At 44.1% G+C, this 72,089-nt stretch overlaps 1 protein-coding gene across 1 annotated transcript; it reads left to right on the top strand.

The window, feature by feature from the left end:
• Nucleotides 1-15,030: 15,030 nt before the first annotated feature.
• On the top strand, nt 15,031-58,638 carry LOC120026074 (ral guanine nucleotide dissociation stimulator-like). Its single transcript, XM_038970864.1, has 16 exons — nt 15,031-15,393; nt 38,548-38,882; nt 40,174-40,242; nt 40,775-40,968; nt 41,513-41,634; nt 42,275-42,490; nt 42,903-43,091; nt 44,851-44,928; nt 51,533-51,619; nt 51,742-51,774; nt 51,881-52,002; nt 52,354-52,446; nt 52,895-53,120; nt 54,075-54,332; nt 54,454-54,568; nt 54,875-58,638. Exons 1-16 carry the CDS (start codon nt 15,202-15,204, stop codon nt 55,048-55,050), a joined length of 2,505 nt encoding a protein of 834 aa, XP_038826792.1. The 5' UTR covers nt 15,031-15,201; the 3' UTR covers nt 55,051-58,638.
• Nucleotides 58,639-72,089: the final 13,451 nt, after the last annotated feature.

The following is a 72,089-nucleotide window of genomic DNA, read 5'->3' as shown; positions in this document are numbered from 1 at the left end:
GTCTGGTGTGGAGACTGAGGGGATCACTGACTGCAGGTGTCTGGTGTGGAGACTGAGGGGATCACTGACTGCAGGTGTCTGGTGTGGAGACTGAGAGGGGATCACTGACTGCAGGTGTCTGGTGTGGAGACTGAGAGGATCACTGACTGCAGGTGTCTGGTGTGGAGACTGAGGGGATCACTGACTGCAGGTGTCTGGTGTCTGGTGTGGAGACTGAGAGGGGATCACTGACTGCAGGTGTCTGGTGTGGAGACTGAGAGGGGATCACTGACTGCAGGTGTCTGGTGTGGAGACTGAGAGGGGATCACTGACTGCAGGTGTCTGGTGTGGAGACTGAGGGGATCACTGACTGCAGGTGTCTGGTGTGGAGACTGAGGGGATCACTGACTGCAGGTGTCTGGTGTGGAGACTGAGGGGATCACTGACTGCAGGTGTCTGGTGTGGAGACTGAGAGGGGATCACTGACTGCAGGTGTCTGGTGTGGAGACTGAGAGGGGATCACTGACTGCAGGTGTCTGGTGTGGAGACTGAGGGGATCACTGACTGCAGGTGTCTGGTGTGGAGACTGAGAGGGGATCACTGACTGCAGGTGTCTGGTGTGGAGACTGAGAGGGGATCACTGACTGCAGGTGTCTGGTGTGGAGACTGAGAGGGGATCACTGACTGCAGGTGTCTGGTGTGGAGACTGAGAGGATCACTGACTGCAGGTGTCTGGTGTGGAGACTGAGAGGGGATCACTGACTGCAGGTGTCTGGTGTGGAGACTGAGAGGGGATCACTGACTGCAGGTGTCTGGTGTGGAGACTGAGGGGATCACTGACTGCAGGTGTCTGGTGTGGAGACTGAGAGGGGATCACTGACTGCAGGTGTCTGGTGTGGAGACTGAGAGGGGATCACTGACTGCAGGTGTCTGGTGTGGAGACAGAGGGGATCACTGACTGCAGGTGTCTGGTGTGGAGACTGAGAGGGGATCACTGACTGCAGGTGTCTGGTGTGGAGACTGAGGGGATCACTGACTGCAGGTGTCTGGTGTGGAGACTGAGAGCTAGGACAGTGGTAGTGTGGGAATCTGTTGTGACTGCTTACAATATGCTTGTGTAATATGCTACAGTTCACCTTTGAATTGAACGCATATGCAAACTGATATGCACTCTATAGTGTGCACGTTATCTGGACAGTGGCGTGAGGATTTTTTACTAATGTACTATTTCTCTGATCCTAGGTCAGTTTCCTGTTATGTGGTAGAATCTGTAAGTTAACACCGGTTGGTGGGTAGGATGTGGGGAGGAGACAGCCTATCAGGTCAGGTCGCTCTTTTAGGCTTTGGTCAGCATGGTTTTGCCATGGGAACAGATCAGGGTGCACACTCAGGCAGATCCTAAGTTAAGTACTTTATTCTTATTGGCCAGGAGAAAGAATGTAGCTGTACAGTTGAAGTCGGAAGTTTACATACACTTAGGTTAGAGTCATTAAAACTCATTTTTCAACCACTCTACAAATTTCTTGTTAACAAACTAGTTTTGGAAAGTCGGTTAGGACATCTACTTTGTGCATGACACAAGTAATTGTTCCAACAATTGTTTACAGACAGATTATTTCACTTTTAATTCACTGTATCACAATTCCAGTAGGTCAGAAGTTTACATAGACTAAGTTGACTGTGCTTTTAAACAGCTTAGAAAATTCCAGAAAATGATGTCATGGCTTTAGAAGCTTCTGATAGGCTAATTGACATAATTTGAGTCAATTGGAGGTGTACCTGTGGATGTATTTCAAGGCCTATCTTCAAACTCAGTGCCTCTTTGCTTGACATCATGGGAAAATCAAAAGAAATCAGCCAAGACATCAGGGAAAAAATTGGAGACCTCCACAAGTCTGGTTCATATTTGGGAGCAATTTCCAAATGCCTGAAGGTACCACGTTCATCTGTACAAACAATAGTAGCGAGTAGAAACACCATGGGACCATGCAGCCATCATACCGCTCAGGAAGGAGACGTGTTCTGTCACCTAGAAATGAACGTACTTTGGTGCGAAAAGTGAAAATCAATCCCAGAACAACAGCAAAGGACCTTGTGAAGATGCTGGAGGAAACAGGTACAAAATTACCATACTAAAACGAGTCCTATATCGACATGAAAGGCCGCTCAGCAAGGAAGAAGCCACTGCTCCAAAACCGCCATAAAAAAGCCAGACTACGGTTTGCAACTGCACATTGGGACATAGATCGTACTTTTTGGAGAAATGTCCTCTGGTCTGATGAAACAGAAATAGAACTGTTTGGCCATAATGACCTTCGTTATGTTTGGAGGAAAAAGGGGGAGGCTTGTAAGCCGAAGAACACTATCCCAACCGTGAAGCACGGGGGTTGCAGCATCATGTTGTGGGGGTACTTTGCTGCAGGAGGGACTGGTGCACTTCACAAAATAGATGGCATCATGAGGTAGGAAAATGATGTCGATATATTGAAGCAACATATCAAGACATCAGTCAGGAAGATAAAGCTTGGTCGCAAATGGGTCTTCCAAATGGACAATGACCCCAAGCATACTTCCAAAGTTGTAGCAAAATGGCTTAAGGACAACAAAGTCAGGGTATTGGAGTGGCCATCACAAAGCCCTGACCTCAACCCATAGAAAATTTGTGGGCAGAACTGAAAAAGCTTGTGTGAGCAAGGAGGCCGACAAACCTGACTCAGTTACACCAGCTCTGTCAGGAGGAATGGGCCAAAATTCACCCAACTTATTGTAGGAAGCTTGTGGAAGGCTACCTGAAACGTTTGACCCAGGTCAAACAATTTAAAGGCAATGCTACCAAATACTAATTGAGTGTATGTAAAGTTCTGACCCACAGGGAATGTGATGAAAGAAATAAAACCTGAAGTAAATCATTCTCTCTACTATTATTCTGACATTTCACATTCATAAAATATAGTGGTGATCATAACTGACCTAAAACAGGGAATTTTTACTAGGATTAAATGTCAGGAATTATGAAATACTGAGTTTAAATGTATTTGGCTGAGGTGTATGTAAACTTCCGACTTCAACTGTATTTATGTGTGCACTGATGCTATTATTAACATGGCACAGGGCAACAGCCTTTCATGGATGCTCATAGAATCAGGATTGAGTAGCATTGTAGCAAGCAAGCAAGCAACACAATACAAAACATGATCTAGTGTCACTTTGATATAATGATCTGCAACCGAGTGTCCATTTTACTGTGTAAAACGTGTCACGATGACAAGTTATTTTCGGAACGTTTGAAGTAGGTTCAGAGGTGTCTGCGTGTTTGGTAACTTCTGTGCATGTGAATCCTTTGCGGTCAACTTCAGACATGTTCTGTGTGTGCTGGTTTGTGTGATGTGTGTTTGTTTTTATGGCACAGGTCAGAGGTCATGTATGATTGATGTAAGGTAGTTCTGGAAAGAGAAGGCACTATTAGTGAGTGACAACACTAAGTAGTAAAATTAGGATAATTTCCCATCTTTCCACGGACACCAGCCAACCAGCTTTGACTGAATTTGTTTCTCCTTGCCCTGTAAGTGGACCCATCACATTAGAAGTCTATGGATCGTGCCATGTCATGACGTGCTTGGACCACCTATTGAGATGTGCCTTTTGTTAAGTAAATCAGTTGTTAAATGAGGTGAAAAGGAGACTGGAGGGCCACTTTAATGGTTTCATGCCATTGTTATTTCTGTATTTTGAAAGTTACATATCTTGAAAACTTGAGCGCTGACAAAGTAAGCATTTTGGGACTGGTATTTCTATTTTGACATAAGTTTGGTAAATCACCAGATCATTTCCCATCTTACTAGGCTAATTTTCCAGTGGTTACTTTTATTTCCTCAGACAACCAGGCTTTTGCCAAAACTCCTCTTCATTTCCCAATCCACAAGCCCACCCGGCCCGGCTATAGTACCAGCCAGGCTCTGTTCCTGGATGTGGTGTCCCAGAGATAAGAGGTGGAAATTGGGAGTCTGTATCGTTGTCAGCCCCCTTGGAGTTCTTATCAGCTCCAGTGTCATTACTCTGTAGTCTCTGTAATCTCCAGTATCTTCTCTGCTCCACCTTTCTAATGACAACTTATTTACACTTCTCAACCAGGAGGGGGAGAAGGAGAGGGGGAGAAGGAGAAGGAGAGGGGGAAAAGGGAGGGGGAGGAGGAGGGGATGTCGACCACATCTGTAATGATGACCTCTGCTCTGCTGTACAGTAGGTTGGGGGAGAGAGAATAAGAGAGAGAGAAAAAGAGAGTTACATGTTTTATCCCCAAGCATTACTTTGTGAGCGTCTTTCAAAGTGTTGAACTTGTCATACTATTTTTATGACACTGAATATCCACAGTATCTCATTTTTAAGATGTGAAAGATATTGATGACCTCTGCTGTGTGAGTGAGAGTGAGAGCGTGAGAGAGTGAGAGAGAGAGGGAGAGAGCGTGAGAGAGAGAGAGAGAGAGTGAGAGAGGGTGAGAGTGAGAGAGCACATGGGTGGTTCGGTCACCTACAATAGTGGGTATGGGAACGGTTTATTCTAGTGCATCCTGGATGCTTTGCATTTCAGAGCTGGTGAACTATGCCTGGTTTCAAATATATTTACCAGTGTAGTAATTATAAAGACGAGGTGAGGTGACACTGGGAGAAATGCTCTTCCATTTCCATCTCCTCCATTACACTCTTAGAAAGAAAAGGTGCTATCTAGAACCTAAACGGGTTCTTTGGCTGTCCTCATAGGAGAACCCTTTGAATAACCCTTTATGGTTGCAGGTAGAACCGTTTTGTCTTCCAAGTAGAACCCTTTTGGGTTCCATGTAGAACTCTTTCCACAGATGGCTCTACGTGGAACCCCAACGGGTCCTACCTAGAACCAAAAAGGGTTATATGTATACAAATGTGCCTGTACTCTTTGGGACGGTTTCCCGGATGAAAATGAAGAATATTTTTTAGTCCAGGAATTGGCTTATTCTGTGTACGCATGCTATTTTCAAATTAATTTCTCTCATCTAGACAGAAAAACATGTTTGATGAGCAAAAAATAAGAGGAAATCTCTGCAGTGCTTCACCCATTGGTGATGACAGAGGTTGATAGCTCCCACACCATTATATAAAGTGCTTGAGAATCATAAAAACTACAGAACAAATGCACTGCAGTAGCACACAAGCTATTTCCGCTACAATAAAAATGTAATATTCTGGGATCACAAAAAAGCCAGGCCAACTAATAAAATGGCGTCCTATAATTATTTTCTGAACCTGACCTGCAGGTTACCGTGGATACTGACAAAGCATCTAATTATAGCCCATAGTAAACCTCCACAAAGCAACAGGGAAGAGCCTCTATGCCCTGTCATTGGAGTTACATAACGACAGGAGCCAGGACTGAGTACCACACCAGTGTTACACCATAATCATGACTACTATATCACCCCCCGTTGTTGTGCTACAGGGACTGTTTGCTAACAGTGTGTGAACGACCTTGGGGTCCCATCTCTTTCCCACCCAGTAAATGACAACCATGTCTTCTTTGGTTAGTAGTAGACTCTGTGGCCTGCATCTGGGTTTATCTTCCCTTTGCATGTTTTCCCTTGTTTTTGCATGTTTTCCCTTTTTATTTTATTTTTGCCCAGGAATTCCTGTTGTGTTTGAGTGGAACTCTGCATATGTGGTAAAAGGGCTAGCCAATCGGAGTGCATGTTGTTTTAATTTGACCAGTCTTGTTTGACACAAGGCCCACTAAGGGATGGATGGGAAGAGTCTAGTTAGTGAACAAATCACATTTTATTTGTCACATGCTTCGTAAAAAATAGGTGTCGACTAACAGTGAATTACAGAGAAAAATAAAATAGAGAAATAATAGAAAACTCGTAATAATAAAAGTAATAATAAATACACATTGAGTAACAATAACTTGGCTATATACACGGTGTACCAGTACAGTGTCGATGTGCAGGGGTATGAGGTAATGGAGGTAGATATGTACATGTAGTGGCAAGAAAAAGTATGTGAACCGTTTGGAATTACCTGTACCTCTGCATAAATTGGACATCAAATTTATAGACAACAATAGACACAGTCTGCTTAAACTAATAACACACAAACAATTCTACGTTTTCGTGTCTTTTATTGAACACAGTGTGTAAACATTCACAGTGCAGGGTGGAAAAAGTATGTGAACCCTTGGTTTTAATAACTGGTTGACCCTACTTTTGCAGCAATAACCTCAACCAAATGATTTCTGTAGTTGAGGATCAGACCTGCACAACAGTCAGGATGAATTTTGGACCATTTCTCTTTACAAAACAGTTTCAGTTCAGCAATATTCTTGGGATGTCTGGTGTGACCCGCTCGAGGTCATGCCACAGCATCTCAATCGGGTTGAGGTCAGGACTCTGACTGGGCCACTCCAGAAGGCGTATTTTCTTCTGTTCTTCTGTTCTGTTTTGGGTCGTTGTCCTGTTGCATCACCCAACTTCTGTTGAGCTTCAATTGGCAGACAGATAGCCTTACATTCTCCTGCAAAATGTCTTGATAAACTTGGGAATACATTTTTCCTTCGATGATAGCAAACTTTCCATAACCTGAGGCAGCAAAGCAGCTCCAACCCATGATAATCCATTCACCATACTTTACAGTTGGGATGAGGTTTTGATGTTGGTGTGCTGTGACTTTTTTTCTCCACACATAGTGTTGTGTGTTCCTTCCAAACAAATCAACTTTAGTTTCATCTGTCCACAGAATATTTTGCAAGTAGCGCTGTGGAACATCCAGATGTTCTTTGCGAACTTCAGACATGCAGCAATGTTTTTTTTGGACAGCAGTGGCTTCTTCCGTGGTGTCCACCCATGAACACCATTCTTGTTTAGTGTTTTACGTATCATAGACTCGTCAACAGAGATGTTAGCATGTTCCAGAGATTTCTGTAAGTCTTTAGCTGACACTCTAAGATTCTTCTTAACCTCATTGAGCATTCTGCGCTGTGCTCTTGCAGTCATCTTTGCAGGATGGCCACTCCTAGGGAGAGTACCAACAGTGCTGAACTTTCTCCATTTATAGACAATTTGTCTTACCGTGGACTGGTGAACATCAAGGCTTTAAGAGATACTTTTGTAACCTTTTCTAGCTTTATGCAAGTCAACAATTCTTAATTTTGGGTCTTCTGAGATCTCTTTTGATCAAGGCATTGCACATCCGGCAATGCTTCTTGTGAAAAGCAAACTCAAATTTTGTGAGTGTTTTTTATAGGGCAGGGCAGCTCTAACCAACATCTCCAATCTCGTCTCAAGGATTATACTCCAGGTTAGCTGACTCCTGACTCCAATTAGATTTTGGAGGTCATTAGCCTAGGGGTTCACATACTTTTTCCAACCTACACTGTGAATGTTTAAATGATGTATTCAATATAGACAAGAAAAATACAATAATTTGTGTTTTATTAGTTTGAGCACAGTATGTTTGTCTATTGTTGTTAGTTAGATGAAGATCAGATCTAATTTTATGACCAATTTATGAAGAAATCCAGATAATTCTAAAGGGTTCATATACTTTTTCTTGCCATTGTATAACTAGGAATAGAGTGACTAGGCAACAGGATAGATAATAAACAGTAGCAGCAGCGTATGTGATGAGTCAAAAAACAGTTTGTTTTGGTTAACTATTTAACTAACTACATATTTAGCATCCTTATGGCTTGGGGGTAGAAGCTGTTCAGGGTCCTGTTGGTTCCAGACTTAGTGCATTGGTACTGCTTACCGTGCGGTTGCAGAGAGAACAGTTTATGACTTGGGTAGCTGGAGTCTTTGACAATTTGTAGGGCCTTCCTTTGACGTGCCTGGTATAGAGGTCCTGGATGGCAAGGAGCTCGGCCCCAGCAAAGTACTGGCCGTACGCACTACCCTCTGTAACGCCTTGCGGTCTGATGCCAAGCAGTTGCCATACCAAGCGGTGATGCAGCCAGTCAAGATACTCTCAATGGTGCAGCTGTAGAAATATTTGAGGATTTGAGGGCCCATGACAAATCTTTTCAGCCTCCTGAGGGGGAAGAGGTGTTGTCATGCCCTCTTCACGACTGTGTTGGTGGACCATGATAGATCCTTAGTGATGTGGACACCGAGGAACTTGAAGCTCTCGACCCGCTCCACTACAGCCCCGTCGATGTGAATGTGGGCATGGTGACCCGTCCGTTTCCTGTAGTCGACAATCCGCTCCTTTGTCTGGCTGACGTTGAAGGAGAGGTTGTCCTTGCACCACACTGCCAGGTCTCTGACCTCCTCCCTATAGGCTGTCTGACCATTGTCGGTGATCAGGCCTACCACGTCATGTCGTAAATAAACTTAATGATGGTGTTGGAATTGTGCGAGGCCATGCAGTCGTGAGTGAACAGGGAGTACAGGAGGGGACCCCCACCTGGGGGCAGCCCGTCAGGAAGTCCAGGAAGTGTTCAGTCCCAGGGTCCTTAGCTTAGTGATGAGTTTGGAAGGCACAATGGTGTTAAATGCTGAGCTGTAGCCGATGAACAGCATTCTCACATAGGTGTTCCTCTTGTCCTGGTGGGAGAGGGCAGTGTGGAATGCAATAGCGATTGCATAATACTGTACATTTATTGGGGCAGTATGCGAATTGGAGTGGGTTTAGGGTGTCTGGGATGATTGTGTAATGACCAGCCTTTCAAAGCATTTCATGGCTACAGACATGAGTGCTGCGGGGCGATAGTAATTTAGACAGGTTACCTTTGCGTTCTTGGGCACAGGGACTATGGCGGTCTACTTGAAACATGTAGGTATTACAGACTGGGTCAGAGAGAGGTTAAAAATGGCAGTGAAGACACTTGCCAGCTGGTTAGCGCATGCTCCGAGTATTTGTCCTGGTAATCCGTGGGCGAATGTTTACCTGTTTAAAGGTCTTACCCACATCGGCTACAGAGCGCGATCACATAGTCGTCCAGAACAGCTAGTGCTCTCATGCATGGTTCAGTGTTGCTCCCTCGAAGCGAGAGAAGGTATTTAGTGCATCTGGTAGGCTCGCGTCATTTACATTTGTCATTTAGCAGACGCTCTTATCCTGAGTGACTTACAATCGTGAGTGCATACATGTTTTGTATGGGCCCCCGTGGGAATTGAACCCACAACCCTAGCATTGCAAGCGCCATGCTCTACCAACTAAGCCACATGGGACGTTGTCACTGGGCAGCTCGCGGGTGGGTTTTCCTTTGTAATCCGTGATAGTTTGCAAGCATTTCCACATCCGACAAGCGTCAGAGTCGACATGCTAGGATTCGATCTTAGTCCTTCATTGACACGTTGGCCGTTTAATGGCTCGTCAGAGGGCGTAGCCGGATTTATTAGTGTCCTGCTACTTGAAAGTGGTAGCTCTAGCCTTTAGCTCGGATGTTGCCAGTAATCCATGGCTTCTGGTTGGGATATGTACGTGTGGGGACGGCATCGTCGATGCACTTATTAATGAAGCCAGTGACTGATGTGGTAAACACCTCAATGCCATTGGATGAATCCTGGAACATATTCCAGTCTGTGCTAGCGAAACAGTCCTGTAGCTTAGCATCCGCTTCATCAGACCACTTCTATATTGGGCACGTTACCGGTACTTCCTGTTTGACTTTTTGCTTGTAAGCAGGAATCAGGAGGATATGGTTTTATAAATACATTTGATATGGTCAGATTTGCAAAATGGAGGGTGATGGTTTGTATGCATTTGTAACAAAGACGCTGAGAGTCGAGAAGCAGGTGGTACGTTTAATAAACCAACGAACATGGAACGAGACAACATCGTAGTGGCGTCTTAACATAGATACAGAAACAATACTGACTGGGGGAAAAAACCTAAGGGAGTGCCAGATATAGGGTAATGGAGTCCAGGTGTGCCTCATGATGATGTGGAGGTGCGCGTAATGATGGATCCCAGGACCGGTGGTTAGTATACCGGTGACGTTGAACGCCGGGAGGGGAGGAGCGGGTGTAGACGTGACAGTACCACCCCCGACGCACGGCTCTAGCCACAGCGGCAAAGGTTAAAATCAACGATGATGTTGGGATCCAGAATGTCCTCCACTGGAACCCAACACCGCGTCTCTGGGCCATATCCCTCCCAGTCCACCAGGTATTGGAGCCGACCCCCACAACATTGGGAGTCCAGTAGGGATCTGACGGCATAGGCTGGACCCCCCTTGATGTCCAAGGGGGGTGGAGGGGTGTCGTGGTGGACAGCATCAGCTAGGGGACCAGGAACCACTGGCCCGAGAAGGGAGACATGAAAAGAAGGTGAGATACGGTAGTCACTTCCATATTGGGCGCTTCACCGGTACTTCCTGTTTGAGTTTTTGCTTGTAAGCAGGAATCAGGAGGATAGAGTTATGGTCAGATTTGCAAAATAGAGGGCAATGTAGAGCTTTGTATGCATTTGTAACGAAGACGCTGAGAGTCGAAGCAGGTGGTACGTTTAATAAACCAACAAACATGGAATGAGACAACATCGTAGTGGCGTCTTAACATAGACACAGACGCAATATTGTCTGGGACAAGAACCTAAGGGAGTGCCAGATATAGGGGAGGTAATGGAGTGCTCCCTCTACTTGATGTTGTACCCCATGACACCCCTCCGGGACATCAAGGGGGGTCCGGCCTATGCGGTCAGACATGAAAAGAAGGTGAGATACGGTAGTCACTGGGAAGCTGTAACCTGTACGTCACCTCGTTGATCCTCCGGAGAACCTTGAAAGGTCCCACAAACTGGGGGATCAGCTTCTTGCAGGGCAGGCGGAGTGGGAGGTTCCTGGTAGAGAGCCAGACACGATCCCCAGAATGGAACACAGGGGTCGCACTGCGGTGGCGGTCTGCCTGCTCCTTCTGATGGTGGACGGCGCACTGGAGTCTCACCTGAGCATTGCTCCAAACTTCTTCTGCGCGCCTGAACCACTCATCAACCACAGGAGCTTCGGTCTGGTCCGGGGTCCATGGAGCCAGGGCTGGCTGAAAACCCAGAACACACTGGAAGGGGTCAGACCAGTGGAGGAGTGACGTAGCGAATTCTGGGCGTACTCCGCCCATGGAAGGAATCGGGCCCACACTCCCAGCCGGTCCTGACAGTGACTCCTCAGGAACCTCCCCAGCCTCTGGTTCATCCTCTCCACCTGCCCGGAAGTGAGGCTGACTGTGACCCCGAGCTTCTCCATAAAGGTTCTCCATACCCGTGATGTGAATTGGGGGCCACGGTCGGAGACGATGTCCTCCGGAAGGCCATAATGCCGGAAGACCTGCTGGAATAGTACCTCGGTGACCTGGAGAGCAATAGGGAGACCAGAGAGAGGGATAAAACGACAGGATTTGGAAAAGCTATCCACAACCACCAAAATGGCAGTGAAACCGACAGAGGGGAGCTCAGTAAGAGCGTACGAAGTGCCGGCTCATTCCATCCGCTGAATGCTGCTACTGTCCGGAAGGTGGGTGCGTACTCGGCAGCCTTCAGGTCCCCCTGCCCTCCGGGGGCTGATCGAAGATACATTTGAACAGAGCCATGAACCCCTCATATGAATCTAGGTCCTCCTCTCCTCTCTCCAAGACAGCAGTGGCACATTCCAATGTCCGCCCCGTCAGCAGAGAAATAACCGTGGCAACCTTGGACCTCTCGGTGGTGGGGGCTCCCACCTGGTGCGCAAAGTAAAGGGAGCACTGAAGTAGGAAGCCACAGCATTTAGATGGGGTGCCTTCATATTTATCCAGGAGGGATAAACGGGCATCACTGACCTGAGCTTGTTGCTGAATGGGCTGTTGTGCTGGGTCGACTGGTTGTAGAGTATCCTCTGCTAGTTGACGGCAACACCTCCCGGGTATGCTCAAGATGTTGCACACTGCGAAGAACCTCTTCCATAGCTGTCTCCAGTTGTGCCAGCTGGTCGGGGTGTTGACGAAGAAGGTATCCCTGCTCGTCGACTGTCTGGGAGATATTCTGTTTTCCTGCTGCTTCCATTGTTTGAGTCAGTATTCTGTAACAAAGACACTGAGAGTCGAGAAGCAGGTGGGTTGTTTAATTAACCGACAAACATGGAACGAGACACCATCATAGTGGTGTCTTAACATAGACACAGAAACAATACTGACTGGGGAAAGAACTTAAGGGAGTGCCACATATAGGGTAATAAGTGAGGTAATGGAGTCCAGGTGTGCCTCATGATGAAGTGCAGGTGCATGTAATGATTGGTGCCAGGTGTGCGTAATGATGGATGCCAGTACCAGTGGTTAGTATACTGGTAGTATACCGGTCGAATGCCGGAGGGGATGAGCGGGAGTAGACGTCACAGCATTTCTGTGTGTGGAGGTGATCTAGAGTTGTTTTGCCTCTAGTTGCACAGGTGACATGCTGGAAGAAATTAGGTAAAACGGATTTAAGTTTCCCTGCATAATAAAATCACTGGCAACTAGGAGCGCCGCCTATGGATGAGCATCTTCTTGTTTGATTATGGCACTATACAGCTCGTTGAGGTCAGTCTTAGTGCCAGCATCGGTTTATGGGGATAAATAGACAACTACGAAAAATATAGATGAAAACTCTCTTGGTAAAAAATATGGTCCACAGCTTATTCTAACTCAGGGAAGCACAACCTCGAGACTTCCTTAATATTAGAGGTCACGGACCAGCTATTGTTAACAAAGCTTACCTGAAGTTGCCATTCTGTCCTGCCGATGTTTAGAAAAACCAGAGATGTACATTATATTATCCATGTCCTTGTTCAACCACAACTCAGAGGAACATAAGATATTACAGTTCTTCAGGTACATAAGTTATTACAGTTCTTCAGTCTCAAATGGAGCTCGTCCAGTTTTTTTTCAACCAGCTGTTTGAGGAACTGGCTCTCACTACGCAACAGGTGATACCCGGTTCCTGGGGAGCTACCCTTTTGAATGTTTTCACTTTAACCTCAGATGTTACTAACCTGATTCAGTTTATCAACCAGCTAATTATAAGCCTCGCATCAAATATGCGTCTCAGATAGCTGCTGTTGTGTTTGGCTTTGAGTTTGAAATAAGATCCACGGAGACCATGGAATGTTTTAAAAATGTATTTTTGCATATCAGGTCCGGGTGGGAAATCCCCGGGTCCATTTCGGAACAGGACCTCTAACTTCCATCATCAATCATTTATTATCATCGTTCAGATTATTCCAATTTAATCATAAAGTGTTTGATTTTAAATAAATTTGATTGAATGATTGATTGAGTACTAGGCCATTTGTGACTTGAGGGCTGTTAGCAAGTTTGGCTATTAACACCTATCAGCGCCATTCATTTACAAAGCGCAGTTTTGTAGTGGTTACCGTGACTCAACAGTCACATGGAATTTGACCCATGACCACTGGTGCAGCGTTAATAGGGTTAGCATTACATTCCTACACACACACGCGAGCACTCACTCACACACACGCTCAAACACAAAATATATACATACTATTACATGTTTTATTACAATAACACATTCACATTTCTGCAAAGATACACTTACATTTATATTTTAGTTATCCAGTCAGCTTAAGATAGCTAGGTGAAACAACCACATCTCAGTTAAATCTTATACTCACTTCGAAACCCACTAATGACCTTAGTTTTTCACTGAAAACAGCAGCACCCCAACATTGTCCCTAGTCAGCCCCAAACCCTAAACCCCCTCCCCTCTCTGCTCTCCATTCTCCCTCTTCGCATTCCTCAGCCTCCCTGACTTTGTTTTCAGCCTGCGTTTACTGGCAGTGACTCGGGCGGCTCAGCCCACACATAACGCAAAACAGATGTAGAAAGTGGAGCAACCAAAAGGTTGCTGAGGATATGTGTGGGGGCAGCTCAGACTGCCCTGTTCTGTACTCAACAAAACAAATGAGTTAGTTTCTGTCTCATTCAAGTATTTCACATTCACAGCTTAATCTTTAAACTGTGAAAGACATATGGTTTTTCAAACATTGCCTTTAATAATAATAACAATAACTTTATATGAATAGCGCTTTCCAATACAGGTGACAAAGTGCTTATCATCGTAAAATAATAGAATACAAGTACTAACTAACTAACTAACTAACTAACTAAGAAACAAAGACTGGAGGAAGGAGAATGAAAAAATATGAAATATGCATCAATGCTTTAATGTAATAGAATATATGTCAGTGTTTCTATCATGGATGACAGTAAGGAGGCAGGTTATAATGTAGGTAGGCTTAATAGATTTAATACAAATGATAATGAACAGAAGGTTAGGCAACACATACATACAGGATAGCTACAGGATAGCTATAGCTAGGCCTATATTAAAAACAGAAAAAGGGTAAAATAGCCTAATATTGCTCTCATGGTATGGATACAGATCATAGAAATCCTTTGGACTCCCGAGTGGCGCAGCGGTCTAAGGTACTGCATTGCAGTGCTAGAGGCTTCACTACAGACCCTGGTTCGTTCCCAGGCTGTGTCACAACCGGCCGTGATCGGGAGTCCCATAGGGCGGTGCACAATTGTCCCAGCGTCGTCCGGGTTAGATAAAGGTTAAATAGAAATACAAAAAAAGCAAGTGCTATTTGCGAGTTAAAATGTCATGAGACATTTTTCACCGTTTACATTTCCGTGTACATTTCAAACCTATATTTTTGAAGTGCAAGAATACAGCATAGGATGGATAACATAAGGGTGTGAATCGTTTTAAGAGCTGTACAGTTTACGACCTATGTCCTACAGAACGACTTTCTGCCCACATCACGTTGCTGCGAAAATGACATCACCTTCTCACGAGGGGGCAGGCGTTCCTGCGTCGGGGGAGGAGCTATGGACCCGGCTGAATGGGCCAGTTCGTTTGGCATGGCCCGGTGACCCGGTTAGCGGAGTTTGTGTTTTTTTTTTTAGATCATTCCATTGGTCCTTAAGTTAAATCTCCACTCACCCCGGGCACCGGGCCATGCAAAACGAGCTGGCCCATTCTTTCCAAGCTAACCCAGCCAACCTCTGTCCCCGCTTCCCGGAGCAGAGCAGACATATATACAACAAACACAGAGAGCAGTCAGTAGTAGCCTACATACTCCTGGGTGTTCGGTTTGTCAAAGGCTTTTGTGAGAGAAAGAACGGGACGCCGTTTTTACCCGCAAGACATGGGGGAAGACTAACACGGTGTTGGCTTCATATGACATTGTTGCTGTTGTAGCGATACCGACGGACGACACCAATGGTTTATCTAACGGGAGCTCAGTGCGAGGGACGCAGTATCAAGCTGGGTTCCCCTGATGTGATGTTCGATGCCAGCACCTGGAGGATACGCAACATCTGGGACGGGGTGAAACTAGAGGTCGCCGGGGATGCGAGCCCTGTTGTCTTGCATAGCTTCACCCAACTGGACCCAGACCTTCCGCAGTTGGAGGTAACGAAATAACTTATTTACTGCGCACTGTAGCCTTGTGTGCGGTTTTCAATGCGTTTGTTAACTTGTCTGTTAACCAAGCTACCACAGATGAAGGATAATAGCCTAGGGGTTTGAGAGGATACGATCTGTGTTCTGTTGTGTTTTGTTGTTTACTTCTGCCTTAGTGTCAATGACACAGTTATTGAAGTCCAATACGTTTAAGTGCGCATCAACATTAGTAGGCTATAGTTATAATCCTTTTGAAATGCATCAACATAGTTTGAGTAGCCCGTTTCTTTCCAGAAAAGTTAAACACATGTTGTGAAATATATGTTTTATTGATGAAGAACAAACATGTAACTGTTCATAATTTCATAATATAGCCTGTTTTTATTTTATTTTGTATTTATCTTTTACTTAGACAGGGATTGAACATTGAGACACATGTATGTTTAGCAAGTGAGCCCTTCAAACAACATAGGTACCCTGATTTAGTTTTTAGTACAAGTAATTAGTTAACAATATATTGGTCCACAATGCATAGACACTGAACAAGAAAATCGTTATAATCACTGTTATAATTTTACAAAAGAAATTGCTCAACAAGTTTATGCTGCTTATTAAATGAAATGAATAACAGTCATAAATAATCACCCATCAAACCCCTTTAGAGGACAAGGTGATATGAGTTGGAGCCATCATCAATTTGATTTGAATGTTTTAAAAACACTATTGTTGTATGGAACAGACACAACACCAGTCACTAGTTGTTTTCCCTCCAAATGGTACGAGACAGCTTTTAAAACGAAGCCAGTGAACCAGCCACAATAATCGATTCAATTGTATTTCAATACGTCACAGTGTTGAATGCTGTCCAAGCAGTATGTGTTCTACTTTCCAAATAACACACTGCCTCGCTGGTGATGTCAGTAATAGGCTATGTCCCTCAAACTCAACTCTGGACTTCGAAGCCAGTTCCACTGCATTTTTTCCTTTTTTCCCCTCGAATCAGGGACTGATTTTAGAAATGGGACACAACCGGTTTGGCAGGGTCGTGTTGGCTCTCGACCTTCGCCTCTCCAGTGTCCGTACGGGAGTTTCAGCGATGGGACAAGACTAACTACCAATGGGATATCACGAAATTGGCGAGAGAAGGGGGTAAAAGTAAAAGTCCCAAATTTGGACACACCTACTCATTCCAGGGTTTTTCTTTATTTTTACTATTTTCTGCATTGTAGAATAATAGTGAAGACATCAAAACTATGAAATAAACACATATGGAATCATGTAGTAACCAGAAAAGTGTTAAACAAATAAAACATATTTTTTTAATATTTGAGATTCCACCCTTTGCCTTGATGACATCTTTGCACACCATGGCATTCTCTCAACAAGCTTCATGAGGTAGTCTTGTTAAAAGGTAATTTGTGGAATTTCTTTCCTTAATGCGTTTGAGCCAATCAGTTGTGTTGTCACAAGGTATGGGTGGTATAAGGAAGATAGCCCTATTTGGTAAAATACCAAGTCCATATTATGGCAAGAAAAGCTCAAATAAGTAAAGAGAAACGACATTCCATCATTACTTTAAGACATGAAGGTCAGTCCATCCGGGGAATTTCAAGAACTTTGAACGTTTCTTCAAGTGCAGTCGCAAAAACCATCAAGCGCTATGATGAAACTGGCTCTCATGAGGACCGCCACAGGAAATGAAGACCCAAAGTTCCCTCTGTGGTAGAGGATAAATTCATTCGAGTTACCAGACTCAGAAATAAATAAAAACCCAAATAAATGCTTCACAGAGTTCAAGTAACAGACATCAACCGTTCAGAGGAGACTGTGAATCAGGCCTTCATGGTCAAATTGCTGCAAAGAAACCACTACTAAAGGACACCAATAATAAGAAGAGACTTGCTTGGGCCAAGAAACACGGGCAATGAACATTAGACCGGTGGAAATCTGTCCTTTGGTCTGATGATACCAAATTTGAGATTTTTGGTTCCAACCGCTGTGTCTTTGTGAGACGCAGAGTAGGTGAACAGATGATCTCCGCATGTGTAGTTCCCACCGTGAAGCATGGAGGAGGAGGTGTGATGGTGTGGGGGTGTTTTGCTGGTGAGACTGTCTGTGATTTATTTAGAATTCTAGGCACACTTAACCAGCATGGCTACCACAGCATTCTGCAGCTATTTGCCATCCCATCTGGTTTGCGCTATCATTTGTTTTTCAACAGGGCAATGACCCAACACACCTCCAGGCTGTGTAAGGGCTATTTGACCAATAAGGAGAGTGACAGAGTGCTGCATCAGATGACCTGGCCTCCACAATCACCTGACCGCAACCCAACTGAGATGGTTTGGGATGAGTTGGACCGCAGATTGATGGAAAAGCAGCCAACAAGTACTCAGCATATGTGGGAACTCCTTCAAGACTGTTGTAAAAGCATTCCAGGTGAAGTTGGTTGAGAGAATGCCAAGAGTGTGCAAAGCTGTCATCAAGGCAAAGGGTGGCTACTTTGAAGAATCTTGAATATAAAATATATTTTGATTTGTTTAACATCATTCCATATGTGTTATTTCATAGTTTTGATGTCTTCACTATTATTTTACAATGTAATAAACAGTAGAAATAAAGAAAACCCTTGAATGAGGGTGTGTGTGGGCAGGGGGGTGTGGCTGTGTGTGCACTCTGCCGACAGCTGTGTGTGAGTCACTACAGCTTTCTAATTCTCTCTCCTGGCTCCAAGGCGGCAATAAGATCAGGGGTTTTCTGAAGCTCAGACAGGTCAGACTGCCTCCAACCCACTGGTGTCCAATCTGGTGTCCAATCCCAGTGTACGGGGTTGACATCCTTCAACTCCACACTCTTCCCCTATTATAACCAATTAACTAAAATAACCAGAGAAAAAAATGGATGGGTTTGGGAGAAGCAACATGTATTGAAGTAGTCTCATACTGAAATATCTTTTAACTGTAAGTGTCTGTGGTGGAAATAATGCCTCTTAAATGACTGAAACGTTCCTGTACAGTAAGGACCTTTTGTGAGTAGTGTGTGACTGTGAAGCGTGTCATCCATCCATGGATCTTCGAAATCTTTGTTAGAATAATTTTCTTTGTTCAAGTCTTCCCCCTCGTGTAGTTCTGGAGGGGGGTCGGGGAGAGTTGGCTAACTGAATAACTCCACTGCTGCTTGTCCTTTGGGAAAATAGTGGCCTCAGCTGAATTTCACATCTGCTGTTTCATTGAGCAACAACTATACTTCCTCTACCCATACTGTACTGTACAAAGTCAGAGGAAGCTTGAGCGAGAGCAACTGGCAAATTTCGTGCCAGGCTCTTAGTTATAGTGTGCTGGCAGAAGGAAACGGGTGTATCGTGTTCACTGACACACTCTGTAGCCATATCTTATGGCTCTAAATCACCAGCAAAACTTGGTCAAAGAGGAGACTAGAAAGCGACCACACTGATTACGCTCTGCTTGAAGTCGTCTGCGCATTAGGAATGGAGGTGTAGTAGTTTGGACTGAATATTACCTGAACGATAGGGAATTCAATTGAACCTTGAATACAGTATTTAGTCAGTAGTAGCGATATAGGATCTTACCTGGACCTGTATTGTTGCAGCAAAATAATTCTGCAGCATTCGGATTTGAACGTTTAGTCTATAATGTTGCTTGATCGGTGGTTAGGCTGTTAGCAGGTCAAAATGAGGCTACATAAAAAGTGGAATACATAACCGTGTGTTAGTGCAGGTTTTCAGTGAATTTATGTAAATCATAAAGCTCATGTACGTTTCCTGTGGCCCAGGAAAATTCTCAGCAACAAAAGATCAAATTAGGATCCTACATCTGTAGATATGCAGTAGTGTGCAGTAAAAATTAAATGACATTGTATTGGTCACATACACATGATTAGCAGATGTTAATGCGAGTATAGCGAAATGCTTGTGCTTCTAGTTCCAACAGTGCAGTAATATCTAACAATTCCACAACAACTACCTAATACACACAAATCTAAAGGGATGGAATAAGAATATGTACATATAAATATATGGATGAGCGATGACCGAGCGGCATATGCAAGATGCAATAGATGGTATAAAATACAGTATATGAGTAATGTAAGATATGTAAACATTATTAAAGTGACTAGTGATCCATTTATTAAAGTGGCCAATGATTTTGAGTCTGTATGTAGGCATCAGCCTCTGTGTTAGTGATGGCTGTTTAACAGTCTGATAGCCTTGAGATAGAAGTCGTCTCTCGGTCCCAGCTTTGATGCACCTGTACTGACCTCGCCTTCTGGATGGTAGCGGGGTGAACTCGGGTGGTTGTTGTCCTTAATGATCTTTTTGGCCTTCCTGTGACATCGGGTGTTGTAGGTGTCCTGGAGGCCAGGTAGTTTGCCCCCGGTGATGCGTTGTGCAGACCGCACCACCCTCTGGAGAGCCTTGCGGTTGTGGGCGGTGCAGTTGCTGTACCAGGCGGTGATACAGCCCGACAGGATGCTCTCAGTTGTGAATCTGTAAAAGTTTGGGAGGGTTTTGGGTGACAAGCTAAATTTCTTCAGCCTCCTGAGGTTGAAGAGGCACTGTTGTTGTTGCGCCTTCTTCACCACACTGTCTGTGTGGGTGGACCATTTCACTTTGTCCTTGATGTGTATGCCGAGGAACAAACAGTTGTTTTCCAATAAACTAACAGAATGGTTTTGAATAGGCTACTCTAGATTCCATATGGACTCCTCTCACACGCATTTCAGAACTGTTCAAGAATAAGACAGGTGTGTGTGCCCTGCGGGTAGTTCTAAACAAAGATACTGAATACACATTGCTTAAGCAGATTAGATTTGATTGTAGTTTCCATTATACTATAATGATAATATTACAGACCATAGAGATCTTCACGGTAAAAAAAAAAATTCATCCAGCATTTTCCCCCGTAGACACAGTGGGACGTAGGCCGCGGTCTCAGCCGGCTGACACATTCTTTCGATGGCCAACTTTCCCTCCAATAAACATAAATAGACCAAATCGAGAAGGAAAAAGAAGTGACCAGCCAGTCACTCTATTTGAGCAATTTATGCGTTCAACTTACTTTTCAGTACTTCTCAGTCTGCAAGAGATATAGTCCTAGACCATAGTGTATGGAAATGGTTTGCCTTGGCCTGTCAAGTACATTTTAGTAGTTCATGGAAAGGGAAATATTAACACACATCCAGCACTATACATACAACAACATCCATGTCTCTCAGGTGCTTACTGTATACCATTATTTCGTAAACAGAAAAAAACACTAAACTGTGTCACACATAGCAGAGGTCTGTTAAGGTGTCTGCATGTTTCCCATCTGGAACAGGTAATGCAGATATTATGATGACATTTTGTGATGTTTTGGTCGACTGTGACCTCTGCTACAAACATTTCTGGAGGCAAGCCCAAGTCGGTCATTGGTCAACACTAGGGATTCTTCAGTGAAGGGTTTGTTTTTATTCAGTGATAGACCACTCGTTTTCATTCACATTTTTTCACCTGACAAATACTGCACCAAACATCTTAGTTAGATGTCAAATTACACAACTAAGATCTCTTCTGCAAATTTTTTTAAATTATTGACAGATTTCTTGAGTTATCTTAGATTAATTCTGACTATTTTGAGGAAGTGTATACTGGCTACGGCGTCTCAAGATGGACAAACAGCACTTTTGCAGCTTTTTCTTGTTTATCAGGCAAAGGTCTTTTAAGGGAGTATGCGAGTACACTGAATCATGCAAAAGCCTTTAGCCCTCTGTCTCGATAACCATCAGTAGTCAATAGGTCTACATTATGTTTTGAAGAAATTAAATGATTTTAGCCTTGGCTGAGTCCCTGTTTCTGAAATACTAAACTGACAATATATAAATCTACTCTATATCTTCCTCTAAATGCAGAGTATGACACGAGGCTATTGAACAAGCATGGTGTTTGTCTCATGATTCCTGTTGATCAAGGCGGGGATCAATCCCCGAGCTGACAAGGTATACATCTGTTGTTCTGCCCGTGAACAGGGCAGTTAACCCACTGTTCCTAGGCCGTTATTGTAAATAAGAATTTGTTCTTAACTGACTTGCCAAGTTAAACAAAGGTAAAAATATATATTTTTTAAAGGCACGGAGTGGCACATTTTCAGCTTGGCATTTTGGGAATCTGCATGCGTGTATCGCCAATGCTGGTCACGAGCCTGGAGAGTGGCGGTACTGTGCCTTCATCTAATCCCTCCAAGTCTTAATCCTGTTAGTTGATTAAGGCTAATCAGTCTTCTCACTCCAGGGCACTCGCCGCATACACACACCACTTTAAACCAAACACACAAGCTCCTCTTTGGCCATCAAGAACCATCGAGAGAGCCAGCTTCTTCTGGGTGGCTTTTTCATGTTAGTATTATATTTTGTTTTCGTCTGCAAATTGACTGAGTTTGAGGCAAGAATTTCAGGCCGTTTATCTCATTTCTGTAAAATAGAGCAGACATTTTCAAAGAATGGTTTGTTTGACGCATGCCTGTTTTATGTTTTCTTTGGTCCTCTAAAAGGCGGAGAATGTTACATTATGGCATTTCTGTCAAATTGAATGTCTCCCAACACTCACTTTATAGACCCTATTCTGCCCTTTCACTAGACATATAAATCCTCTCTGTGACCTGCAGTGAAAGTGAAGGCCCTCCCTTCCTACCACAGTCCTAATACTCTCGTTGTGATTAGCTAACTTCTATGTCAGGTCCCCTCTTCGATTTTAAAAGACAGTCCTCTCATACCCAATTCGTCTTACACCACTTTGTCATTGGGTTTAGCTCAAGACATTCTGAAGATACATTTTAGCATTTTATCAGATGCTCTTAACTGCTCCCGTTAGTCGCTCTGTATAAGTGCCTTGCTCAAGGGCACATTGACAGATTTTTCACCTAGTTGGCTCGAGGATTTGAACCAACAACCTTTTGGTTACTGGCCCATTGCTCTTAACCACTAAGCTACCTACACACTCACTCTCCACACCTGTCTTGAGGCCATAAAAGCAAATGGTGTTCAACTTCAGGCCCAGTTGTAGCTTTGATACCTCTGGAGATGTATTGATCCTCGACTGTCTGTATTCAGTGTTTTCCTGGAAACCCAATACCTGCCTTCTCCCATCTGATAGTGTGTGAGTGGTTGTGTAATCGTAGGATATTGAGCCAGTCTGGGTTTGAGAGAGGCTTCCCCAGCATCCTGTAAACACGTGTCAGTTTCTTTCTACCTACATTCTTCATCAATCCCTCTCTTAATCTCTCCTCCCTCTCTTTTCATCCATTTTCCTCCCTCATTCTCCATGTCCCTCCCTCTTTCTGCCCTTCCTTTTAACCTTCCACTAGGAAATTCAATTAAGATGCTCCCAGCGAAGGCTATCAGATCGATTCCACTCATCTACAGTTGATGATGTCATGCATCCAGCACTACTTCTTAATTCCTTGTTATCCTCTGGCCATAAACAATAACGTGATGTTCTTCTAGGTCAAAGCACTAAAGCGAAACGTATTTACGTTATTAGACGCCAAAGATTCCGGATCGTTAAACAGGCTCAGGGAATGCAGGGCGAGCCGAACTTAACTGTTCAAAACAAGACACTGGATGAGATTACTCTGCTGTCGGGTTAGAACGGTTGAAAAAGGTTTTGAATACCTCAAAGTAATTCAGGATAAGGCTTTAGTTTCAGAAAGATTCAAATAGTTTTTGAATGACTTTCAAGGTTCTGCTTTTATTATAGAATGACGTAGCATTTTCTTATGGTCAGGTCAGCTTTTTGTCATTTCTCTTGCTTTGATATTTTTAGTTTGAAACTCCTGTGTTAGGTCTTGCAGATTAGAAAAATAACACTGTTAAGCCTGTTCTAGTATGTTCTATAGGTCATGCCTATAGATAAGGACCCAAACAGCTGAATGTAGTTGTTACCTTATCCTTAGGTCATAGGATCAGGGTGTTAATGGATTGCATATCACAACACATTGACAGCATTACATATTTTTCTAGGTCATATAAAGAAAAGGCAACATCTCTGGTTTTGGCTGGTAGTTTTGGTTTTGTGCTGTGGTGGAAAAAGTACCCAATTGTCATACTTGAGTAAAAGTATAGATACCTTAATAGAAAGCTCCTCAAGTAAATGTGAAAGTCAACTGGTAAAATACTACTTGAGTAAAAGTCTAAAAGTATTTGGTTTTAAATATACTTAAGTATCAAAAGTAAATGTAATTGCTAAAGTATACTTAAATATCAGAAGTAAAAGTATAAATCATTTAAAATTCCTTATATTAAGCAAAGCACAGTACTTTACACCACTGGTTTTGTGTGTATTCATTGTCGAATTCTCTCCAATCAGAAGCCTATAGTTCAGACATGACAAACCAAAGCAGAGTCTGCCTGGCACGGAGTCTGATAGAAACAGAGCTCCTTTTGTTGTCGTCACGTCATTGTTGTATTATCGATTGAGAGAACACTGAACAGCATAGAATGACAAAAAGGGGTGAACAATAGAAGGGACAGTGATTTAGAGTTGAAAGCGAGAGAGAGAGGGGGGATTGATTTAGGGCAGTGAAAAGGAGTGAACGGGAGTGCTGCTATAGAGGAAAGTAGAGCAGGGTTTGAAGAGGGCAGAATTGCAGAGGGATGTGAATGGAGGCCATATTGTGGTGACAGGGCTCTCTAAAGGGAGACTGAGGCTCGAGCAGTACAGTACTACAGCTGCACATCTGGACCCCATCAGGCCTAGTTCTTTATCTCCCTGTTTTCCCTTTAAACGTCCACCCCCGCAGAGCTCTGGCAGCCAGAGCTAGGTGTTGATTTACGGCCATTGAGAGAACATGATCATTTCAAAAACAAGTTTACGTTACTCTCAATCTTATTATCAGATGGAAAAAGATGACACTTAAGTCTGGGGGAATTTACGGAACAGGGACAAAATATTTGCTAGCAATATTGAAAATGTAAAATAAAGATTGGTCTCGAAATTCAACCCTGTGGTACCCCTTTTCCCCCTTAGTTGCTTCCAGTCCTCATTCCTCTCCTCCATGTTGTCATAGTAAAGTGCGACAGTGTTATTCTTACAGATTCCTGCCCAGAGGAATGTGTGTGTGTGACCCAAAACAGAAGACGCAGGCTAGCAGCACACAGTGTTGTCACCAATATTATCCTATTATCTTACACCTTCCCAGTCATAGCCACAGCAATGAAAGAACTTGACCTTCTTCACCGACACCAAACAAAGGAGGGTGAAACACAAAGACCCAACCTTGGGCTTGCTCCGGTTAGATATCCAATGGCCGCTGTTTTAAAGGGAGTTCACTTCTGGTGTTAGCATTACTCCTCCATGCTAACGCTGGTCTAATAAATTGTTTTTGCGTGGGTGTCTTGCAGACAGACTCACTCCTTTTGGTCAGCTACAGATTGACAGTATCAATCCTTTCAAACCTAACTCCCACTGCTAAGAAGACTGATGGTGCCTTTTGGGTGAAATAAATACAGAGAGGATTTTCAGAGAGCCCAACTTTTCAGGACTCTGTAAGTAAATGGGCACTAACACCCTCTTTCATTTATTCCACATTGCTGGAGTATTGATTTGGAATATTGCGTGCCAAATCATTTTAAGTAGCCCAAAATACATAAATGAGGTCAAACAAGAGTTGTCATAACAGACTGAATTAGATCAGTTTTTGCTTTGCTAAGTCCTCCCCCGGTTTGCGTAGGTGTCCGCCTGATGTTTCATGTGCTGACTCTCACTGCTCTGTTAAAACCAGCAGCAACGTGCCAGAACATACCAGGCCAGATATCCTGCTCCAACTTCGGACCAAAGCACACATTTATTTAATTGGAGGGTAATCATTTCCGTAGGAGATGAAGGGCTAGTGTGTGAGATGGAAAATAAAAAGAAAGTTCAACCCTGTGACCCTTTGTTACCGTAGTACAGGATACAGGCGTTCAGTGTGTTCCCTCACAACAGTTTATAATATATATATATATATATATATATATATATATATATATATATATATATATATATATATATATATATATATATGCATCCAGCACTACTTCTTATATATATATATATATATATATAATCGGGTTAGGAGAAGTCATTCAGTACAGGATCGAAAGATTCATATTATTGAATGACCAAAGGATATGGGATTCAATATTCTTTAGTTTCAAAAGGATACACAAGGATGTGCATGTGTTTGGCTAATTTGGATGTGTGTGTGTGTGTGCGCGCATGCATTAGAAGGCTAAATCAACCCCTAACACTGCATGGTGAAAATGATCCAGCTGCTCAGCTGGTGCACCAGGCGGTCCTCCTCTCTCTCCCCTCGGCCCCAGATTGTTGTGCCTGTCCCTGGGGCAAGCCCAGAGAGGGCAGTGGGGCGTCTGTTGTTGTGACGTAGTGGGACCAGAGAGTATGCACACGGAGCGGGGAGCGGTGACGGACTGACTGGCTCCTGAGGGAGGACAGGAGGGGGGATGTTAAAGCTATGAGCCTAGGGTCCTCACGGGACTTCAGACCACTTTAGAGATTGTCACAGCAGACACCACCAGCATTAGCCCTTTGCCAAAGAACTTCCCCTCTCTATCGCTCTCCTTACTCTCTCTCTGGCCTTCTCCTCCACATATCCTCTGTAGCATACTCTAAAACCAAGAATTGATTCCATTAATGATACTTTGCCCACCCATACTGTACATGCTACACGTACCTGGATGGATAGTAGGAGTGTCCTTATTATAACCACATTAATAGCTTATAAACTGGGGGGGTTCGAGCCCTGAATGCTGATTGGCTGACAGCCGTGGTATATCAGACCGTATACGATGGGTATGACAAACATGTATTTTTACTGCTCTAATTATGTTGGTAACCAGTTTATAATAGCAATAAGGTGTTTGTGTTATATTGCCAATATACCACGACCTAGGGGCGTTGCGACGTACCTAAGAATAGCCCTTAGCCGTGGTATATTGGACATATACCACACCCCCTTGGACCTTAGCTTAATTATAGCAACCATAAAGTCATCCTGAGAGACGTGGCTGAAGTAGAATGAGAGGAGGGATTGAATGTGGCAGCCGTGGAGGGACTGAAGGCAAGATATAAACAATCGGCCCGGGCCGATCAGAGATCTAAGTGGCACATGATATCATCGCTTCACTTCAAGGGCCATCAGGGTTCGCGAGAAGGGGGGTAGAGAGTGACTGTTGGCCACTGAGACATCAGTTTCTCTGGCAGGGAGGGCTGTTCTGTCCCCGACACACACCCCCTTGTTTGGTTTTTGGTTCAATCCATTCGTAGGTTGGTGGAAAGTGTAGTAATTTTAGGGCGATGTTGGCAAGAGGCATCCCAAAATGGGTCCCAAAATGCACTCCCTAACCTTAAGTTAGGATGAAGTTAGCCAGCTAACTTAGATAAATGTTCAGATATAGCTCTTGATAGTTTTCTGGTTCATTGAAACATTCATATTGTTTTTTGTTGGGAGTGTTGAGTCAGTTATAGCATCTCCAAATATGAAGTTATTTCACAATAGGAAAGTTGGGGCCAATGAATTGATTCTGTGTTGTGACATTGTCACGCCCTGACCATAGTAAGCTGTTTTTCTCTGTGTTGGTTGGGGCGTGATAGTGACACGGGTGGGTCATCTAGGTGTTTGTATGTCTATGTTGGCCTGATATGGTTCCCAATCAGAGACAGCTGTTTATCGTTGTCTCTGATTGGGGATCATATTTAGGTAGCCATTTTCCCCATTGTTAGTTGTGGGATCTTGTCGACAGTAAGTTGCCTTTGTGCACTCCAGTAGCTTCACATTTCGTTTGTGCTTTTGTTGCTTTGTTTAGTGAGTTTCTCCTTATTAAAATTATGTGGAACTCTATGCACGCTGCACCTTGGTCTCATCATTACAACGAGCGTGACAGAAGATCCCACCAACAAAGGACCAAGCAGCGTGCCCAGGAGGAGGAAGTATCCTGGACTTGGGAAGAGATCCTGGATGGGAATGGATCCTGGACTTGGGAGGAAATCCTGGCAGGGCAGGATTGCCTTCCTTGGCGGGAGTTGCCTAGGAGCATGAGAGGACAGCAACGACATCGGCGAGGTAGGCCACAGAACCCCAATAAAAAAAATGGGGGGGGGGGGGGGGGGGCACATGGTGCAGTCGGCAAAATTGAGGAGTGAGTCAGAGACTGTCGAGGAGTTATTGGACAAATTGGAGGAGAGTGAACGGAGGGGAGAGTTAGAGACCTTCGAGGAGTTGTTGATCAAATTGGAGGAGAGTGAGGAGAGAGAGCTGTTGGTTTGGCGTAGTATGCACGGCATTCGCCCTGAGGAGCGTGTTAGCTGTCCGATGCCACCTGTGCCAGTTCCTCGTACTCGTCCTGAAACGTGTGTTAAAGTTCCGGAACAATTGATGTCGGCTATACACACCAGGTCTCCAGTGTACCTTCACAACCCAGTACGTCCTGTGCCAACTCTTCGCACTCTCCCTCAAGTGCGCTTTTCCAGTCAGGTGTGTCCTGTTCCTCTTCCCCGCACTCGCCCTGAGGTGCGTGTCATCAGCCCGGTGTCACCTGTACCGGCCCCACGCATCAGGTCTCCAGTGCGCTTCCACAGTCCAGTAAGTGCTGTGTCTCCTCTCTGCACCTGAGGTGCGTGTCATCAGCCCAGTGCCACCTGTACCGGTCCCAAGCATCAGGTCTCCAGTGCGCTTCCACAGTCCAGTACGTCCTGTGCCTCCTCTCCGCACTCCCCCTGAGGTGCGTGTCATCAGCCCAGTGCCACCTATACCGGTCCCACGCATCAGATCTCCAGTGCGCCTCCACAGTCCAGTACGTCCTGTGCCTCCTCTCCGCACTCGCCCTGAGGTGCATGTCATCAGCCCGGTACCACCGGTACCGGTCCCACGCATCAGGCCTCCAGTGCGCCTCCACAGTTCAGAGCTTCCGGCGACAGTTCCCAGTCCAGAGCTTCCGGCGACAGTTCCCAGTCCAGAGCTTCCGGCGACGTTTCCCAGTCCAGAGCTTCCGGCGATGTTTCACAGTCCGGAACCTCCGGCGACGGGCCGCGGTCCGGTTCCTCTGGCGACGGGCCGCGGTCCGGTTCCTCTGGCGACGATCCGCGGTCCGGACCCTCCGGCGACGACCCGCGGTCCGGAGCTTCCAGCGATGCGCCCCGTACCGGAGCCGCCACCGACGCCCTACCTCATCCATCATAGATGCCCACCCGGACCCTCCCCTATTGAGTCAGGTTTTGCGTCGGAGTCCGCACTTTTGGGGGGAGAGGGGGGTACTGTCACGCCCTGACCATAGTAAGCTGTTTTTCTCTGTGTTGGTTGGGGCGTGATAGTGACTAAGGTGGGTCATCTAGGTGTTTGTATGTCTATGTTGGCCTGATATGGTTCCCAATCAGAGACAGCTGTTTATCGTTGTCTCTGATTGGGGATCATATTTAGGTAGCCATTTTCCCCATTGTTAGTTGTGGGATCTTGTCTACAGTAAGTTGCCTTTGTGCGCTCCAGTAGCTTCACGTTTTGTTTGTGCTTTTGTTGTTTTGTTTAGTGAGTTTCTCCTTATTAAAATTATGTGGAACTCTATGCATGCTGCGCCTTGGTCTCATCATTACAACGAGCGTGACAGACATACCCCAAAGGACAGAGTATGTGGCTCTAACCCCCCCCCCCCCCCCCCTTAAAAGATTTAGATGCACTATTGTAAAGTGGCTGTTCCACTGGATATCATAAGGTGAATGCACCAATTTGTAAGTCGCTCTGGATAAGAGCGTCTGCTAAATGACTTAAATGTAAATGTAATGTAAAATAAATACATACAGTGCCTTCAGAAAGTATTCAGACCTCTTGACTTTTTCAACATTTTGTTAGGTTACAGCCTTATTCTAAAATAATAATTATCAGCAATCTACACACAATACCCCATAAAGACAAAGCGAAACCAGGTTTTTATAAATTCTTGCACATTTATTAAATATAAAAAACAGAAATACCTTATTTACATAAGTATTCAGACCCTTTGCTATGAGACTTGAAATTGAGCTCCGGTGCATTCTGTTTCCATTGATCATCCTTGAGATGTTTCTACAACTTGTTTGGAGTCCACCTGTGGTCAATTCAATTGATTGGACATGATTTGGAAAGGCACACACCTGTCTATAAAAGACAGGATTGTGTCGAGGCACAGATTGGGAAAGGGTACCAAAATATTTCTGCAACATTGAAGGTCCCCAAGAACACAGTGGCCTCCATCATTCTTAAATGGTAGAAGTTTGGAACCGCCAAGACTCTTCCTAGAGCTGGCCGCCCGGCCAAACTGAGCAATTGGGGGAGAAGGGCCCTGGTCAGGGAGGTGACAAAGAACCCGGTGGTTACTCTGACAGAGTTCCTCTGTGGAGATGGGAAAACCTTCCAGAAGGACAACCATCTCTGCAGTACTCCACCAATCAGGCCTTTATGGTAGAGTGGCCAGATGGATGCCACTCCTCAGTAAAAGGCACATGACAGCTTGGCGTTTGCCAAAATGCACCTAAAGACTCTCAGATCATGAGAAACAAAATTCTCTGATGAAACCAAGATTGAACTCTTTGACCTGAATGCCAAGCATCATGACTGGAGGAAACATTAAAGTCAAATAAAATTGTATTGGTCACATACACATGGTTAGCAGATGTTATTGCGAGTGTAGCAAACTACTTGTAGACCTGGCACCATCCCTACGGTGAAGCATGGTGGTGGCAGCATCATGCTGTGGGAATGTTTTTCAGCGGCCGGGACTGGGAGACTAGCCAGGATCGAGGCAAAGATGAACAGAGCAATGTACAGAGAGCCTCGATTAAAAACCTGCTCCAGAGCGCTCAGGACCTCAGACTGTGGCGAAGGTTCACCTTCCAACAGGACAACGACCCTAAGCACACAGCCAAGACAACGCAAGAGTGGCTTCGGGACAAGTCTCTGAATGTCCTTGAGTGGCACAGCCTGGACTTGAACCAGATCGAACATCTCTGTAGAGACCTGAAAATAGCTGTGCAGCGACGCTCCCCATCCAACCTGACAGAGCTTGAGAGGATCTGCAGAGAAGAATGGGAGGAACTCCCCAAATACAGGTGTGCCAAGCTTGTAGCACCATACCCAAGAAGACTCGAGACTGTAATTGCTGCCAAAAGTACTTCAACAAAGTACTGAGTAAAGGGTCTGAATCCTTATGTAAATGTGATATTTTTGTTTTTTATAATTTTGCAATCATTTCTTAATGTGTTTTTGCTTCATCGTTATGGGTTATTGTGTGTAGATTGATGAGGGAAAAAACATTTTAGATTAAGGCTGTAACGTAACAAAATGGGGAAAAAGTCAAGGGGTCTGAATACTTTCTGAAGGCACCGTATATAAACAAAATGTTTCTCAATAAACTAACACTTATAACAATGTTATGATAACATTCGTATGGTCCTTTCCACCACCAGTGCAGTCACAGTTGTTGCAAAATATTTTCTGTGTAGTTTGGGAAGGTTTTTGTCTGGTTTTCTTTCCAGTGATATTTGGTCTGCAAGTGCAGGAATTTGTGTCCCTGTGTGTAGGGAACTGGGTACTTGAGCTGATGAACACTCTTAAGAAACACACAAACATTTGCACACACACACACAAAAACAATTTTAGACTAATGGGGATTACACTCAGTGTGTGTGTGCATACTTGTGTGTTCTATGAGTGTTCATGTTACGTGCACGAGCCCTATTGTGGTTATGCTTCCAGATTACATTGAGGGAAAGGAACCAGGTGAAGCTTGGAGTGAATAGGAACTTTAGAGGGAAGAGAAAGAAAGAGAGAGGTGGACAGAGAAGAGAGACTATTTCCAGATGTGTCTTACAGAGGGATAGAGGAGATAATTAGGGAGGGGAAGAGAAGGAGAGGAGAAAAGAGGGAGAGAGAGAGCGAGTGAGTGGTCAAAACACAGCTGTCTGGCTTTCTAGACTTACAGGAACTTTGCAACAACAAGGGAAATCCGTATAGCGTCCTTATCGAAACACTTCCTTACAGGAAGTTAATACAGTTATACTCTAACAGCATTTTGTTATTTACATTTGGTGGATTGCATCATGGGCTAAAACTCGACAAAACATACACTAGTGGTTTGTATTGGCACCTCAACAAAGTTTGCTCGGTGTCAACATGGATCCTTTCATGTGTCTATTACACCACCCTGTTGCATGTTGCTACCCATCCATTCGCCATCCATCTGTCCCTTCGTGTTTTTTCCTTTAAGTCCAGAGGAAGGATGTCATTCCCTCTCTCTTGCCCTAGTACAGGACACACACACACCACTTGGCAGTGCTGATGAAGTAGACAAATGCAGACAGGCATAAGTGATTCTCATTACTAGAGCCATGAGTGTGTGTGCAGTGTGTGTGTGAGGTCCCGTCTTCCCATCTCACCCCCCTCTTTTAAGTCCCCGCAGAGCCTAAACTTAGAAGTGCCTAAACTTGTGTGTGTGTGTGTGTGTGTGTGTGTGTGTGTGTGTGTGTGTGTGTGTGAAACCTTCCTGGAATAGGCCACAATAACCCCCAGAATGGTCTCACAGCAGCACAACTTTGTCTTAGTACCACACACACACACACACACTGATTATACAGTACACACACACACACACTGATTATACAGTACACACACACACACACTGATTATACAGTACACACACACACACACTGATTATACAGTACACACACACACACACTGATTATACAGTACACATGCACAAAGGTCCTTATTCCCTTTAGTTAACGTCCTGTCCCCCTTACCTCTCCCTCTCACTTTCTCTCTCCCTTTGTCTGCCCTCTTTCCTTTTCATCCTCTATGTCTATTCCCCCCCACCATCTCGCTCCCTCTCTCGATGGCGGCAGGCTGAGACGGCCTGTGGAGTGCCAGTGGAATGTCTGTCTGTAAATAATAATAATGAGAGGAACCACACAAAAGAGACGGAGAGATAATGTCCAAGTAATCCAAACGCTTTCAGGGTTGTCAGTTTGTTGTAGTTACTATAGTTACTAAGGAAAGTCAGTTGGTCATTGTGAATAATGTTCTGTGTGTTTCTGTGGTGCTGTGTGTGAGTAAGCCAATTCCAAGCTAACTGCAGGGTCCTAGCGATCTGGTGTCTCACCCACTGGAGCCTGTTGATTGACAACGGTCAATTTGCCTACAGTGTGTGTGTGTGTGTGTGTGTGTGTGTGTGTGTGTGTGTGTGTGTGTGTGTGTGTGTGTGTGTGTGTGTGTGTGTGTGTGTGTGTGTGTGTGTGTGTGTGTGTGTGTGTGTGTGTGTGTGTGTGTGTGTGTGTGTTTGTTTGTGTGCAGGATCTCCCTTATGTTGTCATAGTGACGTCCTAAACAGACCATATATGTATGTGTAGGTAAGTGTAACCAGCTGTAGGTGTATCCTCACTGCATACATCCTATTCTGAAAGCAGTTGAAGATCTTGACATATCCAGTACTCACACACAGTCAGGGGAAGATCTGACTGACTGTAGGCACGTAAGGTACTTCAGATACACACACACACACACACACACACACACAACCACACACACACACACACACACACACACACACACACACACACACACACACACACACACACAACCACCCCTGTCTTCTGAACTAGGAAAGTCCCCTGACGGTTACTGCTATGTATGTGTGTACTGTGTGTGTTAGACAGGAGGTTGGGCTTGAAGGGATAATAATACCATCCAATATGGAGCACTGGGCAATAACTTCTAACAGCTAACCGACATGGTTATGGAGACAAGGGGTGTTTTATGACCCTACTGTCACCCCAAGGGTAGACACACTGACATATGGAACGTAGGAACCCCCTTAAACATGCCAAAATGGAACGATCCATCTACTGTGGAGTGTGGACAGCCAGCAACAGATTAGAGGAAATGCATTTAATAGCAGGCAGATAGCTGCTTTTCAGAACAACATTCTCTCAGACACACACACACATTTCGTTCTTCTATCCTCGTGGGGACCTAAAATTGATTTCCATTCAAAATGTTATTTTCCCTAACATTAACTATAACCCTAAATCTAACCCGAAACCTAACCACCAACCCCAACCCTAAACCCAACCCTAATTCTAACCCTAACCTAATCACTAACCCCAACCCTAATTCTAACCTAATCACTAACCCCAACCCTAATTCCTAAGCTTAAAATAGCCCATGTCCTCATGGGGACATGGGGAAATGTACCCACGAGGGGGAATTTTCCTTGTTTTACTATCCTTGTGGGGACTTTGGGGGATTTTAGGTCCCCACAGGGCTAGAAGAGCAAGACCACACACACACACTGGAGTTGACAACTCTAACTCTCTGTGGAGTCAAAGTTATCTGGTGTGTGTTAGGTGACATGCCAGAACAGCCAGACAGGCCGGGGCCGGGACCAGACTACAGGGCAGACAGCCAGACAGGCCGGGACCAGACTACAGGGCAGACATCCAGACAGGCCGGGACCAGACTACAGGGCAGACAGCCAGACAGGCCGGGACCAGACAACAGGGCTGATAGACAGACAGACAGACAGACCAGGGCCGGGACCAGACAACAGGGCTGATAGATAGACAGACAGGCAGACCACGGCCGGGACCAGACAACAGGGCTGATAGATAGACAGACAGACCAGGGCCGGGACCAGACAACAGGGCTGATAGATAGATAGATAGACAGACAGGCCAGGGCCGGGACCAGACAACAGGGCTGATAGATAGATAGACAGACAGGCCAGGGCCGGGACCAGACAACAGGGCTGATAGATAGACAGACAGACCAGGGCCGGGACCAGACAACAGGGCTGATAGACAGACAGACAGACAGACAGACCAGGGCCGGGACCAGACAACAGGGCTGATAGATAGATAGACAGACAGGCCAGGGCCGGGACCAGACAACAGGGCTGATAGATAGATAGACAGACAGGCCATGGCCGGGACCAGACAACAGGGCTGATAGATAGATAGACAGACAGACCAGGGCCGGGACCAGACAACAGGGCTGATAGATAGATAGACAGACAGGCCAGGGCCGGGACCAGACAACAGGGCTGATAGATAGACAGACAGGCCAGTGCCGGGACCAGACAACAGGGCTGATAGATAGATAGACAGACAGACCAGGGCCGGGACCAGACAACAGGGCTGATAGATAGATAGACAGACAGACCAGGGCCGGGACCAGACAATAGGGCTGATAGATAGATAGACAGACAGGCCAGTGCCGGGACCAGACAACAGGGCTGATAGATAGATAGACAGACAGGCCAGTGCCGGGACCAGACAACAGGGCTGATAGATAGATAGACAGACAGGCCAGGGCCGGGACCAGACAACAGGGCTGATAGATAGATAGACAGATAGGCCAGTGCCGGGACCAGACAACAGGGCTGATAGATAGATAGACAGACAGACCAGGGCCGGGACCAGACAACAGGGCTGATAGATAGATAGACAGACAGGCCAGTGCCGGGACCAGACAACAGGGCTGATAGATAGATAGACAGACAGGCCAGGGCCGGGACCAGACAACAGGGCTGATAGATAGATAGACAGACAGGCCAGGGCCTGGACCAGACAACAGGGCTGATAGATAGATAGACAGACAGGCCAGTGCCGGGACCAGACAACAGGGCTGATAGATAGATAGACAGACAGACCAGGGCCGGGACCAGACAACAGGGCTGATAGATAGATAGACAGACAGGCCAGTGCCGGGACCAGACAACAGGGCTGATAGATAGATAGACAGACAGGCCAGGGCCGGGACCAGACAACAGGGCTGATAGATAGATAGACAGACAGGCCAGTGCCGGGACCAGACAACAGGGCTGATGGATAGATAGACAGACAGGCCAGTGCCGGGACCAGACAACAGGGCTGATAGATAGATAGACAGACAGGCCAGTGCCGGGACCAGACAACAGGGCTGATAGATAGATAGACAGACAGGCCAGTGCCGGGACCAGACAACAGGGCTGATAGATAGATAGACAGACAGGCCAGGGAGGCAAGCAGGCAAAACAACAACAATGCAGCATCTGTGTCCGCTCTCCTTGAGCGATTACATTCCCTCACCCTGCCAAACACTTCTGTGTTTTCTTCTTATCCCCCTCATGTGGAAGAGGCGCTCTCTATTTCTCTCTCTCTCGCTTTGTTCTTGAAGTCATTTTACAATGGTACTGTGTATCATTATTTGAGTATAGTTTGTTTATCGACATGTCTGTAGACATTTGTCGTATCGACATCATGAAGATTCTATTGTCATCTGACATCAAACTTGACATTGTCGTTAGGAAGAAGTATAAACACAAAAGGCAGCCTCTGCATGACATCAGCAACCTGATGCTCCAAACAGCAGACGTTCTATATTTTAACACCAATAAACCCATCTGTTTAAAAATGAATTCTGTAATTGTCACCCTAGCAGCAAGACAGGCAACTAAAAGCAATTTTCTAAACAATGTTTTGGTTCGTTGTTAGCTAGCTGGCTAACCAGTTTAAATAATGACCAGAGGATAGCTGACAACTTTAGCTACTTTTGATTTATTATCACAGGAAAATAAACACACAACAACATTATTGTTTGCAAGGTAATGGTGAGCTTACAGAAAATAACATTACTGCCACAGTGTGACCAAATAAAAGTAGGTCATTCTATCAGAGAATTGTAGAACTCCTGCATCATCTTGTCACAGGAGGATTTGGTCTGGTTGCTGTGGCAGTCCAGTAACCGCAGCAACGGATGTTGCGACAATCTCCTAGACTTCAACTTGTTTCATGTCTGTGACTGACAGTCGCAGCGACTTTCTACAGACGTTCCTCCAGAGTATAAATGAAATGTCGTTGTCACATTCTCATTGTCTACAGACATGTCGTTAGACCAAGTATAAACTGGCCTTAACATATCAAATTCTCCCAATCTGTAACGATCTTCGTCTTCATCGGATGAGGAGTAGGAAGGATCGGACCAAAATGCAGCATTGTAAGTGTCCATGATAATTTATTATATCAGAAAATGAAAAATACAAAATAACAAAGAGAATGAAAGAAATGAAAATCGAAACAGTTCTGTATGGTGAAAAACACAGACACAGAAAATAACCACCCACAAACAAAAGTGGGAAAACAGGCTACCTAAGTATGGTTCTCAATCAGAGACAACGACTGACAGCTGCCTCTGATTGGGAACCATACCAGGCCTAAACATAGAAATACAACACCTAGACATACAACATAGAATACCCACCCACATCACACCCTGATCAAACAAAAAACAGAAACATACAAAGCAATCTACGGTCAGGGTGTGACACAATCAAAGTCTTGAATAAAGACTATGGTTAGTTTATTTGTAGAATCATTACTGCTTGGCTAGAATAAAAGCCTGCTCCATACAGGATAAGATTGCCCATCTTTCGCTTTAGCATGTAGATAAGTATGTATATTCTGACCCATATAATAGCTCAAGGAGCGTATCAGTCATGAGACTGACTGTTTATATAGTCAGACACCACAGCAGGATAACATCTGTTCTAAGATCAGCCCCTTGGCAGACACTGATACTGCATGTGCAACACAGCACAAGCTCACGTTTGAGTAAATATTTATACAACATGTTTTATGATATCTAATATTTTCCAGACGAGTTTCAGTCCGGCTCAAAACTTCCTCAACACGACCCAGAAAGGGAACGCAGGCTGTCTGCCTTCAACTTCAGACTGTTGACCCATCTGATTGCGTAGGTGTCCTCTATCCGTGGTTTAATGAAATTGGATAGTTGAATAGAGTGTCTTGGCAGTGGCTTTCGACATTGTGATCAAAACTTTCCATTGTGGAAAGGGACAAAGGCACAGTCAATCAGTGCAACCTCAGATAAATGCAATCATCAATTTATTTAAACAATTTTTGAAACAAGCGCAGTGAAACAAGTGCCGTGAAACAAGTGCAGTGCTGGAAAGCCTAAAGCAATAGCAGCTACTTTAACAACGGGACTATTTTTAAAATATCACCCAGTGTGTCAGCAGGCAGTCATAATGTCCATCCTCTACAGCACAGCTGTTCGGTCCTCACTCTGTTTACGTCTGTCCGCTTCTGCTATCAGGCCTTATCCACATCCTGTATGCCATCCGATAAGAAGGCCATGCTCTGTGCTGTGCCCTGTGTTGTGTCGTGCTGGCGAGGCGAGCAGCTGCCCGAGGAACCAAAAACGACTGGGAACATGCCGTGGCATAACGTTGCGTGCCAGAATTGTTTTTGGCACGCAATGTTGAGTGTTATTGCGTTGGACTCTGATATAAAAATAACCCATATTGAACAAGTGGGTCACAGGATGATGGAGTGAGTATTGTTTGGCCAGACTGGTATGGGTGTTAGTGCAACAAATCAACAGAAGGAAAGGCGTTGTGATGTGGTCTGTCACTGGAAAATGGAGTTGTTATAGCCTAGACCAGAGGCAAATAAAATCAATTCCTTCTAAAAGCAATAATACCAATAACATGTGGCGGGGAATACTCCAATACTGTATTGCACAACAATAGTCTGTTAATCAAGGATTATATGTACTGTAGTATACAGTAATAGTATATACATCAGTGGTTATGTATTTTATTACATAGCAATAGTCTATTAATCAATGGTTATATGTACTGTACTATTAATCAATTGTTCTATGTATTGTATTACACAGCAATAGTCTATTAATCAATGGTTATATGTACTGTATTACATAGCAATAGTCTATTAATCAATGGTTATATGTACTGTATTACACAGCAATAGTCTATTAATCAATGGTTATGTACTGTATTACATAGCAATAGTGTATTAATCAATGGTTCTATGTACTGTATTACATAGCAATAGTCTATTAATCAATGGTTATATGTACTGTATTACATAGCAATAGTGTATTAATCAATGGTTCTATGTATTGCATCGTTCAATGTGTAACTAAAGTAAAAGCCAGCTCCAATCTTTTAGAGAAATAGTTAAATTAGTATGGACCAGGCTTCATTTGGTTTTCACGTGTGTCATAGCCCCTGGAAGTAAAAAAGATGATCTAACCCTCTCTCTCTCTCTTTCCCTCTGTCTTCCAGAATACGACCCAGGAGATCGGTGAGGAGGTGGAGGACGGGGCGGTGTACACCATCACCCTGCGGAAGGTTCAGATGCTCCACCACCACCACCACCATCCTGGCCATCACAGTGGCGGCAGCGGGGCTAGTAAGGGCCAGCGCTGGCTGGGTGTAGAGACGGACGCGGCCCTCAGCCTGTACGAGACGTGCAAGGTGCGCACCATCAAGGCAGGCACGCTGGAGAAGCTGGTGGAGTACATGGTCCGGGGCAACGATTCCACCTATGTCACCATCTTCCTCTGCACCTACCGCTCCTTCACCTCCACCAAGCAGGTCCTGGACCTATTGCTCAACAGGTGAGTAGAGGGAGGGCGGAGAGACAGAGGGCGGGATAGATGGATGAATTTACAGATGGATGGATAGATCCATCGGTTGATTGGTGGAAGAATTATAGATGGATGGAAAAGCTGGGTGGATGGAGATGCACATAAATGACAGGATGAATGGAGGGTGGATGGATAGATGGGTGGAGGAGAGGATGGATGGGTGGGTGGATGGGTGGAGGAGAGGATGGGTGGAGGAGAGAATGGGTGGATGAGAGGATGGATGGATGGGTGGATGGATGGATGGATGGGTGGATGAGAGGATGGAAAATCTGGGTGGATGGCGATACACAAATTACTGGATGAATGGATGGGTGGATGAGAGGATGGATGGATGGGTTGGTGGAGGAGAGGATGGGTGGGGGGGTGGATGAGAGGATGGATGGGTGGATGAGAGGATGGATGGGTGGACGAGAGCATGGAAAATCTGGGTGGATGGAGATACACATAAATGACTGGATGAATGGATGGGTGGATGAGAGGATGGGTGGGTGGAGGAGAGGATGGATGGATGGGTGGATGAGAAGATGGGTGGATGGATGGATGTGTGGATGGATGGATGGATGGATGGATGGGTGGAGGAGAGAATGGGTGGATGAGAGGATGGATGGATGGATGAGAGGGTAGATGGGTTGGGTGGGTGGATGAGAGGATGGATGGGTGACTGAGAGGATTGAATATCTGGGTGGATGGAGGGGATGGGTGGACACATAAATGAATGGATGGGTGGATGAGAGGATGGATGAGTGGATTAATGGATGGGTGGGTGGGTGGGTGGATGAGAGGATGGATGGGTGGGTGGATGAGAGGATGGATGGGTGGATGAGAGGATGGGTGGGTGAGAGAATGGGTGAATGAGAGGATGGATGGGTGGGTGGATGAGAAGATGGGTGGATGGATGGTTGGGTGGATGAGAGGATGGGTGGGTGGATGGGTGGAGGAGGAGAGAATGGGAGGATGGATGGATAGATGAGAGGGTAGATGGATGGATGGGTGGGTGGGTGGGTGGGTGGATGGATGGGTGGATGAGAGGATGGATGGGTGGGTGGATGAGTGGATGGATGGATGGATGGATGGATGGATGGATGGATGGATGGATGGATGGATGGATGGATGGATGGATGGATGGGTAGGTGAGAGGATGGATAGGTGGGTGGATGGGTGGAGGAGAGAATGGGTGGATGAGAGGATGGATGGATGGATGGATGGATGAGTGGATGGGTGGGTGGATGGATGACTAACAAACTGATTACTCTGGGTTCAGGTATGCCAAACTCCAGCTTGGATCAGAGGGCCACAGACTGACTCACGACGATCGTACAGAACTGAGGAAGTAAGTCTCTGTCTGACTCTGACACATTGTGAACAATACATCTTACTCAAATAGCCTATTTTCAACACATACTGTACAGTAACAGAAGACCTTGTTAGACAGTTTGCTTCATTTTCACACTTTGTTCCCTGGAATTTGTATTGCTTGCCTTATACCTATGACATTCTTCTGAGACAGGAGGACACTTCATAAGTCGTGACATCCGCTCTACAAACGTGTACCTCTTTATTTCTCCATTCCACCAGTACTATCCTGCTGGCATAAGCAGTTCTGCCATTGGGAACATTGGATATGTTTCTATTGTGTTCATATGGGTGTTGTATCGCGTTACAAAGTTTGTCATTGTCCTATATTTTGTGACCCATATCCTCAGGGCAAACATGTTGTATTTATCTCTTTCCTATCCTTCTCTGGTTTCATGGTAGTTAGTCTCTTTATCTACTGCATCTTTCCTACCTCTTCACCCTCTTTTTTAACATTATTAAAGGTAATATGTCATCCAAACACCTGTGTTTAACTCTCTCTTCCTCAGCACAATATCCTCCATCTTGGGGGCGTGGCTAGACCAGTATTCTGAGGACTTCTGGAAGCCTCCGGAGTACAGCTGCCTGCGACGGCTAATCTCCTACCTGCACCTCAACTTCCCAGGATCGGACCTGGAACGCCGCGCCTGCAACCTCCTGGCACACTTCCACCGCCGACAGCTCCAGGAGCCCGAGCACGAGTGTAAGATGACCGGCCGACTCCCAGCTGAACTTTTGACCTTTGACCCTGACCCCAGCTCCTCAACATGAGCATGGAGAGTCCAAAGAATTAGTATTAGTGGAAGGCCACAGATGTTTCCGGTGGTACTCCAAATCAGAGAACACTGTTGTTAGTCAATCCCTTAGGGAAAGTGTTACAGACAACCAAGACCTTGTTGGCTTGTGTGTGTGTGTGTGTGTGTGTGTGTGTGTGTGTGTGTGTGTGTGTGTGTGTGTGTGTGTGTGTGTGTGTGTGTGTGTGTGTGTGTGTGTGTGTGTGTGTGTGTGTGTGTGTGTGTGTGTGTGTGAGAGATGTGGGTGTCAGGAAGCAAAGTCGAACCAACACAGTCAGATGCTCTAGTCTAGTACAACACATACCTGTTTAGTCTTACAATACTTTGATCCACATCTTCCACGAAAGGTATATCTGAGTCTGTGGGCCCTCACTTCCCTACATTAAGTAGTTTACTAAACCCAGCCGTGTGTTTCATGTTATTTTGCTAATGAGTGGTGATGTTATCCCTCAGTGCTGGACCATGGTGGCTATCCGTTCACCCTACTGGAGGAGAATGGCTACGAGGATGAGCAGCTGGACTTCCTGAACTTTGACCCGGCAGTGGTAGCCGAGCAGTTCACCCTCATGGACGCGGTAGGATGCCAAAACATCACGAAACTCAGAAAACTTTAGTCCCAAATGCACATATTTGTGTACTAACAACATATCCTAATTAATAATTAACTCTGTCTTTGTTTGAGTTTTCTATGAAATTGTTGTCTATTATTTTCCATCATTTTCCATCGTGGTACTTTATAGTTTGAGTTGCTCTCTCATTGTTTTCGCAAAGTTCATGTGTATTTTTCCATGCCGCGAGGCTCCTTGGATTTGATCGAAAATGAAAAATTTAGCTCTGTAACTGTGTCCTGTTGGAGCAAAGGGGCTTCCTTGGCCGGTCTTCAGGGGCTGTTAGATAAGACAGGAAGTGAGGACAGAAGACAGAGGGCTTTAGGCCCACACTGCTGTTGAGTTTCCGCTCATAAACAAATGTCACTCCAAAAGCTTTCCTACCGGCGTTTATTAGGAGACTTGTGTGCAGCAGTCAATTTTATCAACTGTCCTCAAAGCCTTCTGAAGTATCTGCCTGTTTCTGATTTCTCTCTCGCTTCTGCATAGGAGTGAAAACATGTTCATCTCATCCAAAATACATCACTGGTTGCAGCAAGAAACCAATCCTCCATTTTGTTTGTCTTCCTCCAAACCCCCTCTTCTTTACTCCCCTTTTTCCTCATAGGAGCTCTTTAAGAAGGTGGTCCCCTACCACTGTCTGGGGAGTATTTGGTCGCAGCGGGACAAGAAGGGCAAGGAACACCTGGCGCCCACCATCCGTGCCACCGTCACCCAGTTCAACTGCGTCACCAACTGTGTCATTGCCACATGCCTGAGCGAGCGCTCGCTCAAACCAACGCAGCGCGCCAAGCTTGTGGAGCGCTGGATCGAAGTGGCCAGGGTGAGACACTGTTGTTAGCAGGAGTTGGTGTGGGATTACATTTTCATTTGAGTCATTTAGCAGACGCTCTTAGCCAGAGCAATTTAGTAGTGAGCGCATACATTTTCATACTTTTTTTTCATACTGATCCCCCATGGGAATCAAACCCACAACCCTGGCGTTGCAAGTGCCATGCTTTACCAACTGAGCTACACGGGTAGAGCATGGTGTCCTTCCCCTTCAGTCCTGCAGAGGTGCAGTTTGTGTTGTGTAGCATGATGATTACAGTACCCATAATGCTCTGTTAAAACAATTCTGAAGCTTATCTAGTGGTGTTCTGTCTCCTTACCAATACATTGGATTGATTTGCCCCTGGTGCTGAATTGAGTCCATTGATATTCATCTGAATATTTACTGTCTTTTTTCTCTTCAGGAGTGTCGAATCCTGAAGAACTTTTCTTCACTGCGGGCTATCCTCTCTGCTCTGCAGTGCAACCCGGTCCACCGGCTGAAGAGGACATGGGACGAGGTGTCCAGGGAGAACTTCCGCATCTTCCACGAGTTGTCAGAAATCTTCTCTGACGAGAATAACCATTCGCTCAGCAGAGAGCTGCTCATTAAGGTAGGTTGTGTGTGTGTGTGTGTGTGTGTGTGTGTGTGTGTGTGTGTGTGTGTGTGTGTGTGTGTGTGTGTGTGTGTGTGTGTGTGTGTGTGTGTGTGTGTGTGTGTGTGTGTTAGTGAAGGAGTACCCCTAGAGTGGTGTGACCTCACACAAGGGAAACCCCATCACTCCACTGCCTGAAATCAGAGGACTACTGTAATCAGAGCAGTGTGTGTATATATTTGTTTTGCTAATGCTTTATTGATTCTGCCCCCCAAACACAAATGTGCTCTCACACACACACATACACACTCTGATTATAGTAGTGCTCTGATTTCGGGCAGTTGGAGTGATGGGGTTTCCCTTGTGTGAGGTCACACCACTCTAGGGGTACTCCTGCCCTCACACTGACGGTGTCATCACCCAAGATCAGATGACAGTGTTACCCTGCAGTAGCATCATGGTGTAACAGGGTGTGGTCACACACTACCCTGCAGTAGCATCATGGGGTGACAGGGCATGTGCATGCGAATGTGACGCACTTGGAGATGGAATAAAAGGACATCCTGAAAGTCATTTCCAGCACATAAAAACACAAAGTGAAAAACAAAGTATGGGATTTTGTCGTCTGAAGTTTTCTATCTTAGTTCAATATCTTGGTGAGCTATTTGGTCATCCTCCCAATGAGAAGAGTTCTTAGCTAACAATGTAATGCGCTTTGGACACTTGGCAACATGATTCATATAGCCAATCCATTATCAACTGTTATGGAACAGCATAGAACAGTACAGAACAGTATAGCAGTATAGCAGTATAGAACAGAATAGTACAGAACAGTACAGTACAGAACAGTATAGCAGTATAGAACAGAATAATATAGCAGTATAGAACAGAACAGTACAGAACAGTATAGCAGTATAGAACAGAATAGTACAGAACAGAACAGTACAGAGCAGTATAGAACAGAACAGTACAGAACAGAACAGTACAGAACAGTATAGCAGTATGGAACAGAATAGTATAGCAGTATAGAACAGTACAGTACAGAACAGTACAGTACAGAACAGTATAGCAGTATGGAACAGAATAGTATAGCAGTATAGAACAGTACAGTACAGAACAGTACAGTACAGAACAGTATAGCAGTATAGAACAGAATAGTATAGCAGTATAGAACAGAACAGTACAGAACAGTATAGCAGTATAGAACAGAATTGTATAGCAGTACAGAACAGTACAGAACAGTATAGCAGTATAGAACAGAATAGTGTAGCAGTATAGAACAGTACAGCAGTATAGAACAGAACAGTATAGAACAGAACCGTATAAAGGTCATCTGGTTGTTCTGGTGGGTGGTCTTGACTTGGGCGTGGGGGTGTGAGACTGTGCAGGTGTTATGTAGGGGGGCAACTAAGCCTACTTACACACATATAGACCTCAAACCCTGACATTCCCCAAATTCCAGAACAAACACACACATACATACGTCAGGGTATCTAGAGGTTGGCCGCTATGTGTGTTTGGGGGGGGGGGGGGGGGGGGGGGGGGGGGGTGCGCAACTTGGGAATATCCCTCCCCTGCCTGATACTCTGCTGTAGAATGTGGGAGAGTGTATGTTCACCATTTGATAGCTTGATAAATGATAAGCACGGTGCGCATTCCAGGAAAAGTGTGTATTCTTTCATGTAATTTAACAGAAACCAGTTTTATCTGATTGCTGAAGTAGGGGCTTAGGCTTTAGATCTCACTGTGAATGTTGTCCGTTATCTTTTCTGTTTAGGAAGGCACGTCCAAATTCGCTACCCTGGAAATAAACCCCAAACGAGCCCAGAAGAGACAGCAGCAACCCCGAGATCTGGTAAGGACATTAAGAGAGAGGCAATGTAAGAAAGGAGGGAGGGAGGGAGGCTAAGATGGAGTGGACTTAGAGAGACACAAAATACTAGAAAGATTGAAGAGGAAGAAAGAAGTGGCTTTTACGAAAATGGAGGATGACATGAAAAACATGGAGAAAGCAGAGAGAGAGATGACATGAAAAACATGGAGAAAGCAGAGAGAGAGATGACATGAAAAACATGGAGAAAGCAGAGAGAGATGACATGAAAAACATGGAGAAAGCAGAGAGAGATTACATGAAAAACATGGAGAAAGCAGAGAGAGATGACATGAACAACATGGAGAAAGCAGAGAGAGAGATGACATGAAAAACATGGAGAAAGCAGAGAGAGAGATGACATGAAAAACATGGAGAAAGCAGAGAGAGAGATGACATGAAAAACATGGAGAAAGCAGAGAGAGATTACATGAAAAACATGGAGAAAGCAGAGAGAGATGACATGAAAAACATGGAGAAAGCAGAGAGAGATTACATGAAAAACATGGAGAAAGCAGAGAGAGATGACATGAAAAACATGGAGAAAGCAGAGAGAGAGAGATGACATGAAAAACATGGAGAAAGCAGAGAGAGAGATGACATGAAAAACATGGAGAAAGCAGAGAGAGATGACATGAAAAGCAGAGAGAAAGCAGAGAGAGAGATGACATGAAAAGCAGGGAGAAAGCAGAGAGAGATGACATGAAAAGCAGGGAGAAAGCAGAGAGAGATGACATGAAAAACATGGAGAAAGCAGAGAGAGAGATGACATGAAAAGCAGAGAGAAAGCAGAGAGAGATGACATGAAAAGCAGGGAGAAAGCAGAGAGAGATGACATGAAAAGCAGGGAGAAAGCAGAGAGAGAGATGACATGAAAAGCAGAGAGAAAGCAGAGAGAGAGATGACATGAAAAGCAGGGAGAAAGCAGAGAGAGATGACATGAAAAACATGGAGAAAGCAGAGAGATGACATGAAAAGCAGAGAGAAAGCAGAGAGAGATGACATGAAAAGCAGGGAGAAAGCAGAGAGAGATGACATGAAAAGCAGGGAGAAAGCAGAGAGAGAGATGACATGAAAAGCAGGGAGAAAGCAGAGAGAGATGACATGAAAAGCAGGGAGAAAGCAGAGAGAGATGACATGAAAAACATGGAGAAAGCAGAGAGAGATGACATGAAAAGCAGAGAGAAAGCAGAGAGAGAGATGACATGAAAAGCAGGGAGAAAGCAGAGAGAGATGACATGAAAAGCAGGGAGAAAGCAGAGAGAGATGACATGAAAAACATGGAGAAAGCAGAGAGAGAGATGACATGAAAAGCAGAGAGAAAGCAGAGAGAGATGACATGAAAAGCAGGGAGAAAGCAGAGAGAGATGACATGAAAAGCAGAGAGAAAGCAGAGAGAGAGATGACATGAAAAGCAGGAAGAAAGCAGAGAGAGATGACATGAAAAGCAGGGAGAAAGCAGAGAGAGAGATGACATGAAAAACATGGAGAAAGCAGAGAGAGAGATGACATGAAAAGCAGGGAGAAAGCAGAGAGAGAGATGACATGAACAGCAGGGAGAAAGCAGAGAGAGAGATGACATGAAAAGCAGGGAGAAAGCAGAGAGAGAGATGACATGAAAAGCAGGGAGAAAGCAGAGAGAGAGATGAAATGTTCTGACAGACAGAGGATGAGAGAGTATAGGGGAGGTTAAAAAATGAAGACCGAGTGAGAGCCAGAGAGCCTTACAAGAGCGACTTACAGTTAGTGCATTCATCTTAAGATAGTTAGTTAGGTGAGGGATAGCTAGAGGGACAGAAAGAGGGACAGAGAGACAAAGAGGGAAAGATATAAATGAAACAAGAGGGAGAGAGAGGTGACAGATGTAGTCAAAGCACCCCCATCTTGGCCCTGTAGATTAGACAGGCTGGAGTAATTGTTTTTTTTAAGCTGTGTCAGGAAGTGTTCCAGCGGGCAAGACGCCATAGAATAGAAAACAAGCGGGCCCTCTGTCCTCACTGAACTCTGCTGACACGCTCACTCAAACACACACAGTCACACATGCTCCTATTGCCATTTTTGCTGGTTCGAATCCCTGAGCCGAGTAGGCGAAGAATCTGTCTGTGCCCTTCAGCAAGGCACTTAACCCAAATTGCTCCTGTAAGTCGCTCTGGATAATAGCGTCTGCTAAATGACTCAAATGTAAATTTTATGGATCAATGCTCTCTCACCCTTTCACTCTCACTCATCTGCTCCACTTTAAAATCACTCCCTTTGAAATTGACCCACTTTGTAGTAAATGGCTGTCATGGATGCCTCTAATGAAAATAGCTTAGAGGTGCAGTATTTTGCTGTTCACAATAAGGGGATTCATGTCATTGTTCTCTCTGTGGTGTATAGAATTAGAAGGAATAAGAAGGGACACACCGCCCTCTAGTGGTTGTTTGGGGAATCAATCTGACTCTCAAAATGCTCACAGCTCACTCTAGTGGTGATATGCAACTTTACAGCTTAATTTGACTGTAATTACAATGTAATCATATGACAATTGCGCATTTATTAAACTGGGAACAGTAGCCAGCTGTAGATAGCTCATTTATATAAGCAGTGTCCACAGAGGGAGATGCAGAGATTTAATTATTGATTTCCATATACTTTTTTCCCCCTGATGAAAAATGTATGTTACTCATATTTAATCACTAGCAAAGTCATGCATGCACGTGTACACACACATACACATACACACACACACATAACATCGACGAGCTAACCACCTCTGTCACCGGTTTCATTAGAAAATGCATCAGTGACGTTGTACCCACGGTGAGGGTTCGCTGCTTCCCCAATCAAAAGTCCTGGATTAACACCAAGGTTGGCACTAAACTAAAGGACAAGGCTACCCCACACAGAGCTATCGTAGACAACCCTGAGGCTATGGCCGAGGGCAGGATTAAGTACAAGAAGTCCCGCTATGACCTCCACAGAGTCCTCAAACGAGCAAAAAGACAATATAGGAATAAGGTGGAATCATACTACACAGGCTCCGACGCCACCCGCATGTGGCAGGGGCTACAGTCCATTACGGATTACAAAGGAAGACCCAACCGTGATCTGCCCAACGATGTCTCTCTACCAGACGAACTCAATGCATTTTATGAACGCTTTGACATCGAGCCAGGTGTAAGTGCTGTCACTGACCCAGAGGACTAATCTCGCTCTCCAAGGCCGACGTGAGAAGGGTCTTTAATCAGGTCAACACCTGCAAGGTCGCGGGCCCCGACGGTTTACCATGGCACGTTCTCAGCATGCGCAGAACAGCTGGCAGGCATATTCATGGTCATTTTCAACCTCTCCTTGTCCCAGTACGTAATCCCCACGTTTTAAGATGACCACAATGATCCCTGTTACTGAGATCTCTTAAGGCTTCATGCCACAATGATTTACCGCCCTGTAGCACTCACTTCTGTGAAGTGCTAATGAAGTGCTTTGAGAGGCTGGTTATGGCACACATTAACTCCACCATTCCAGCCACCCTAGACCCACTCCAATTTGCATACTGCCCCAACAGACCCCATAGACCCACTCCAATTGCTCCCCACACTGCCCTCACCCACCTAGATAAGAGGAATAACTACAGTGCATTCGGAAAGTATTCAGACCCTTGATTTTTTCCCACGTTTCATCCTTATTCTAAAATTGATTAAATCGTTTTTTCCCCCTCATCAATCTACACACAATACCCCATAATGACAAAGCAAAAACATGTTTTTAGAAATCTTTGCAAATTTATTACAAACAAAAAACGGAAATATCACATTTCCATAAGTATTCAAACCCTTTACTCAGTACTTTGTTGAAGCACCTTTGGTATGACACTACAAGCTTGGCACACCTGTATTTGGGGAGTTTCTCCTATTCTTCTCTGCAGATCCTCTCAAGCTCTGTCAGGTTGGAGGGGGAGCGTTGTTGCACAGCTATTTTCAGGTCTCTCCAGAGATGATCGATCGGGTTCAAGTCCGGGCTCTGGCTGGAACACTCAATGATGTTCAGAGACTTGTCCCGAAGCCACTCCTGCGTTGTCTTGGCTGTGTGCTTAGGGTCGTTGTCCTGTTGGAAAGTGAACACTCGCCCCAGTCTGAGGTCCTGAGCGCTCTGGAGCAGGTTTTTGTACTTTGCTCCATTCATCTTTCCCTCGATTCTGACTAGTCTCCCAGTCCCTGCTGCTGAAAAATATCCCCACAACATGATGCTGCCACCACCATGATTCACCGTAGGGATGGTGCCAGGTTTCCTCCAGATGTGATGCTTGGCATTCAGGGCAAAGAGTTCAATCTTTCATCAGACCAGAGAATCTTGTTTCTCATGGTCTGAGAGTCCTTTAGGTGCCTTTTGGCAAACTCCAAGCGGGCTGTCATGTGCCTTTTACTCAGGAGAGGCTTCTGTCTGGCCACTCTACCATAAAAACCTGATTGTTGGAGTGCTGCAGAGATGGCTGTCCTTCTGGAAGGTTCTCCCATCTCCACAGAGGAGCTCTGTCAGAGTGACCATCGGGTTCTTTGTCACCTCCCTGACCAGGGCCCTTCTCCCCCAATTGCTCAGTTTGGCCGGGCGGCCAGCTCTAGGGAAGTCTTAGTGGTTCCAAACTTTTTCCATTTAAGAATGTTCTTGGGGACCTTCAATGCTGCAGACATTTTTTGGTACCCTTCCCCAGATTTGTGCCTCAACACAATCCTGTCTCGGAGATCTACAGACAATTCCTTCGACATCATGGCTTGATTTTTGCTCTGACATGCACTGTCAACTGTGGTCCTTATATAGATGCGTGTGTGCCTTTCCAAATCATGTCCAATAGATTGTATTTACCACAGGTGGACTCCATTCTAGTTGTAGAAACATCTCAAGGTTGATCAATGGAAACTGGATGCACCTTAGCTCAATTTCGAGTCTCATAGCAAAGGGTCTGAATACTTATGTAAATAAGCTATTTCTAAAAACCTGTTTTCACTTTGTCATTATAGGGTATTGTGTGTAGATTGATGAGGGGAAACAATTATTTAATCAATTTTAGAATAAAGCTGTAACGTAACAAAATGTGGAAAAAGTCAAGGTGTCTGAATACTTTCCGAATGCACTGTATGTGAGAATGCTGTTCATTGACTACAGCTCAGCATTTAACACCATTATCCCCTCCAAGCTCCTAACCAAGCTTAGGACTCTGGGTCTGAACACATACCTCTGCAACTGGATCCTGGACTTGACGTGCCGACTCCAGGTGGTAAGGGTAGGCAACATCACCTCCACCACGCTGACCCTTAACACAGGAGCCCCACAGGGGTGTGTGCTTAGTCCCCTCCTGTACTCCCTGTTCACCTACGACTGTGTACGACTTCAACGGACGACTTCAACACCATTATCAAGTTCACTGATGACATGACGGTGGTATGCCTGAGCACCGGCGACAATGAGTCAGCCAACAGGGAGGAGGTTAGTGTGGTGCCAGAGCAACAACCTCTCCCTCAACGTCAGCAAGACTAAGGAGCTGATCGTGGACTATAGGAAACGGGGGGGGGGGTGAGCACACCCCAATCCACATCGACGGGGCGGCAGTAGAGCAGGTCGACAGCTTCAAGTTCCTCGGTGTCCAAATCACTAAAGACTTAAAATGTCCAAACACACACAGTCATGAAGGAGCTACTGCACCTCTTCCACTCAGTAGGATGAAAAGGTTTGGCACGGACCCTCAGATCCTGAAAAGGTTCTACAGTTGTACCATTGAGAGCATATTGACTGACTGCATCACTGCTTGGTATGGCATTAGCACCTCGATCGCATGGCGCTATGTACATCACTGAGGACGAGCTCCCTGCCATCCAGGCCCTCTATGTCAGGCCCCTCTATGTCAGGCGGTGTGAAAAGAAGGCCCGGAAAATAATCAAAGACCCCAACCACCCAAGCCGTAGACTATTTTCTCTGCTGCCGCACGGCAAGAGGTGCGTCAAGTCTGACCCCAACAGGCTCTTGAACAGCTTCTATCCCCAAGCAATACAACTGATAAATAACTAACAAAATAACTACACAGACCGAGTTTACCTCGTATCTTTATTGACCTTTTTATTTCAGTCTCTCTGGACACTCACAGGGCCCTACACACACACACACACACTGTCACTCCAACACACACACACAAACACTCACTACATCATCTGCTCACTCACACATAATATGCACATACATTTATACTGACTACACACCCACTCACATGCAAGCTGCTGCTACTCTGTTAATCTTATATCCTGATGCCTAGTCACTTTACCCCTATACATATCTACATCCACCACTCCAGTATCCCTGCACATGTAAATATGGTATTGGAACTGACTTTTTAAAAATATTTCCGGTATATAGTAAGTTTACTTACTTACTTTATTGTGTATTTCAAATTTCTTATTCTTATTTCTCGTGTGATTTTATTTCTCGTAATATATTGTTCTTGATTATTGCATTGTTGGGTTTTGATTTCACAGTACATTTCACAGTACTTGTGCATGTGACATTAAAACTTGAAACACACGCTAACACCAGTCTCTGCCTGCCTGTTTGTTTATTTCAGAGTGTGATGCAGGGGACCATTCCCTACCTGGGCACTTTCCTTACAGACCTAGTCATGATGGATACAGCCATGAAGGACTACCTGGACGTGAGTGGCACACACACACACACGCGCGCGCGCGCGCACCTACACACTCACACATCCCCTCTTTCCTCAAAATTACACACAACCCAATTTCTGTTCTGAATAACATATTTTCTTGTTTACAGGGAGGGCTGATCAATTTTGAGAAGAGGAGGAAGGTGAGAAATGCAATATGAATATAAAGTGTGATGATGATTATGGTGATTACAATGATGATGAAGATGTGAGTGCATATTGATCATTTTCTTTCCTCTGGTTTTATAGGAGTTTGAGGTGATTGCCCAGATCAAGCTTCTGCAGCTGGCCTGCAACAACTATAACTTCACCCGAAACAAGCGTTTCCGAGAGTGGTTCTCCGGTGTGGACAAACTCACAGAGGCTGAGAGGTAAGAGAGAGAACAGGTAGTATTCTGTTACAAATACATGAAAGAGTATTTTCACACTGCACCAGAAATAGATTGTCGTGGGTGTGAGGAACAGTAGGGGGGGAAGAGAGGGAGACTTTGAAAAAAAAGGAGGAGGAGGGAGAGAGAGACTCTTTGAAAAAAAGGAGGAGGAGGGAGAGACTCTTTGAAAAAAAGGAGGAGGGAGAGAGACTCTTTGAAAAAAAGGAGGAGGAGAGAGAGAGACTCTTTGGGAAAAAGGAGGAGGGGAGAGAGAGACTCTGAAAAAAAGGAGGAGTAATAAAGACCGGAACACACAAACACATGCTCTTCTTTGTGTGTTTTTTTCCACAGCTACAGCCAGTCATGTGAGATCGAGCCACTGTCAGAGTCAGCCTCCAACACTCTCAAGAAGAAGAACACAGGAATCATCAAACGCTGGAGCGAGTAAGTCAATAAATATTATTGCAGAAAGTTATTTCTGTTCAATAGGTGCTATATATGATTTACAGTCTATTTGTGTCAATGTGTTTTAACTCATTCTTCACGCTCTTCTTTTCTCCCACTCTTGCTCTCAACCTGCATTTTCTCTTCCATCTCTCCCCTCTCTCTGTCTCTCTCTGTCTCTCTCTGTCCCTCTCTGTCTCTCTCTGTCTCTCTCCCCTCTCTCTGTCTCTCTCTGTTTCTCTGTTTCTCTCTGTCCCTCTCTGTCTCTCTGTCTCTCTCTGTCCCTCTCTGTCCCTCTCTGTCTCTCTCTGTCTCTCTCTGTCCCTCTCTGTCCCTCTCTGTCTCTCTCTGTCTCTCTCTGTCTCTCTCCCCTCTCTCTGTCTCTCTCTGTCTCTCTCTGTCTCTCTCTGTCCCTCTCTCCTTCCCATTTCTTCACTCCCTCTCTCAGTCGCCAGCCTGCCAGCTCAGAGCCAGGCTGCAGCAGTGCGGGCAGCTCCCACTCCAAGTCCTTTGACCAGCTGCGTTACGCCCCCTGCCTGGGGGGCTCGGGTGGAGGTGGAGGGGGTGATGGAGCGGACTCCCTGAGCGTCACCTCCGCTGGCTCCAGCAGCTCCGATGTGGAGGAGATCAATATCAGCTTCATCTCCGACTCACCCGATGTCCACGAGCGAAAGGTGTGAGAGAGAGGAGATCTATATATCTATTTATTTAATTTATACAGGAAAGTCAATTAAGAATATATTCTTATTTACAATGATGACCTGTCAGAGGACAGGGATGTATTACTACGAGTGTGTGTTGACATCTGTAAACTGGAAGTTGCCCCACCATGTATGATGGCGATGTCATATCTCTGAGTCTTGCTTTAAAGACCACAATACCAGTATGATCACTATAGCCATACTACTGTCTTAGCATTGTATAACTCTTCCATCCCACAAGAAAGAGCTCATGTGAGGCCCACTGGTGACTGTAGCTCTTAATTCCTTTTCTGTAGACCTCCACGCCTTCCGTAAAACATTCCAATTCCACGTTAGGGAAGTGCGGCCCCTTGCCTGACCTGGCACCCACGGTACTATTTAATACTTCCTGTACCATTTCTCTGTTTCACCTGTGCTAGCTTGTGGTGCAGCCATTTCACACTGCCATCAGAGGAGTGTGCTGTTTGCACTGTCTATCTGAGTGACGTCACCATCACATCACCCCTGTAGCCATTTTGTGTATGGGCGAGAACGGCGTGTGTGTGTATGTGTGTTGAGTGTTGAGTAGTTTCCGAATGTGTGCAGGTGTCGATTTATTCATGTGTCTGTTCACCTTGTATCCATAGTAACAGTTCACCTGGTTGCACATTCTTCTGTCCACATATTTCATTGTGTTTTCTACATTTTATGTGCATGTCATGTTAGTAGCAAGCACTCTTGGGGATCCCATTAGAGAAAAAAACGCCAGCCTCAATTTCAGTGTTCCCAAGTATTTGTCTTAATTCACTGGAATTCATTCAATAGTTTCCAGTCATGTTAAATTATCCTGTTTAAGATGCATTGCTTTCCTTGATTGCGTCTCAATATTCTTAAGTGGTACTGTGATCTAACCTGTGCTGCCCCCCTTCTCTCTCTGTTTCTCTCCAGTTCTGGGAGTCCACCTCTCTGTCCTCCTTGGATGCCTCTGGTCTGGGCTCTGGCTCGGGCTCCAGTAGCGCCTCCTCCTCCTCCATGTCCTCCACGCCTGTGGCAGGGGCGGGCTCCCGCTCACACAAGCGCTCCGTGTCGGGCGTGTCCAGCTACTCGTCGCTGTCACTGCCCCTCTACAACCAGCAGGTGGATGACTGCTGCATCATCCGGGTCAGCCTGGACGTAGACAACGGCAACATGTACAAGAGCATCCTGGTGAGCTGCTGCGTTGGTGTTGAATATGATAGATTAGAGAAGAGAATTTCCCTGCCAATGTGTTTAGTGGTTGTGAGGTCTGGTTGAGCCAAATGTCTTGTGGTCATCACATGATCTCCAGGTGACCAGTCAGGACAAGACGCCGGCAGTGGTCAGGAAGGCCATGGTGAAACACAACCTGGACCGGGAGAGAGCGGAGGATTACGAACTGCTGCAGAAGATCTCTGAGGAGAAAGGTCAGTCAGCTGTTTGTCACGTTCACTCAGGACTTACAGTAGAACCTGAAAGATACAAACCTCAAAGTTCATGCATTTTGAACTACATTTCACACTTACAAACATTTCAGTTTTCCCCACACCCTCCATTCTGGACCTGTTTGTATCTCTGGTCACACTGTCATTTTTAGAAATACCTGCACACGCCTTGTCTAACAATCTCTCCTTCCATCTTCTCTAACAGATTTTGACATTCTCTCTTGCCTGTTGTTTCAATGTGCCTTTCAACCATGCCAGTGTTTCTTTTGCACCCCCCCTCCTCCACAGAGCTGAAGATTCCAGACAATGCCAACGTTTTCTATGCCATGAACTCTTCGGCCAACTACGACTTTGTCCTGAAGAAACGCGGCTTCCCGAAGGTGGGCCGGACCAAGCACGTGGCCAGCTCCACCCTGCCGCGAATGAAGCAGAAAGGCCTGAAAATCGCAAAGGGCATCTTCTGAGGGGCAACGCCATGTCACCAGAAACCCTCACCCACCTACCTGCTTCCTGCTGGGCTTTCTGGGTGCCATCTTTGAGTGCCACCCCTGCTGTGCCATGGTAGAGGGGCCTGTTGCCAGCTTGGCCGTGTTCAGCATCTGAGCGTGAAAGCCTCAGAGGACTAATAAAGCTGAATGGAATGGAAATCCCTATTGGCCAATGAACTTGCACTCAACTCCATTTTGCGAGGCAGGCGACTGCCCTTGTGGAAGTAGTGACTCTGTGTGGATGCTGTGTATGCTTACCCACATCTGACCCCTCTCCCAGGTGTTTCCTAACCAGGCTACAACCCATGTTCAGGTCACTTCCTGTTAGCTTCACAGCTCTCTGTGGACGTCCTAATCGAGAGGGGAAAACCTGAGTAAAAATATAACTATGTCGTCTAGGTGCGTAGGGAAATGAATTCCTCCCCTCTAAAGGAGTTACACTCCCTCTAGTGTCTACAGACCTCTCCCTCAGCAAAGGTTCAGGTACTATTTTTTTACACTCCTTTCTAGACTACCATCAACTGCATCTGTTTCTTTGATGTTCCGCGTTCCGCGACACGTGGACTGAGACAGATGGACAGATGCTCAGTACTGCCAGCTAGCAGAGGGAAATGCGTTCCAACGAACCACTAAAAGGATTTTGGGAGAGAAAGGCCCCTACTGGATAGATACATCTGGTTGTTAACCAATCATCAGAAACTTTACTGCTTTTAACTCCTCACTGCTAATGGGAACATGTCCAGTTTGTTAAACTAACACTATTCACACAAATAGGGCATTATTATTACTACAAACATTCAATAATAGCTCATTTTGTCACTGCTTTGATGCGGTGGCACTCTGCATTTGTGCATTGCGTCTTATTTCTCCAAGTGGTGCTAACAGACAATGAAATGCTACAGCCAGCCCGCTCCCTCCCTCCCCTTTTATTTCATGCCTGATGTCTTTCAGTTTCACACTAGAGTTTGAGAGAGAGGCTCTCTCCTGACAGCGAGGCCAACATGAAGGAGTAGGCAGCCATGAGGGCTCAATGATGATGGTTCATGGAAATAGTGCAACTGAGGCATCCAGCATCCATTTTGGTTCAGTATTTGTTTTAATGGGTGCATTTCTGGGAAGCCAAAAAAAGTGGTGGCCAGTTAGAGTACATTATGGTGACCTGAAATGCACAATGTCGGGCGGCCATTGCGGCTCAAACGTGATGGCACTAAATGGCTTCTCCTCGATTGGCAATGCCTTAGAGAGTAGAACTGCCTACATGTGAGCCGAATGGCACAAAATGGCTGTTGTTGGCATGGTGACCACTCCCTCAGATCATCAAGAAAGTTAGAAGTTAGCTCCGAGCCATTTGATGGACCCCAATGTGTGCTAGACCCTCCTTTTTAACTAGAAGTGCGTGTGTGGGAAGTACTCAAGCACTCGGAAAGAGAGAGATGTATGTTGTATTGTGAAATGAAGAGTGGTTTTTAAATGTCCAGTCTTTTTGTTCCCTATAGTGTAAAGAAGAAGAAACGAGAATGAAAGGTCTGTCCCTTTTGTTTGCTCCCTTTCTTTTTCTCCTTCATCAAGGCCTTTCGTCCTTGTGTACCAGGGTTGGAGGTCAACTTCATTTCAATTCAGTTAATTCAGGAGATAAATGAAAAAGAGGAAGAGAAAGTACAACTCAACTAAAACTTAGTCAACTCCACGTGTGCCAAAGACCGGTGGACGATGATAAAGTATGAGGTGGTTTCGGGAGCACTGAGATTTGAAGTGGAGGGAGTGAGTTTGCCTGCTGTTGAGAGGCTCAGAAGTTGTGTGATTCTTTGTCTATGACTATGATTGAAGATTATGTGATGATGAGTCCTTGGTTTGTAGTACCCCATGTCTATCCATTTCCTACAGTATTGCAGCCATTGGATCAAACCTAATATCACTATAACAGCAGCCATGACAGTGGTGTTGTGGATTACAGTGTTAAAACTCAAGCCTTTGCTCAAAGAGTTTTCTGAAACTAGTGACTTTTTGACTGTGACCGTGTTACACTGAGTACGGTTACATGCACACAATAATACAATTATTGTGAATAGTCAAATTAATATAATAGTTTGATTAAAACGTTTACATGCTTTGCAATAATAAATTATTTCCCTCATAATTCTGTTTACATGGACACATCTGAAATCAGACTACCTGGTGGGACTTTGATGAATGCAGAATATCAGAAATCAAAATAAACGTTCTACCATAGCGACCATGTTATTTTTGTAAAGCATAGTTGATTCTGAGTTCGGACATATAACGTTTATGTGAAAACGACTTCTAAGATGTGTACTTTTAGTTTTTCCTAACTCACTTCACTCGCGCAAAAGAAGGAAGCTCGCCCTGCTTGCGCTAACACACACACACAGATCAAACACATCGCTATAACTGATTAAAGCATTTACATGTCCTAAATTTTTAAAAGATTGCTCAGAAAATCAGGTGTTTTAATTGGCGTATGATTACTTCGAATATGACCGTATGCCGATTTAAGATGAGCAGAGTAAGGTGTTTACATGACTAATGCCATACTCAGCCTTCTGCCATAATCAGTTTAACATCAAATTATTCATGTGCATGTAAACGTACTCAATGTGTCATGTGCAAGACAGTAAATGTTCTAATAGGGACATGGGATTGGAACTCTATCAGAGGGCACATCTAAACTGGCTATACTTCACTTTATAGCCTTTTTACACTATTGTGCTAACCTGAACCGTAGTGTGCTGGCTGGATCTGATATTTTCTTTTGACATGGTACGTAACCAGGCCAACGCAGTACAGCAAAAAGGTTATGTCAAATGCCACAAAAATCCTATAACACGCCACAGGAGTCGTCAGTCTACATTTTCCAACAAACGCTTGATGTGCCTAACAGTAAAGCCATGGAAATGGTTTCATATGCTATGATGATCGTGTTTCACATGTCAGTTATCAGAAACATGGGTGGTCATATTTATCGCATGTTAGTACTGCATTATGAATGCATTACGGCAGTATAATATAAGTGAAGTGATTTTCATGCTTTCAAGTGTGCTGGTTGGTGGTGGTGTTAAAAAGGACGCTGTATGTTTGTGAATGTTGGGGTCCGGTAGCCTACTGTGATTACATGTGATTTGCTAGACTTCATATTAGTGGTGTTGATGGAAGTTGCCCCTAAGCCCTGATTCAAGGTCAGCGTCTATTTCTACATCCTATTAACAAGATTAGGATTTGTGTTGGGGAAGCTGAACCTGGATCTGCAGTTAAATACTTTTTGTGGTTGATCAATGAGTGAGGGATGGATTCTTTAACTGGAGATCCTTAAACTTTTGTGAAAAATCATGCATTTGTGTCAATGGGAGATTTACACTTAAGTTTCCAGTTAATGCCAGTAAGCGTTCATCCCGGAATGTGTGCTTATTTTTTGCTAATGTCTTTGTGCCCTCCCCAGCTACCCAGCCTATCTACACTGAGTGTACACAACAGTAGGAACACTTTCCTAATACCGAGTTGCACCCCCTTTTGCCCTCAGAACAGCCTCAATTCGTTGGGGCATGGACTCTACAAGGTGTTGAAAGCATTCCACAGGGATGCTGGCCCATGTTGACTACAATGTTTGTCACAGTTTCAAGTTGGCTGGATTTCCTTTTGGTGGTGGACCATTCTTTATACACACAGGAGACTGTTGAGCTTGAAAAACCCAACAGCGTTGCAGTTTTTGACACACTCAAACCGGTGCACCTGGCACATACTACCATACTCTGTTCAAAGGCACTTAAATATTTTGTCCTGCCCATTCACCCTCTGACTGGCACACATAAACAATCCATGTCTCAATGCTTAAAAATGCTTCTTTAACCTGTCTCCTCCCCTTCATCTACACTGATTTGAAGTGGAGCTTTCAACTGGATTCACAAGGTCAGTCTGTCATGGAAAGAGCAGGTGTTCTTAATATTTTGTACACTCAGTGTATATATCAGAGGTTGGAGAGGGGGATCTGACAAAAAGATGTCAGCATTTCAAGTTTCACAAATGCTAGTCTGTGTGTGTATGTGAGACACACACTCTCTTCTATGTCTATGTATTGTAAATGAAGGGCCAAAGACTGCACCTCTCCACGAATCCCTCTAAGTTAGTCCCTCTCAGAAACCCAGACTGATCAGGAATATGTCATCTTACCTCAACCTCTCACAATGATCATCCTTAAAACCTTCGTGCCATCGCTCTCCGTCACTGTCAAAGGCTCTGAACTTTCTAACGATTACCTGTTCAATGTTTTTTCTATGTTCTTTTTGTATTTTTTGTATATTAAAAGACTCAATGTCCTTTGTACTTTAGATTATTTTCTTCATTTTCCTGTTTTGTGTTTGCTGGCTTTATTTATTAACTTGTAAATACTTTTTTGTAGCATTGTACATTGTTTCTTTTCCCATGCAATTACAAATTAATATATATGTAAATATAAATATATATGCGAAGTTTATACCACAGTATTTGTGGATCAACTTGTCTCCATATCCCGTTGACTTTGGTTGCTTTACGTCAATCCTCTGTCGTTTTTGTATAATGCTCAGTTTTGATATTGCTTTCCCCCTTATTGTGTTGTTTGTAATGGAGAAAAAACACCTAATAAAAACTTACTGTGTGTCAAAACATTTGCATATGTCTTCGATGTACTATACTGTATAGTACTTATACTGCATTATTAGGATACCCCACAAAAAAAGAACTTTACTTGAATGGGTATGGATAGGCATTCACAACAGCTTTAGGTTTCCTCAGGTCATGACACCATTGAGGGTTGCAGTATGGTTCATCAAAATCTTTATTTATTGAACATCTATGAAGTGACATTTTCAAATTGAAAGTCCCTTTCAACAAAATATACAGGTAACTGGCAAAATAAAGGAAACTTCAGTAAATGAGGGATACAAACTATATTGAAAGCAGGTGCTTCCACACAAGTGTGGTTCCGGAGTTAATTAAGCAATCAGGGGCGCAACTTTAAATGTCTTCAAAAATGGAAGGCATTCGGGAGGCAAGATCAGGTGGGACCATTCTAGCCAATGAGAGGGCAGATACGCCTTGTGAACAACAGGCACAACGGTTTCCACAGCCACAAAGTCAAAATTGACTATAGCGTAAAAAACTAAAATGTGCTTTTTGGTCTTAATTTAAGATTAGGCATAAGGTTAGCAATAGGTGTAAAATTCCATTTTAAGAAATTATGAAATAGGCGGGTTTATGACTTTGTGGCTGTGGTAACGAGTGACGACCAGACAACTCCGGTATAAAGTGCAGGGATGTCACGTGTCCAACTTGTATCAGTACATTCCTAACAATCGAATCATTACGAAACTTCTATTTGAGCAAATAAGCCATTCAATCTTTTGTTAACCAAATTCGAAACACTCATTGACCTCCACAAAAAAACTCTTTGCTTGGTGTGAGAAAAAACACCACCTGCTGGAGAAGACAGATTTTGGGCCCAGTTATCCCTCTAGTCTTGCCTCTTACACTCTGTCTTATTGACTTTAAAAGAGGAGTCTAAACGGAGCATAGGGGGTTTTAAAGGGTGTGCGTGTGTCTCAGTCACCAGATCTCAACCCAACTGAAAACTTTCTGGAGCGGCTAAATAGACCTCGTTTTGCACCACCATGATCAACAAAACACCAAATTATGGAATTTCTCATGGAAGAATGGTGTCGCATTCCTCCAGTACAGTTCCAGACACTTGTAGAATCTATGCAAAAGCACATTGAAGCTGTTCTGGCGGCTCGTGGTGGCCCAACGCCCTATTAAGACACTATGTTGGTGTTTCCTTTATTTTGGCAGTTACCCGTATCAATAAACAATACATTTGACATCAAATCAAAAGCAAGCTCTGTGTACAGATACAAGACATCAGTACAAATGTCCTGTGTGTCTAGTACAGCTAATGAGCAGTGACTCCTGTTGCCAGAAACCCAGTAACTCTTCTCTGTTAGACATGTGGGCTTCTTGCTAGTTCAAAAACTAATTCAGTCAAATCATATTCAACCAAGAGCAGTGTACTGAGGGGTATCTCAGTTGTTGTTACTCTGTCTTCTGTCTGATGCCCATTCCCCACACAAGTCATTGACACTAAAGGCCGGGATTCAATCCGATCACGCATTTGGAAAATGCCTTTACAGTATGCATTGCTGACACAAACCATTGCCTTTAAAAAATATGCATTGCTGATCTGATTGAATCCTGGCCTGACATGGAACCCAAACCGTCTGCGCGCGTGGGCCATCATGCATAAATGTATTTTGTCCCCCCACACCAAACGCGATCATGACACGCAGGTTAAAATATCAAAACAAACTCTGAACCAATTATATTAATTTGGGGACAGGTCGAAAAGCATGAAACATTTATGGCAATTTAGCTTGCACTTGCTAGCTAATTTGTCCTATTTAGCTAGCTTGCTGTTGCTAGCTAATTTGTCCTGGGATATAAACATTGAGTTGATATTTTACCCGAAATGCACAAGGTCCTCTACTCTGCCAATTAATCCACACATAAAACGGTCAACCGAATCGTTTGTAGTCATCTCTCCTCCTTCCAGGCATTTTCTTCTCTTGACTTTATATTGCGATTGGCAACTTTCATAAATGGGTATAACCAATGAGGAGATGGCACGTGGGTACCTGCTTCTATAAACCAATGAGGAGATGGGAGAGGCAGGACTTGCAGCGCAATCTGCTTCAGAAATAGAACTGACTTCTATTTTAGCCCTTGGCAACACAGACGCTCGCTGGCGCGGGCGAGCAGTGTGGGTGCAATAATTGAATAACATGTATGTCTAAATGTATTTTGCAACGCTCGCGGTGTAGTCAGCCTGTTAGGCTATTCACCCTGATTTGCTCCTTATAAATATAGTAGCACCCGTCGACAATTGTCTCTATCTTCGCTATTCCTTGTTTCATTGGATGACCTTGGTTACGTGGTAATATGTTCTAAATTACAGTGTCTACACAATGTTACAATGTAATGAGTGCTTGAGTAGTTCTTAGACCAAATACTATTTTACACTCAAGTAGTTTTTAGAAAGGCTACTTTTACTTCTTCTTGGGTGACGGTGCCTTTGTAAGGACTCCTTCGTATTGAAGCATTTGCCCCAACCATGGCGCCCATAGAAATGTTCACTCGGTTTTCGGTGTGACTTTTTTTATGTGTACCTAATGCACTTGATGAAATATAGCATTTTCTACATACAGGACACACATAGGATTTCTCCCCTGTGTGTGTCCTCATGTGAACTGTCAGAGAAGCACGAGCTGCGAAATTTCTCTCACAAAAACTGCAATTAAGAGGTTTCTCCCCTGTGTGCCTTCTCATGTGCACTTTCATATCTGAACCATGGAGGAAACATTTACCACAAACATCACAACTATGTGGTTTCTCACCTGTGTGAATCCTCACATGCAACTCCACGTGTGCTTTCTGAATGAATCTTTTGCCACAGAAGCGACAGGGATAAGGTTTCTCCCCTGTGTGGCTCTTGATGTGAACTTTTAGATTAGAGCTACTGCTGAAACCTTTGCCACAATGAGGACATTGATACGGTTTCTCCCCTGTGTGGCTCCTGATGTGTTTGTTCATATTAGAGCGGTTGCTGAAACATTTACCACAATATGAGCATTTGAATGATTTGTCCCCTTCGTGAATCGCCATATGCATTATTAGTTCAGTATTCACAGTAAAACGTTTACTACAAACATGACAAGAAAACCTAGTATCAATATGAGTTTGGAGATGTTCTTGCATACTCTCTGTGGAATCAAAGTGTTTTCCACACACACCACAAAGATGGTCTTCATCCGTTATATGTATTGTCATGTGAGTAACTAAAGAAATCATGGAGATAAAAGACTTCCCACACACTTTACAATAACAAAGAGGCAGAGCAGGACTTTAAATTACACTACTAGGTGATTTCAGATGGGACAACTCCATGGATATCCTACCCTCATTAGTACTGAAGCAGGACCATTGTCCTTTTACAGTCTGTATTCCCATTAATCCAAGTGACTGAGGCCCTCCTCTCTCCCTCTGATAAGCATTATTTTCAATCTGAGCTGCAGAACACTGTGGGTTCGCAGCAGAGAGGGGCCGGGAGTCACTGGTTGGGTCTGACACACTGTTCTCTTCATCAGTTTCTGTGTTAATCTGTTCAGTTGAGGTGCAAGGAACAGGGTCTCTCTGTCTGTTTTCTACACTTTGGGTTTGGTGAAGATCTGAGGACTGACTTGGGTCCTGATCATTGTCACTTTTCACAAAGGCAGAAGAGAATATGAAGTCTTCCTCTAGCCCTTGAAGCTGCTCTTCCACTTGACTGGTCCTGAGTTCTTCCTGTTCCTCTTTAACCTCCTGCCCCAGATTGGGGCTCCATTCCTTCTCACAGTGTTGCTGCTCAGGGGGAACCTCCTCTTCAGAGACAGGGAGCTGCTGGAGGTCTGGAGAAGGAAATCAAAACGCTGACATGAGACAACTTGCTCCTGGTCACCAAACGGCTATTATAAAGCCTTTGTGTTCCCGTCTGTTCTATTATAAAGCCTTTGTGTTCCCGTCTGTTCTATTATAAAGCCTTTGTGTTCCCGTCTGTTCTATTATAAAGCCTTTGTGTTCCCGTCTGTTCTATTATAAAGCCTTTGTGTTCCCGTCTGTTCTATTATAAAGCCTTTGTGTTCCCGTCTGACCTATTATAAAGCCTTTGTGTTCCCGTCTGTTCTATTATAAAGCCTTTGTGTTCCCGTCTGTTCTATTATAAAGCCTTTGTGTTCCCGTCTGTTCTATTATAAAGCCTTTGTGTTCCCGTCTGTTCTATTATAAAGCCTTTGTGTTCCCGTCTGTTCTATTATAAAGCCTTTGTGTTCCCGTCTGTTCTATTATAAAGCCTTTGTGTTCCCGTCTGTTCTATTATAAAGCCTTTGTGTTCCCGTCTGTTCTATTATAAAGCCTTTGTGTTCCCGTCTGACCTATTATAAAGCCTTTGTGTTCCCGTCTGTTCTATTATAAAGCCTTTGTGTTCCCGTCTGTTCTATTATAAAGCCTTTGTGTTCCCGTCTGTTCTATTATAAAGCCTTTGTGTTCCCGTCTGTTCTATTATAAAGCCTTTGTGTTCCCGTCTGTTCTATTATAAAGCCTTTGTGTTCCCGTCTGTTCTATTATAAAGCCTTTGTGTTCCCGTCTGTTCTATTATAAAGCCTTTGTGTTCCCGTCTGTTCTATTATAAAGCCTTTGTGTTCCCGTCTGTTCTATTATAAAGCCTTTGTGTTCCCGTCTGTTCTATTATAAAGCCTTTGTGTTCCCGTCTGACCTATTATAAAGCCTTTGTGTTCCCGTCTGTTCTATTATAACGCCTTTGTGTTCCCGTCTGTTCTATTATAAAACCTTTGTGTTCCCGTCTGTTCTATTATAAAGCCTTTGTGTTCCCGTCTGTTCTATTATAAAGCCTTTGTGTTCCCGTCTGTTCTATTATAACGCCTTTGTGTTCCCGTCTGTTCTATTATAAAACCTTTGTGTTCCCGTCTGTTCTATTATAAAGCCTTTGTGTTCCCGTCTGTTCTATTATAAAGCCTTTGTGTTCCCGTCTGACCTATTATAAAGCCTTTGTGTTCCCGTCTGTTCTATTATAAAGCCTTTGTGTTCCCGTCTGTTCTATTATAAAGCCTTTGTGTTCCCGTCTGTTCTATTATAAAGCCTTTGTGTTCCCGTCTGTTCTATTATAAAGCCTTTGTGTTCCCGTCTGTTCTATTATAAAGCCTTTGTGTTCCCGTCTGTTCTATTATAAAGCCTTTGTGTTCCCGTCTGTTCTATTATAAAGCCTTTGTGTTCCCGTCTGACCTATTATAAAGCCTTTGTGTTCCCGTCTGTTCTATTATAAAGCCTTTGTGTTCCCGTCTGTTCTATTATAAAGCCTTTGTGTTCCCGTCTGTTCTATTATAAAGCCTTTGTGTTCCCGTCTGTTCTATTATAAAGCCTTTGTGTTCCCGTCTGTTCTATTATAAAGCCTTTGTGTTCCCGTCTGTTCTATTATAAAGCCTTTGTGTTCCCGTCTGTTCTATTATAAAGCCTTTGTGTTCCCGTCTGACCTATTATAAAGCCTTTGTGTTCCCGTCTGTTCTATTATAAAGCCTTTGTGTTCCCGTCTGTTCTATTATAAAGCCTTTGTGTTTCCGTCTGTTCTATTATAAAGCCTTTGTGTTCCCGTCTGTTCTATTATAAAGCCTTTGTGTTCCCGTCTGTTCTATTATAAAGCCTTTGTGTTCCCGTCTGTTCTATTATAAAGCCTTTGTGTTCCCGTCTGACCTATTATAAAGCCTTTGTGTTCCCGTCTGTTCTATTACGGCCAATGTGTCAGACTCAAAGCTCTCTGTGTTCATAATCCTTGCTGGTGAGACTGTGTTGGAAATCTTTGAAACGTTAACCTTCATATTATCGAGAAATAATTTGACAAATACAAAAGATACTTACTATAAGCGTTTTTAACACAGAGTCCCACAACACTTTTTGAGCTACGACACTTTTTGAGCTAATAGAAGCTGGGAAGGAAAAAAAACTATCTTGGATCAAACCTGGGTTACACAAAATACCACATTGGGAATCTGTGTTAAAACAGTTTACAAGTGTACCTTTTGTAGGCTATTTGTACAATTCTCTCTTGATATTAAAATAGTTACAAAAGGTGTCTAAAACCGTATTCACAAACAAGGATTATTAATGTTTTTAGACAGAGTTTCGGGTCTGTTTACATATTGGCCGGCCCAGGCACACATAATTGTACCGACGGGAACCCAAAGGCTGTGGGTCGTTATCGGCTGCACGACCTGTTCAGGACACCTTTTCTCATGCACTAATGCTGCATTCATGACATGTCGGAAACTCTGAACCTCCTAGTTAAAATGGTAAATTATTTGCGTACCACTTCCTATTGGTTAATTCTGATACATTCCAAGTGGGAAACTTGAGTATCATCTTTCTACAACGAGTCATGTATAGCCATAACAGATTTTCATGACCTTTTGTATCTGCTTTTGAGACACGGTTCGAATCCCACCCTAGGACAATAGATGTTGAGTAATTACAATCACAATACAGTAACTATTGGTCACTTTATTATGTATTATTGTAATATGTATTCATTATAGAATTTTGTCAGTTATTAATGATACACCTATAGCTTTTTTAACTGCACTGTAGAGAGTTGCACTGGAACTCTGCACCAATACCACAAGTATTTTACTTATTAACACAAACCAAAGACGGTCATTTAATATGAATGCACTTTTATTGCAACTGAGGAAAAAATAATGAATAAAAAATAATTTCCCCAAGAACTGTACACATTAACAAGCAATACTGTATTACAATATTATCAATCACATTTTGATTTGATAGATATTGAGTAATTATTTAGATATGTATAATGGATATGTAGGCCCAGATATCTCCAATCTTCAAATAAAATGGAGCATACATAAAATAAACAAGGTATTACAATTTATATACATTGGGGCTAGTGTGTGTGTGAGAGAGAGAAAGAGAATGTTGTGTTTTATTTTTTCTTGTTAGCTACCCATCTTTGCTTTTCCGCTTCATAAAAAGCTGATGCCAAGAACTTCCTCCAGGTCATCTTTCTTTCCATTCCTTGGCTTTGGTACATCGAAAATACTTTTGCAGGACAATAAACATATTTGCCTGTCACTCCTGGGAACCCTGTGTGTATGTGAGGGCTGTTGGGGCCCTGTTTCATCTGCAGATGACAAAACCTGCACATATTCCTAGAGGGTTGCAGGTCTGCTGACTTCGTTTTGGGCTTCTTTTGTGCCACACGTTCTTTTGTGGCTTTAAGTTCACGCTGAAAGAATTCAGTGGAAGCAAAGTCGTCAAAAGACATTTTGGGGTTTGTGAGGCCCTCTGCACCATAAATCTGGAAGACCTTGGTGGAACAGTAAAAATACGCGGGTACTATTTAATGAAGCTGCCAGTTGAGGACTTGCGAGGCGTCTGTTTCTCAAACAAGGTAGGGGGTTGGATCGGAAAACCAGTCAGTATCTGTTGTGATCACCATTTGCATCATGCAGTGTGACATCTCCTGTGCACATTGTTGATCAGGCTGTTAATTGTGGCCTGTGGAATGTTGTCCCACGGTACTCTGTGCACTCAAATTCCTTATGCCTGCCTATACCATAACCCCACCGCCACCATGGGGCACACTGTTCACAATGTTGACATCATCAAATCACTCGCCCACAAGACGCCATAAACACTGTCTGCCATCTGCCCAATCCAGTTGAAACCGGGAGTCATCTGTGAAGAGCACACTTCTCCAGCGTGCCAGTGGCCATCAAAGGTGAGCATTTGCCCACTGGAGTCAGTTACGATGCCGAACTGCAATTAGGTCCTTGGGGGAGGACAACCTTCAGGAGGACAACGAGCACGCAGATGAGCTTCCCTGAGACGGTTTCTTGTGCAAAACCAGTTTCATCAGCTGTACAGGTGGCTGGTCTCAGACAATCCCGCTGATAAAAAAGCTGGATGTAGAAGTCCTGGCCTGGCGTGGTTACACATGGTCTGCGGTTGTAAGGCCAGTTGGACGTACTTCCAAATTCTCTAAAACGACGTTGGATGCAGCTTATGGTAAAGAAATTAACATTAAATTCTCTGGCAACAGCTCTGGTGGACATTCCTGCATGCCAATTACACACTCCCTCGAAACATCTGTGGCATTGTGTGACAGAACTGCACATTTTAGAGTGGCCTTTTATTTACCCCAACACAAGGTACACCTGTGTAATGATCATGAAGTTTAATCAGCTTCTTCTAGACATCTGTCAGGTGGTTGCATTATCTTGGCAAAGTAGAAATGCTCACTAACAGGGATGTAAACAAATTTGTGCACAAAATGAGAAAAATAACCTGTATGGAACATTTCTGGGATCTTTTATTTCAGCTCATGAAATATGGGACAAACACTTTACATGTTGCGTTCACATTTTTGTTCAGTGTAGATACAGACACATTACAGAAAAGAATCGAACCCCTTTTTCCAATTTTCACCTAAAATGACATACTGTACCCAAATCTAACTGCCTGTAGCTCAGGACCTGAAGCAAGGATATGCACATTTTTGATACAATTTGAAAGGAAACACTTTGAAGTTTGTGGAAATTTGAAATTAATGTAGGAGAATAACACATTAGATCTGGTAAAAGATAATACCAATAAAAAAACATGCGTTTTCTTTTTTTCTTTCTCATCATCTTTGAAAAGCAAGAGAAAGGCCAAACATTGATAGGATCCTAGGTGTAATTTAGATTTTGTCCACAGGATGGCAGCAGTGTGTGTGCAACGTTTCAGACTGATCGAATGAAGAATTACCTCACTACACAATATTTTGTATCAAGTCTGCCAGAAGTTTGTCCAAATGTGCCGAATTGGTCAATTCATACATTTTCAAGTACATAACTATATTTTTGGCTAATACCGATATCCAATAATAAACATTTTAGCCGCCTTTTAAGAATTCTAGTACAGTTAAATAGTTAACACACATGGACGCAGCGGTCTAAGGCACGGCATCTCAGTGCAAGAGGCGTCACTACAGTCCCTGATTCGAATCCAGGCTGTATCCGACCGTGATTGGGAGTCCCATAGGGCGGCTCACAATTGGCCCAGCGTCGTCCGGGCCGTCATTGAAAATAAGAATTTGTTCTTAACTGACTTGCCTAGTTAAATAACGGTTACACACACACACACACACCAAAAAGTTATTTTGTTGGCATTTACGTATGTCCCCCATTACAAGTAAAACATAATCAAAACCTATTTCTTTCACTTACTTGCTGTGCTGTTTCGTTGTTCATTTGTTCAGTCGTTTCATTCTCAACCAGGATTTCCATGGAACGCCGTTTGGGTCTTGCGTGTCAAAAAAGATACACGTCAAATAACACTATTTGACGTGTCAAATAAGCTTGATGACCAATCAGGACTGCACGTCACATACAAATTGAATGCGTTCATTCATTTTTTACATAGTTATTACACATTGATTACACTATCACTTGTATTTCATATTTCACTACGATTCATCGATATGTATGCTATGATGCTGGTAAAGTTGTCTCGCGCACCTACAGTGCTGGTCATGAAAAATGGATGCAAACAATTTTCTTCCCCAAAAATATAGCAAAACGACAATCTGTTTCAGTTGCTATAGTTAGCTAGCTAACTATATAGCTAGGTGTCATCATCTTTAACAACCCTAATTCATAAGACAGTTTTTATTTGATTAATGGTGGTCGGACAAATCTATGTGAAGCTAGTCGCAATAAGGATTAGCCACAATAGTGGACTTTGCGGTTTGCCTTCAAAATAAAAGTATGGCATAATTCTACTATTTGTATTTATTTGCATCACTGTCAATTACATACTTTTATTTTGAAGGCAACCGCAAATGCCACTATAGTGTCTAATCCTTATTGTGGCTAGCGTCACAGCACATAACCCGGTCTGGTCGAGCTTCAATAGCCAGATGAAGCTAGCTGGCTGCTTATGACGTTAGCTGTGGGCAACATGGTTAATTAGCTGGCTAGCTATTTATTTTCATTAACTGAAGTTCAATTTCAATAGACGAACAACAAGTGACAACCTAGCTAATACTTACTCAAAAGGATTCCTAAATCATTGCTAAGAATAATGATATGACCGCAGTTTCTACTGGTCATGTTTTCAGGCTGGTTGTGTTGGTGCTAGCTAGGTACCAAGCTAAAGCTAGCTACCCCAGAAGTTGCGGTCGAACAAATTATGCTTTTTTACCAACACGGTATTGTAAACACATCGTTTGTGGCCGGTGTTTGCTTGCAGACTTTTTTGTACAGCTTTGACAGTGCTACTGTATCTTTTTTGACACGCAAAGACCAAAACGGCGTTCCATAGTATGTATGTCGTGAAGCTAATAGCAGTGACGCTATTACTGTGTAACTCCGGTAGGGCAACATCTGAAAAATAGCGCACTTGGTAGTGTATACCGGTGCTCGACGAGTCGGCGAAAGCCAACATCACCCACGACAGAGAACGGTTGATTGTCAAGGGCAATGAATTCCATTATCTTGGCTTCAACCTCTTTGGGCTAGGGGGCAATATTTTGACATCCGGATGAAAAGCGGGCCCAAAGTAAACTGCCTGTTACTCAGGCCCAGAAGCTAGGATATGCATATAATTGGTAGATTTGGATAGAAAACACTCTAAAGTTTCTAAAACTGTTAAAATAATGTATGTGACTATAACAGAACTGATATGGCAGGCAAAACCCCGAGGACAAACCATCCAAAAGCCTACCACTGTTTCCAATGGCTGTCATGTTTATTATGAGGCAAAATCCTTCCAGATTGCAGTTCCTAGGGCTTCCACTAGATGTCAACACATCTTTAGAAAGAGTTTCAGGCTAGTTTTTACAAAAACTACAACTTCTATCTAATTTTTCCAAGTGGCTCCCATTTTGGCTGTAGTGTTTTCATGTGCGTGGATGAGAGCGCGTTCTTTGTTGGTAAAGACAATAACGATTCTCCGTCTCAAATTGTATTGTTTATTTACGCATTAGGGTACCTGAGATTTGATTATAAACGTTGTTTGACTTGTTTGGAGAAGTTTATTGGTAACGTTTTGGATTAATTTTGTATGCATTTTGAAGGAGGGAAACCGGTGGATTATTGAATGAAGCGCACCAGCTAAACTGAGTTTTTGGGGATATAAAGAAGGACTTTATCGAACAAAAGGACCATTTGTGATGTAGCTGGGACCTTTTTTGAGTGCCAACAGAAGAAGATCTTCAAAGGTAAGGCATTTATTATTAGAGGTCTACCCGATTTTGATTTTTCAACGCCGATACCGATACCGATTATTGGAGGACCCAAAAAAAACGATACCAATTAATCAGCCGATTACATTTATTTATTTATTTTGTAATAAAGACAATTACAACAATACTGAATGAACACTTTTATTTTAACTTAATATAATACATCAATCAAATCAATTTAACCTCAAATAAATAATGAAACATGTTCAATTTGGTTTAAATAATGCAAAAACTAAGTGTTGGAGAAGAAAGTAAAAGTGGAATATTTGCCATGTAAAAAAGCTAACGTTTAAGTTCCTTGCTCAGAACATGAGAACATACAAAAGCTGGTGGTTCCTTTTAACATGAGTCTTCAATATTCCCAGGTAAGAAGTTTTAGGTTGTAGTTATTATAGGAATTATAGGACTATTTCCCTCTATACAATTTGTATTTCATTAACCTTTGACTATTGGATGTTCTTATAGGCACTTTAGTATTGCCAGTGTAACAGTATAGCTTCCGTCCCTCTCCTCGCTCCTCCCTGGGCTCGAACCAGGAACACAACGACAACAGCCACCCTCGAAGCAGCGTTACCCATGCAGAGCAAGGGAAACAACCACTCCAAGGCTCAGAGCGAGTGACGTTTGAAACGCTATTAGCACGCGCTAACTAGCTAGCCATTTCACTTCGGTTACACCAGCCTCATCTCGGGAGTTGATAGGCTTTAAGTCATAAACAGCGCAATGCTTGACGCACAACAAAGAGCTGCTGGCAAAACGGACGAAAGTGCTGTTTGAATGAATGTTTACGCGCCTGCTTCTGCCTACCACCGCACAGTTAGATACTTAGATACTTGTATGCTCAGTCAGATTATATGCAACGCAGGACACGGTAGATAATATCTAGTAATATCATCAACCATGTGTAGTTAACTAGTGATTATGATTGATTGATTGGTTTATAAGATAAGTTTAATGCTAGCTAGCAACTTACCTTGGCTTACTGCATTCGCATAACAGGCAGTCTCCTTGTGGAGTGCACAAGGAATAGTTAACTGTAAGGTTGCAAGATTGGATCCCCCGAGCTGACAAGGTAAAAATCTGTCATTCTGCCCCTGAACAAGGCAGTTAACCCACCGTTCCT

The sequence above is a fragment of the Salvelinus namaycush genome, chromosome 31 (assembly GCF_016432855.1).
Source record: "Salvelinus namaycush isolate Seneca chromosome 31, SaNama_1.0, whole genome shotgun sequence".
Lineage (NCBI taxonomy): Eukaryota > Metazoa > Chordata > Actinopteri > Salmoniformes > Salmonidae > Salvelinus > Salvelinus namaycush.
The sequence above is the reverse complement of the archived record's forward strand: the minus strand, read 5'-3'. Positions and strand labels throughout refer to the sequence as shown.

What these genes read in the sequence shown, in the direction of transcription:
- LOC120026074 (XM_038970864.1), top strand. Translation starts at nt 15,202, where the DNA reads ATGGTTTATCTAACGGGAGCTCAGTGCGAGGGACGCAGTATCAAGCTG. An exon ending in ATCATCAAACGCTGGAGCGA is followed by an intron (nt 52,447 to 52,894) that starts GTAAGTCAATAA and finishes TCCCTCTCTCAG; the next exon opens with TCGCCAGCCTGCCAGCTCAG. An exon ending in CCGATGTCCACGAGCGAAAG is followed by an intron (nt 53,121 to 54,074) that starts GTGTGAGAGAGA and finishes GTTTCTCTCCAG; the next exon opens with TTCTGGGAGTCCACCTCTCT.